The sequence below is a fragment of the Arachis hypogaea genome, chromosome 6, assembly GCF_003086295.3.
Source record: "Arachis hypogaea cultivar Tifrunner chromosome 6, arahy.Tifrunner.gnm2.J5K5, whole genome shotgun sequence".
Lineage (NCBI taxonomy): Eukaryota > Viridiplantae > Streptophyta > Magnoliopsida > Fabales > Fabaceae > Arachis > Arachis hypogaea.
Genome location: NC_092041.1, coordinates 98,727,600 through 98,795,801, shown reverse-complemented (window position 1 = coordinate 98,795,801; position 68,202 = coordinate 98,727,600). Strand labels below are relative to the sequence as shown.

Here is a 68,202-nt window from a genome sequence, read left to right as displayed (position 1 = left end):
ATGTCAATAATACTAATAATATTAATTAATCAAATTTGGAAATACCCTTCATCTTCAAGAGAGGAAGAAAGGAATAGGAGAATGAGTTTTGGACTTGTTGAGAGAGTGAAAGTGGAAGAAGGGGGGTTGAACAAACGTAGTTTTAACAAAAGTATTATTAATAGTATATCAATTTCATTAAGTGTTAGTGAAAGATTTGATAGTGGGATAACATTGATGCCATTTTATACGTTTTGGAATAAAAATAGGACGATTAAAATATTAAGGACCAAAATATGATTTATCCCAAATATTGGAGACCAAAATAGTACTTTATCTTAAAAATTAATTTGAAAGATACAAAGACTTGAGGGTATGATAAATTTGATTAAGTGAAAAATATTAGTAAACTAAATAATTGAAACATAAATCCATCACATAGTAAAAAATAATACATATAAAATTATTAAATTACATAATATTTTTTATTTTTTTAAACGCATATCTCAAATATAAGTATAATTTTTTAAAAATTTGAAAGGCTAAAGTCACTACTCGCTCTCTCTGAATCCATTCCTGAATAGGCGAGGTAAGAATGTTATGTTCTGTGATGGTCGTGTTATATCCAATTAACAATAACATTATTCTTGACTGTTTTGACTATAATTTTTTTTTGGATAGAATATGCCCACAGTCTAGTATCTCCCTATATAATTGATAATTGTTACCAAAAATCCATAATACTAACATGAATAGCATTAGATTGCATCTAAATTAGAATACACATAGATTAGAGATGATGGTATGCTTACGTAGAAATCACTCATAATTCCAGCAAATCAATATGTTATTCGTTAGTGTAAACCAAAAGAACATAAATTTTCTACATTCACTTATTATAAAAAATCAGAGCGAAGAATTTGCTTCACAATACAAACACAATAGAATAGGAATATATCTTGTGAGAATGAGATAATATATTTATAGCCATTAGATTGATTTAAATGGATGAGATTAAATATAGCTAATAAATGATATACAAGCAATGCATTCAATATAGTAATTAAATTCATGAAAAAGAATACATTTAATAGCCATTATATTTAAGAAAAAATCTCTACATACAAAGTGATTAGCATTTACAAGCTTTACAAGTTTGAAGAGAAAGAAACTCATTAAATGCGTTGTTTATGTTACGTGCCTGCTTAACAGACTTTTAAATCAATTCAAATCAATTAAAGCGCAAATATATAACTTCCATTTTTTAAAAGATTTTATTTATTTTTTTGAGTTTCTTACCAAATTTGTTGGATTTCCTTCGTGCGTTCTCTCTTTGCTTCGTTTTTTTTCGATTTTCATGGTTTCTGAAATCAAGCTTTAAAATCGTTTTGAAGATAATGGAACTTCAGAAATACACCAAAATGATTACGTAAATATACCCAAACGATTACAAAAATACACCTAAACAGTTATAGAAAGAATTACAGAATACACCCAAACAATTACAGAAATACACCCAAAGGATTTAAGAAATACACCCAAAACAGGGGAGACAGTATATTTCTTCTTGAAATCTTTTAATGTTTTGCTGGTTAAGGATGAGGCACATGGCAGAGACAATCTAAAAGAAAAACCTAAAAGAACAGTAAAACAGTATCTTGAATAATGTTTCTTTATTTTTTCTGGTGATTTTTTATGGAGATTTGTATCTTTTCTTCTTGATTTCTTCTACTCTTGGCGAGGAGTTGGAACGTTTCTGCAGAATCGTAGTTGTTTTGAATGTCCTTTGAATCTTGACGATTTGCATTTTGATTGAGGAAGAAGAGGAAGAGTGAATGTACTGTGGAAGGGTGATTAAGGTGCGTGCGTTGGATGCTTGATTCTAAAAGAGTGGTGTGCGTGTTTTTTTCTTGGACTTGGAGCAACTTGTATAGCTTGTAAGCCAAAAAGGCTTGTATATATAGCAGACGTGTATATTTAAAGTCATTGTATTTGATTTTTATTAAAATATATCTAATAAATGAAATATTTAAAATTCACATAAAATATATTACACCATGCCAATGATATTTCAGTTGTGGTTTGTTTTTAAGTTAAAAAATTACTCTAAGAAATTATTATAAAAAATATTATGTTCGAAAATTATACTCAATTATTATAAATTTTTTTGTTTATTTAGTGTATAAATGAATATAAATTATTTCTAATATTTTTAATAATATTAATAATCGTATATTTTATTATACATACTCTTAAAAATGAATTCTTAATTTCTAAAATAACATCAATACCAATAAAAAAAGAACTCTTTGAAAAAAATATAATAATTAAAGTATATCATAGATATAATTAAAATATATCTATAACTAAATTAAAATAATTAAATTTTATATAATTTTTTAAATGAGATTTTTTTCTGATCATTTTATTTTATTTTTTACTAGACGTGTATATCCAAATGAGATTGTTTTTAATATACGCATGATGTTAAATATATATATACAATTAACTAATATTATTCTTTTTCTTTTACAAAGATAATAAGAATATTTTATTGCACTAAATAAATCCAATATAGCAAGCTAAGGGGCATAACTCGGAAAAGAAATGAAAGGGGATTCTTAGCAACAGTAAGCATAAATTAGTTTTCAATCTCAAACAAAAAATATTCGAAAAAAAAAATAAGAATTGTTTAAAATAAGAGGACACAGGTATTTCAAACAATTTTGGTATAAATAACACGAAGATGTTGATGAACAATCGTACATTTTAACGATTTGAATTTTTTTGTATACTCTATCTAAATATCACTATAAGAAAAATTGAGTATTGTCAGATTTAGAGTCGCAGAATAGCGGCAGATTTACTAGCGATAAAAGTGTCGAATTCGTAAGGTTAAATAATCACCGGCGAATTTACGTTTTTGACAATAAATTCGTCAGTAATAATTGGAAGGAAACAAAAGAAATTGGAGCATCCTTTAGGCTCAAATTTACCATCGGAACAGAGCCATTCTAGTTCTAGCGAGTTCAGATGCAGCAGCGGCCGGTCACTGCCATTGCATCCCTCTCTCCTGAGTTCTTGCTCTGTTCTTCAACTCAAGTTAGAATTATTTGCCTAGGATTATTTGCTGCTGTTAATTGAGTTTAGTTTATGTTAGAATTAGAATTTTTCTGATTTGATTCGGTTGGGATTATTTGTTGCTGTTAATTGAGTTTAGGTTAGAATAGGATTTTCTGATTAGAATTAGTGTTAGTTAATACATAGTTAGACATGTTAAGAGCTTTTTCAATTTGAATTTGAATTTATTTGGGTTGATTGATTGATACTTTGTTAAGTCACTACGAAATGCTGTTGATTTTTTCATGTCATTGGTGCTGAATTTTGAATTGGTGTTGCAAAAAATGTTTGTTAGTGCTATTTTGTATTGTTTGTGTTTTTGCACACCAAGTGTTCGACAATATGCCTCAAAGAACTTTTAATGAAATTTTTAGCTCAATCTTTGAAAATCAATGCTTATTTGCTACTGTTAGTTGAATTTAGGTTAGATTTAGGATTTTCTGATTAGAATTAGTGTTAGTTAATACATAGTTAAACATGCTGTTAAGAGCTTCTTGAGTTTGAATTTTAATTTGTTTGGATTGATTGATTGATACTTTGTTGAGTCACTACGAAATGCTGCTAATTTTTCATGTCATTGGTGCTGAATTTTGAACCGGTGCTGCAAAGAATATTTGTTAGTGCTATTTTGTGTTGTTTGTATTTTTGCACACCAAGTGTTCGACAATATGCCTCAAAGAACTTTTAATAAAAGTTTTGGCTCAATTTTGTGAATATATTTAGCACATTTTTAATTGATTCGCTCTTTGCAGACATGACGACAACTAGTGGTGTTGCAGATTAGGGTCGTGGCCGTGGTCGTGGTCGTAGATATAACACCCGAATTTTTAAAATTAAATTTTACGCTTTGAATTTAAAAATAAAATTTAATTTAATTATAACTTATTCTATTATTTTAAATTATCTATCAGAAACTATATTAATAGTTACCGTCTAAATTAATTTTTATAATTATTATTATTATTATTATTATTATTATTATTATTATTATTATTATTATTTAGTTATATTTATTTGGCCGAAGCCATTAAGATTTGTATTATATTATTACAATATTATATTATTACTTGTTTATAACATGACACATGCTCTCTTTTTATATATAACCAAATGAAAGAATTAGAAACGTGGCTTATGTGCTCTTGTGCATATATATATATATATATATATAATTGTTCATAAGCCACTCTTAATTATTAATCAATGACACCTAATGAAGCATTAATCACCACAAATTATTCATTCATTCCTATCAGCCTTATCACTTTCATTTTTTTACTCTCACCACCGAATTGAACTTGGCAAAAAAAGAAGAAAGAAAGGCCGAGAGAGAATGTGAACTTTCATGAAAACCATGAGTTTTTAGCTTCAATTTCTTGAGATCCGTAACTCCAATAAAAAAAAATCTAATCCGGTAAAAGTGTTTGTATCTTCCTCCTCTACGTGTTGACGTTGTTTTTGTTCGGTGGAAGCTGACGGTAATATAGCTCCCCTTTCTCTTGAATTCGGCCAATTGGAGTTCTAGGAGGCATAGACGATTCTTGACCTTTTTCTCTTCAGCAGCTCGGTCAGAAAGTTTTTCCAAAACTTTTGTTGATTTTGATTTCATACGGAGGTAGGGGATTTTGTTTTGAAATTAACTGTTTTTAAACTATGAATGCCGTGGAAGTCTAGTGGGTATTTGTAAATAATTTATGATTGTTTGAAATGATTAAATGATGAGTTTGAGTTGTGTTTGTGACTGAATTTGATGAATATGTATTTGATTTCTCGATTGAAAAGAGGTTAAAAATGGTTCAGTTGGGACCCGAAAAAGGGTGGCTAACCCCGAGTTTTAGGGGAAGTGCTGCCGAAATTTTATAAAAATCTGAGATTTTATTTGAAAAGTTATTTTAAAAGATTTGGTTTTGGAAAATTAAATTATTTGAGATTTATTTAGTTGAGAAAAGGTGTATTCTATTTTTAAACTAGATTTATTAAGAAAAACATAATGTTTTAAATCCAATTTTGTAAGGAGAGATTTTGTTCTAAGTGTTGTTTTGAGTTTGTTTTTTTAAGAAAAGGAATCTCTGCCACAGGAGAGCAGAGAACAAAGATTAAAGGAATATATTAATTAATGAAGCGTCTGCCACAGGAGAGCAGATGTGACATTGTTTGGGCCTTAGTGCCAAATGTAAAGTGGGGACGCCCACACACTGAGAACTGTTTTTCAGATGTACGCTTATTGATTTGGAAAGTCACACTGATGCGGCCTATCCGTATGACTTATAAGCACACTGATGCATCTGGAAAGCCATATCTGGGACTTGTGCCCGGGTAATGTCAGAAGCGGGTAGGCAACCGATACATGAGCTCATGGCCTGCGTTAGAGATAGACATGCATCATGTTGTTTGCACATTTGCATTTGATTGTGCTTGCTTGTTTTATTACTTTGTGATTGTATTGTTTGTCTTGTTGTGACTTGCTTGTACATTGAATTGAATCTCTTGCTTGCACTATTTATTTGTGAGTGTATTAAAGTGATTACGAGTTGACATTTGACTGAGGATTAACTATGTGGCTGAGAGACAGAAAATGTGACTAGTTTTATTATTAATAATTATGTGATTATTGTTATTTGGAGACCTTTTGTTATGTGATTTTAATTACTAAAATCTATTTTCTGGTATTTTCTTATAAACTGAAATGCGATATCGACCTAAAGGCTCAATATTAAATAGTAAATAAGGAGAACAGGTTAGTAACTCCTTACTTTTGGTACGATCATGACGTGCTAAAGGTTAGGGTGTTACATGGTCGTGGTCGTGGTCGTGGTAGAGGGTGGGTTTCTACCGGTACCCCTGTGACTTTTGGCTCCTCATCCTCTGATCTACTCCGACTATCCCGGTGACGTCACAGGTTGCGGGTGCATCAGACCAGTTGTTCATCATGGTTCCTAACCCCAACTACGTCTCTACGTCTACGGCGACGATGCCGCCTCCACCCAGAATTCTCTCATGGAAGTGAGCCAGCTGATTCCTCTCCACCACTTCCCATCTTACGATTGACGATTTGGTCTAATGGCGAAGTGACGTAAGTAATTCTTTAAGTCTTCTATATGCTGAAAGTGTCTCATTATTGATTATAGTTTAGTGAATTTAGGGTTGTAGGTTTGAATTGTTGAAAGTGCTTGATATATCGTGATTAGTGATTCTTGATAGTTGATTCTAGTTTTAGTGGATTTTGAGTTGTAGGTTTGAATTGCTAAAAGTGTTTGATATATCCTGATTATTGAATTGCTGACAGTGTCTGATTATTAATTCTAGTTTGGCGGATTTAATGGATTTATGGTTGTTGTTTCTTGATTATTGCACGTTGTTCATTGATTGTTGACATTTGGTGCCGTTTAAGTTAATTGTTGATGGATAGAGTTTGTGGCGTATTCTAGTTATAGGTGAAACATTGCCGAAATTTCTAACAAAATCTCTATATATTATGGTTATTTGCTTCTAAAGTTTAATTTATATTGCCATATTAGTTTGTATGTGAATTGTTGACAGGTTTGTGCTAAACAATAACAGATGTATTTAGGAGATAACCAATGTCATCAAATCGATGTACAACGATCCATGGCCAAGCTACAAGAAGATCCCTTCTGAGACCAGAGAGCGATGATTCCAGAAGTAGGCAGTAAGAACTTAATATAGTAAAACCTTTTTAGCTACTTTATATCTTCTATTTTGTTTAATAAGTTATATTTTAATTAACTAATTTTAAAGTTACTTTGTGCAACTGAACTTTATATGGGACAAGGAGCACGGTTTCATCATCAGGAAGATATACGACCATCGTATGGCTAGGCGGTTGCAACAGATGCTGGAGGATGTACATGAGCGGCGGGACCACTTCACTACCTGGCTCCATCCAAAAATCAAGAAGGCTTTGTACATTCACTGGGAGACCAATGAGCGGTTCAGGCATCGACGTCTCACAAACAGAGTTGACAGGGTATCGGCCAGGTTGTCCAAGTATATCGGCGGCTCAGCGTCCTTCATGAAGACTAAGGTCAGGCTGGTATATAGCTTCTCTAATTTTGATAGTAACTTAGTTATATTCTTTAACATATCATTAATAGGCATCCTAATTACTTTTTTCAATGCAACATGTGTAGTCGAAGTCATTGGATCACGATGCGACATTGACAGAGACCTTCAAGTACACCCACCTGTTGAAGGAGAACAAAGAGAGATTTGTTGATCAGCGGTCTCGGGATCATTATGTGAGTAAACATCTGATTTTGTTATATAAAATTAGAGATTAACTGTACAACTGTCATCCTAATCATAATAACATGTGTTATACAAGAGTCCTATACAGAGAGACTAGAGACCGCGACTTAGCAATCTTAGCAAAGTAGGGAAGACGCCAATGACTCTGCTACTTCAGTCGTCAATTCCGATGCGGTTTAGCGTGAGACCCCTCAGTGCCATATAAAAAACATGTATATGGGTTGGGGTTGTTCTTCATTCGTAGCCTCCACACCTCTACATTGAGAACATCGTCTGCCTTTGCCACCAGTTGAGCCATTAATCCTGAGGAAGGCATTGATTTGAGACTGTAGGTGTAGAAGCTCACTCTCAGCCTTCACAAACAGGATCAAGAGCTGATCAAGACTCGGGAGAGGTATCAAGAGATCTTCACACACGTGATGGTCATGGATGAGCTCAGGCTGGAGTGAAGGGAGCAGCTGGAGTAGCTTTAGCGGACGGAAGCTCAGATAGAAGTGTACCTAGCTCAGATGCATGCCACTGGCATTAGACCTGCTGGTGGGACACAGACATCACTGCCTTCTTTGCCGCTTTAGCAAGATCACGGGAATGACGATGACGATGACTATCAGAATCTTTAGTGATTAAGGCTTTGTTTTACTGGTTCATTGTATTTATTTGATTTGTTTGACTTTTAATTTTATTTGAACATTTGATATTTAATATTATATAAATGGTCTCTCTGATTTATAAATTGAGCATTAATTGTGCGAAAAAATTTAAATAAAAAAATTGCATCACAAAATTGTTTTTAAAAAAAAGTAAAATTGAGATTACCGTCGGATTTATGAGGGAATAATCCGTCGGTAATAGTGCGAAAAATAAAGATACTATGGCGCCACTGTTACCGTCGAAAAAATTTGCCGGAAACCAAATAGTTTTTCACGTAGATAATCCGTCGCACTACAGTTGGACGAAAAATCCGATAGTAAATAGTTACTGTTGGATTTTATTCGTTTTTTCGACGATAAATTTCACGGTATTTAGTGTTTTTCTTGTAGTGTACTCTAATTTATTAGGTATATTTTAATAAAAATTAAAGATAATATTTCTAAATGTAATAATATAAATACATTCACACATATATTTAATGACTATAAATGCATTATTGGAATACTATTTATTAGGTACATTTAATCTTAATCGTTTAAATTAATTTAAAGGCTATAAATGCGTTCTCACATTCTTATATAAGAATTTTCTATATATAAATTCTAATAATAATCTTCTTTCCTAAAATCTAATATTTAATATTTATAATAATAATCTTCTTTCCTAAAATCTAATATTTAATAATATTTAAAGATACATCTTGGTAATATGATTATATATATAATGCTACATTTTTAATTAAATTAGTCAAATATTATAAAATAAAAATAAATACATAATAATACAATACATTATTCTTTAAATATATAATAAAAAATATCTTTAAATAAAATATATTTATAATGAATCAAAAGTATTAGAATGATTATTATTTTGAATATTCATAAATCTCACACAAAAATAAACATATCCATATCAAACTATGAATGAGATTACTTAGGATTTACAAGTAATAAATTACGAAAAATCAAAATACGGAAAAGCTCTGCATACAAGCCATTAGGGCTTGTATGCTTTACAAGTTCATTAAACAATAAAATCAAAATACACGCTGCTCCACGTACGTTGATTACACGCGCTATATAACATCCCGCGTATATCTAACTACCAAATTTAAAATATTTGTTTCCTTCTTCGTTTTCGATATTTTGAGATTTGGTTGTTCTTCTTCTCGCACATCTTCCCTCCTTCTTCTCCATCGTTCTTTTCCTCTTCTTTTCTCACTGGTATGTTCTTCGTTTATGTTACCTTTTTCTCTCTCTGCAACTCGAGCTTCGTTTTCTATTTTGATTTGTTGTTTTCTGAAATCAAAGTTTGAACTCGTTTTAAAGATAATGGATCATTCAACCTCAGATTGTCAGCTGAATCCAGGCGAAGTGGATTATGAATTTGAATCTAACGAAGTTCCTGAGGTTTCATTTACATAGGATTAGTATGAATTTTCTTTCAGTAATTTGTATAGCATTGTGTAGTTGAAAAATTGCTGAACATTGACTGTGAAAGTAACACGTTAACATGAATCTGTCGATTCAATGTATTAGTTGTGATTAATTACCTGGAATTTATAGCAGATGCTCGGGTGTAGATCAATTCTTCTTTGGGCGTATTTTAGCTAGAAGTGTGGGTGTATCTACACTTTACTGGTTTTTTGTTATTTTAATTGAGTTGTTGTTGTTCAGGTGTATTATATCAGACATGATTGGGTGTGTTTTTAGTTTTTGACATGGTGTATTCTGCAGCCTGTGTATTTACATTTTATGGCTTTAAAGGTCATTTTGTAGTTGAGTTGTTGCGGTTCGGGTGTATCATATTAGACATGATTGGGTGTATTTGAATCATATCTATGGGTGTATTCACAGTTCTGACACGGTGTATTGTGCAGCCTCTCTCGGTTGTTGATGACGAGCTTGTTCCGAAGGTCGGAATGACCTTTACCACCCTTGAAGATGCTGGAAAATTTTATAGGAACTATGCCAAGGTTGTAGGTTTCTCTACAAGAGTTCGGTGCACAAATAGGAAGGGAAATGAGATTAAGAATCAACTGATTACATGTAGCAGAGAGGGAAAATGGAAATCTAAAATATCTCCGACCGAGAAGACCAATCCGACAGCCGGTTTAAACTGTCTTGCAAGAATTTATATACACACATTGAAGGATGTCGGTGCTTGGATCATTTCAAAGGTTGTGCTGGATCATTCACACCCCTGCTGTCCAAGCAAAGCAGAGATGCCCAAACAGCACAGGGAACTAAGCATGTCCATTCGTCGTACAATAGAGAATAACGAGGAGGCCGGTATCAAACCAAGCAAAACCTACTAATCATTTGTTGCGGCTGCCGGGGGTCAACGCGAGTTAAATTTTATCGAAAAGGACGTGAGGAATTACATTACCAGGGAAGTGCGGAATGTTTCCGAACAAGAAGATGCAAAGGAATTCGGGAAATATTTCTTAAGAATGAAAGGGAAGAATCCGAATTTCTTTTTTGAGCTCGAACTCGAGGAGGATCAATCGATTAAGCTGGATTTTTGGGCCGATGCAAGAAGCAGAGCCGCCTTTGAGTATTTCAGAGACGTCATTTCATTCGACACCACCTACAATACAAACAGGTAACAAACTGCCCCTGTTTATGATGCTAAATTAATTTTATTTTATGAATCTGCAGCAGAGGTGTATATTGGTTATTTCATTGGGTGTATTCTAAGCATTTGTTGGGGTGTACCTAATGATTTTGCATTCTGGACCATGGTAATTTGTTTCAGGTATAATTTGGTCTGTGGTTCTTTTGTCGGGGTGAATCACCACGGTCAGTCAACACTTCTTGGATGCTCTTTGATGAAGAACGAAAAAATTGAATCATTCAAATGGTTATTTCAATGCTGGCTTCATTGCATGGGAGGAAACGCTCCGAAAGGGTTTCTCACCGATCAGTGCGCATCAATGAAAAGGGCTTTAGAGGCCTGTATGCCAACAACAGTTCACCGCTGGTGTATTTGGCACATCATGAAGAAGATTCCAAGCAAATTAAACGGGTACAAGGGACATGCTGATATCGAACAAGAAATGAGCCATGTTGTTTGGAACTCTCATATCAAAGACTCATTCGATAGGAATTGGAACGATTTTCTGCTGAATTTTGGTCTTGCGGACAACAAGTGGCTTTCAGGTAATGTATTTTTAAAATCTGCAGCAGAGGTGTAAATTGTATGTTCTCTTGGGTGTATTTTACAGTCTGTGTTTGGGTGTATTATGCAGATCTGTACGAAGACCGTCACATATGGGTTCCTATCTATCTGGATCACCACTTCTGGGCAGGGATGAGAAGCACACAAAGGAGCGAGAGCATGCATTCATTTTTTAACAAGTACATCACCCGGAACAGCTCGCTTATTCAGTTCGTCAAACAATATGATAATTGCCTCGAAAGCAGGGAGCAAGCAGAGAGAGAATCAGATGCTGCAGATTTTCATACGGTCATACCGTGTGCAACCAAATCCTCCATTGAAGCTCAGTTTCAAGATGCATACACTCATGCAAAGTTTAGGGAAGTCCAAGCACAATTTAGAGGAAAGGCGAATTGCATCACCAGATTAAAGAATTCCGCTCTAGGCTATTCAATATACGAAGTCAGAGAACAAGTTTCCAGCTCAATATTCAACAAGTTCGCGGTTACCTACGACTCAGTTGCAGCCGAGGTAAAATTCCAATGTTTATTATTCGAGTCGAGAGGGATACTGTGTCGTCACGCACTAAGCGTGTTAAGCTTCGAACAAGTAAGCCAAGTGTCCCCTAGATATATACTGGAACGATGGAGCAAGAAGGTAAAGAGGCGACACACACACATCAAGAGCAGCCACGACGAGCCACTGATGGAGCCAAGCAGCAAGAGGTTCGACCAATTGGTTTTTCGTTCGCAAAATATTTGCGAATTTGCCTCCGAATCGGAGGAGCTGACTGCAATTCTACACCGTGCGTACGATAACGTCATGGCTGAGATGGAATCATTAAAAGCCAAAAGGAAGGGGACATCTTCTTTATCCCACGAAGACGCCAAGTTGGAATCCGTTAACGAGCTTCAAAGCCTGCCAAGGATTCGAACAAGAGGACGTCCAAAAAACAGGCTAGGTTCAAAGCTGGAGAAACAGATTGCAAATGCCACAAAGAAGAAGAAGACGAAAGTTTTAAGTGAGGTAAAAGTAATGTTCTTTAAATTTGTGGCGATTGAGTTTATTTTTCTTGTTAATAGTTTAGCTAATGTGTGAGTGTTATATTCAAATAAACCTGTTTGATGCTGCATCAGCGGCGCATTCAAATTCCAGCCAATATCAAGGACACGTTATGAATTATCAGTTCAGGGTACCAGCAGCAGGGGATAACTCTTTGGGTGTATAGTTTTATAGAATATGGGTGTAAAAGCACTGTTCTTTTGGGTGTATTTTTGTTAATTCACAATTTACATATAGACATATATATAGGTACATATAGAACAAAAGCTGTAAAAATTCGTAGGTTATGGGTGTATATTTCATTTGATGTTTTTCTTCATATTTTAGTACATGTAATTCATACATTTTAAATACAGCACAGACAGTTGGGTGTATATTTTATGCAATCTTGGGTGTATTATTAGACTTGTGTTGGGTGTAACAGTTTATAATTTGCGTTTATATATGCCTTGATTTTTTGCTTCATGTTTTACCACCTGTAATACAGCTTTTGAATACATCACAGACAGTTTACCAGCACAGATAGTTTAACTATGGAAAAAAATATACATGGAATAGAAGTTGTTGATAAATGGCAAATATTTACATCATTTGTTCAATTTACAAACTACCCAGCAGTTGGATTACCCAGTTTCTATATCAGCAGAATTAATCTGACAAAACGGACTCAATAATACAGAGGATGGCTTCGATAGCCTTATAGCACTACTCTCTCTAATTGCCCGATCTATCTGTTTATTCATCTCACTGAATAGTATCCGGGAAGTATACTCCACTCTATAGTGGTCCACCTCCTCCTACAATTAAAAAGTATATTCTGTTTAAACAGCATTATTAATTCAGTAAAGTAATACAGAGTTATATAGTTCTAAAGACAGTTACCTGTGGCCAATTATCCCATTCATATTTCCCCTTTTTGATGTTTTTCGACTCAATTAACTCAAGCCACTTCATAACGTAGATAGCGCAGTCATAGCTGAAAACGAAAAAAATAAATTACAAATCTCATTTAGGAAAGTTTAATGTTCAGAGTCACAAATTTATACCTTGTTTTTTGGCCTGATATTTTAACATATGATGCTTTAATTTTCTTCTCGTTCTCCCCTTTCTCCAGAGGTTTCCCGCCGGCATATGTTATCAATCTTGAAAATACATATCCCTTAAATACCAAAACAAATCAGTAATACACCCGAATGAATGGAAAAGATACACCCAACACAACTAATGAAATAGACCTATCTATTAAAGTAAAGAAGACAGAGGCAACTTACAGTGAATTTATTAATGTCCTTTCTCTCATCGCTTAGAGCTTTTTTGTGTAGCGGGTCAAGTATTTGACATTTCCGCTTTGTTGTATTTATCAGCCATAACCACCAATTCCCCGAGTGGCAAACAGGAGCAAAAATCTGAAGGATTGCCACATTTCAACAGTGTGTTATTTTATTTGGCATATAAGTAAATAAGCATACTAACAAATTTAGCAAACGAAAACTTACATATGGATGCGAAGTTAATTTTTTTCTATCTATGAAGGGAATGAAACTTTGGTAGGCTTCCACACTGAATTCCTTTTTCGTTTTCGGTGATATGAATTCCCCCTTTGGGTGATTCGAAAGTGCCATGCTCTGCAAGAATTGCGAAACAAGAAATGAAATACTGAAAATACACAACTTACACCCAGTCGAACCTAAAAAATACACCCAAATCAATACAGAAAATACACCCAAAGTTCGTAGAAGTAACACTTACCACAATGTCGGGGGGGGGGGGAGACAGTATATTTGTTCCTGAAACCTCTTTTCATTTTTCTGGTTGAGGATGAGGCAGATGGCAGATACAATCTAGAAATATATGTCGAAATTAATTTTACATTAATAAATATTGCAGTTGACTTTGGTGTAAAAACATTAATGTTATTCTAATATTACCTGAGATTCTATATCACTTTTTGCCTGGAGGGATGCAAGGTGCATTCTTATCAAAATGTATTCTCCTTGGCCAATCAGAGTGCACATCTCCTCATACTCGTTAGTATTGCCATCTGCGTCTTCCTTCAGTCTCGTCCCCCAGATGTAGCACTTTTGTTTCATATAATCTGGAATTTGATTTATTCCCCCAGGAGTTTCAAACTTTGCAGAACTTTCTTCCCCAGTCTCCCTCAGAATTTGTGGACTTTCGTTTTTTCCCTTCGCCGCACTGCTTGCTAATTTTTGGACCAAATTGTCTAATTGTTCTAGCAAATTTGCAGTTTCTGGAGATTTTTTCCTTTCTGTCTCCTGCGTTGACGCCCCCTCCTGGCTTCAATCAGTCAATCCAAGGCTGAATGATGGCATCCCTGGATTTGTTTTAGGAACATAAGTTGCTGTCTGTGCCATCATCAACAGGGCAGCAGCGTCTTCTGCGGCTGGATGACTGCGTCATGATGTTTAAGAATAAGAGTAAGAATAAGAATATACGGATGATAAGCAAAGATTGATTTTAGTCTGATGAACTTACATTTTAGTTGGAGCTGGGGGAAGCGTGGGTGTGGTTTCTTGAAGTTGTTTGGGGGGTTCAGGAGTGCTGCACAGTTACACAAAATTAATCATGGCGTAAAAAAAATTGATCAGGAACAATATATACCCAAACTGTTAGCAAATTTACACCCAAACTCTAAACAAATATACACCCAATACTATTTCTTACGTTTCTGTAGTCCCTTCAATCCGTCGCATAGGGGTTGGTTCAAAATCTGTCTCAGTGGTTGTTTGGGATGCCGGCACAAAAACCTGGATCGGGACTCTAAACAAGAAGAAAAATGAAAGGTTAACAACGTATTTGAAAATAATAAGGTTATAAGGTTGAAATATTCTTGGAAAACTCACACTGCAAGCGCTTCCGACGGTGTTTGTTCCCTCACAACCATCATATTCGAATCAGTCGGACTCAACCTAAAATACACCCAAAGAAGGTCAAAAAATACACCCGAACAATTCAAAAAGAAGACAGGCTTTGTTTTTTGAGAACTTACATACTTGTAATTTTTGCTTTTTTTTGCTGCCTTTTTTTTCTTGAATAAAATAATAAAGGGCTTTTTTTTCTAAAAAAAATATATACAGAATTAGAAGTAGAAGGTAATAGAAGAACAAAAGTAACGGTTATTTGAAAGAGAAATTACATGCTCTGTGACGGCTGGTTTACACTACTCTGTTCTGTGCGTCCTTGAGAGGAAGGATCATCACTTCCCAAGTTCACGGCCGGTAGTCTAAACAGATTTCATGTTATTCAGACAAAATAAGATACAGGTATAAAATAAACCCAAATGAATGCACAAGATACAACCAACCGAATGGACAATATACACCCAACAAAACAAACGAAATATCCCAACTTAGTTAACAACATACACCCAACTTGATCCACAAAATACACCCAAATGGTTCCACAAAATACATCCAAATCATGATAACAAGATTTTATTAAATAATAAAGCTTCTTACGTTTCAGAGGACACATAGCGACCTTCTGTCGATCGCAGGTCAGCTTGGTTCTCCCTGCGAAACAAGATACAATTATTACCAAACAAAACACACCAAAATCTCAAATACACAGCCCAGCAAGACATACCCCTCTGCAGCAGATTTATCAACAATTTCCCTTAGCCATTCATCGAGTTCGTCACTTGATATTTCATATCTCTCACTACATTCATAAAATAAGATGTTAACAAAAATAATTACGATGATAGACCGTAATATAACTTACGAGGTACTGTACCCGTCAAAGTATTGATATTCTTCAGGAGGTGAATCCTCCACAACAACTTTTTTCTTTTTTTGTTGTGTTCTGGGTGGAAAAAAAAGAGTACCAATCAGAAATAAAAAATTAATTTTATCACAGAATATTATCCAAAGAAGTGCTTACTTTTTTGGTGTTGTTTTTGTTTTTTTCTTTTTCTTATCCTTCTCCGCAGGTGATGATTCTTCGCTCCTATAAGTTAATAATAGACACTTCAGTTAATACATGAAATCTTTATAATGAAGCCAAAAGAAAGGAGTAATAATTTCAGGACATTACTCATCACTTGGTTCAAATTCAGATTCTGAATCAGAATCTGACTCCTCTTGCCTCTGCTTTCTTTTTCTGGAGTCCATTCTGGAAGGCAAACAATCATCATTTAAAACATACTAAAAATACACCCAAATGAATTCACGAGATACACCCAACTGAATATACAATATACATCCAACGCAGCAAACGAAACACACCCTGCTTAATAAACTACATACACCCAACGTGATCAAACAAAATACACCCAACTCGAAAAAGAAATTACACCCAAGTATGGTACTTACTTTTTCCCCTTTTTGCTGGGGTGTTTTCTTCCTGAATCCTCTGAGTCTTCTTGAGCCTCAGACTCAGAGGTAGAAGTGTCACTGTCAGTAGTTTCTGTCTCCGAAGACGATGTTGGACTCGCCTTCCTTTTTTTTTGTTTTTTTGATTTCTTATTTTTTTTCTTTTTTTCTTTTTTTTTTCATTTTTTCTCTTGTCTCTGCCATCTTCACAATCCCCTAAAACATGAGATATTTTAGTTAGCGGCATTCAGGTAAATAAAATACACCCAACTTATTATGTTTACTTACCAAAATTTCCTCTCTTTCTGTAGTCATTCTTTCCACCAACTGCTCCTTAGTCCAGTTGGCAATCCAGGGCTTTGGTGGTCTTTCAGCCCTGTTCTTGCCTTTGCTTTTTGAAGGATGAAAGTAGATTATCATTAGGGCGAAGAGACAGCCATTAATTGCCTTCTTCTTCTTCTCCTGGTAGTCTGTGATGCCCTTAACCATGAAGGTCAAAACATGCCCCCCCAGTTTCTCTCCGATATGCCGTCCATCTTAAAAATTGGGGCCAGGTGCACGGGCGATATTTTGTTTATCGTCGTTGGCAAACGGAACGCCATCTGTATGTAGAGGATGAATATCCTCTTGAACATCAGGCGTTCCTCTTCGTTGCCAACGCCGATTTCCATCATTTCATCGGTAAGACTTTTGAGGGTCTTACCCTGGAATCTTCTATAAATTATTTTGTCATCATCAGAAAGTTTCTTATACTCAACTTTCTCAGGAAATAGATCTCCTACAAAAAGGAAGACAACAAAGTATCCAAGTCGGTTCAAATTCACCCAAGTATCAACTTAAATACACCCAAGCAACAACTTAATATACACCTATAATTTTAAGCTAGTTACCTGTTGCATTGATGCCAAGCGCATGACCTATTTTTTTTTTGTGTTATTTGGAAAGAACCATATCCTGTCTTCAGTCTGTTCTCCCCAAGTTTGAAGTTGTTTGCCAGCTCCCTTAAGAGTTGGTGATCCACCCTTAGTGGTGGGATGTGCATCAACCCACCGAATCCGAGATCTCTCACAATCGCCTTCTTCTCCTCAGTCATGTTTCTGAACTTATCACTCAAGAGATGTATGGCACACTTAAGGTCTTTTGTTTGGTTTCTTGCTGCCATTTTCTCTGAAACGAAAAATACACCGAAAGATATCAGTAAGATACACCCATATATATAAGTCAGATACACCCATTAATAACAATAAGATACACCCATTGATAACAGTAAGATACACCCATATATATGAGTCAGATACACCCAAAGATATCAGCAAGATACACCCATTGATAACAGTGAGATACACCCATAGATATTATTCAGATACATCCATATAGATATTAGTCAGATATCACTCAACCATGCTTCAATATCAAGCCACATTACAAGGTTAAGCAGTATACACCCCCAATCTACGGAATAAACCCCCAAAAATCAACAACAATAGCAGGAGAACTTAGAACAACAACGTAGAACGACGTAGAACTTAAAAGAACGACGTAGAACTTAGAACAGTGTAACAAAAAAGCAAGAATAATAGTAAAACCCTAGAAGAACGACGTAGAAGAAAAGTAAAATATACAGGAATCTTAATGAACTTACGTTGAGTATTGTTGCTTTGTTTTCTCTTCAGATTCTTCACGGAGAGTTTGATAGTGTTTTGATGGAGGTTTCGAACAACGATTTGTATATTTTGAACTTTGATTTTCGCTCGAAAATGGGAGGGTTTCCTTGTTTTCAAAGTGCTTTGAGAAGTGGAAGAAGTGGAAGAAGTGGAAGAGTCTGCCATACGTAACCATTTGAGTGTTGAGCGCGTGATTTTGACGCGCCATGTTATCTCTCTTCATGCGCGTGAGTTCTATTTGGGTTGGGCCAACTTGTAAGCTTGTAAACTTGTATGTGTAGCAGGCCCGATCAAAATATTATATCCAACATAATATCTTCAACTTAAAGTCATTGTCAATAAACCATATTTGCCAATAAACTATCATAATAAGTATCTTAATCTTCATTAATATCCTCAAGATTATTCTGTATAATTATATAAAAAAATAATTAAAAAAATAATTATAACGTGTAAGCAAGTCTGATTATAATTAATCTATATATAACTAAATTCTCTTTTTACTATTTTAGCTATCACAATTGTTTATGAGTTATATATTATGTCCAATTAACAATAACATTCTTTTTTACTGTTTTGACTATATGAATTTTTTTTTCTAATACAATATGTCCACAGTCTAATTTTTCCACAATACTAACCTGAATAGCATTAGATTGCATCTGAATTAGAATACACATAGATTAGAGATGATGCTTATTTAGAAATAACTCATAATTCTAGCAAACTAATATATCATTAGTCAGTGCTTTAATGTAAACCAAAAGAGCATAAATTTTTTACGTTCACATATTATGAAAAGCTAGAGTAAAGAATTTGGTTCACAATATTAACATAATAAAACAGGGAATATATCTTATGAAAACGAGATTCATAAAAAAAATCTTTTAAAGGGGGCAGTGTTAATAAAGTGATAAAATAATATTTTAATTATCTTTAAATTTATAATAATTATTATTTATAAATTCTCATTATCTTAATCAAAAGGTAATTAATTATATATATTAACTCACTTTTTTCTCTAGTCAGATCTCATATATAAAAATGTGAGAATGTATTTATAATAATTGGATTGATTTAAATGGACGAAATTAAATATAGCTAATAAATGGTATACAAATAATATATTTAATATAATCATTGAATTCATGAAAAAAAAGTGCATTTCATAGCCATGGTGTTTGATTTTCAATAAAATAGGTCTAATAAATAAACTAAAATATTTAGAATTCACATGAGATATATTAGACCATGCAAATGATATTTAAGTTGTGGTTTGTTTTTAAATTAAAAAATATTCTAAGAAATTTTTATAAAAAATATTATGTTCAGAAGTATATTATACTCAATTATTATAATTTTTTTCGTTTATTTAGTGTTATAAATGGATATAAATTATTTCTAATATTTTCAATAATAATTTAGTATACGTATATTTTACTATATATACTCCTAAAATTAAATTTTTAATTTCTAAAATAACATCAATACCAACAAAAAAGAACTCTTTGAAGAAAACATAATAATTAAAGTATACCATATATATAATTAAAATATATCTAAAATTAAATTAAAATCATTAGATTTTACATCATTTTCAAATGAGATTTTTTCTTCAATCATTTTATTTTATTTTTTACAAGACGTGTATATCCAAATAAAATTGTTTTTTAATATATGCATGATGTTGAATATATATACAATTAGCTAATATTATTTTTATTCATTTTCCATATATAATAAGAATATTTTATTGTACCAAATAAATCCAATATAAACTAAGGGGCAGAAGTCCGAAAAGAAATAAAAGGAGATTCTTAGCAACAGTAAGTATAAATTAGTTTTCTATCTCAAAAAAAAAAAAAAAGAATTGTTCAAAATAAAAGAGAAGGACAGAAGTATTTCAAACAATTTTGGAATAAATAACACGCAGTTATTGATGAACAATGGTACTTTTTAACAATTTGAATTTTTTCTATACTCTAGGTATATTTTAATAAAATTTAAAGACAATATTTCTAAATGCAATGAATATAAATACATTCACACATGCATTCAATGACTATAAATGTATTGTTTGAATACTATTTATTAGGTACATTTAATTTTAATAATTTAAATTAATCTAAAAGCTATAAATATGTAAGGTCCGTATTTCTAAAAAAATTAAATAATAAATTTATTTAAATCTATTATATTTAATTAAGATTATATTTTTAAAAAATTTTATATATAAATTAAGTAATTTTTTATTTATGATTTAAAATTTTAGTAATTGAATAATAATAATAAGAATTTTATATATTTTAAGTTAAATAATTAAATTTTTAATTTTATTTTATGATTATAAAAAAATTAATTTTTATTATTTTTGATAATTGAATTAGATTATTTATTTAAAAATAAATAAAATTGATAATTAAATAGTATTTTTATAGATATTATTATTAAATTATAGTTAATTTTTAATTATTTTATTATTCTTAATTGTATTAAAATTACCTACATTACTCAAAATTTTTCAAATTGAACCCACTAACCCTAACCTAACCTAGTCACTACCCCACCCACCGCCACACCCCTTTCTTGCACACAGCACAAGCAAACACACACGCACAACATAACAAGGAAGAAAAAAGGGGGGGGGGGGGGGGGGGGGACGAAATAGGGGAAAAGGGAGAGGGAGATTCAAGAGAGCAGAGAACGGAAGAAGAGGGAGACCGCGCCAGCCACCGCACCACGTCGCTGTGCCCAGCTCGCTGCCAGTCGCCGAAAGGAGGAGCGTGACCACCACAAGGAATCATCATCATCGTTGCCGAGCAGGGAGAGAGAAAGCGTCGCTGTTCTGCCTTCCATCAAGCCAGTTCCACCGCTGCCGTCACGTCGTGCTGCCACAAGTATGCGCTGTCGCAGCTGTCTCGTCGCGCCATCATCACGAGTCGCACGTCATCGCTGTTAAATCCACGTCGCGTCGCCGTGGCAGGAGCTTCTGCTGCCACGGGGAAGCTCGCGAAGGGAGAGGAGGAGCTCGTGAGAAAGGAGCTCGTCGCTACCGCTACATTCACCGCCGTTAGCGCGCTCCGCCGTCGTTGTTGGGGACACGGTTGCTGAGCCTCTGGCTGCCGAATAACAGCGTTGTCGGTGCCGAAGGTTGCCAGAGGTTGCTGTCAGAGATGCATGTCCATTTTGTCGTTCTTCTTCTTGACTGTAAGTTGCTCTCGTTTCGAAGCTCTCGCTGTTATTGTTCTGGTAATTTGTTGTTGAGGATTTTAAGTCATGGATGTCATAGGGTTAATTTACTGAGCTTGCATACGGTGGAAGTTGTCGAAGCTGTTGTGGGACGGTAAAAAGGTGTTTTGCATGTTTCATAGCTTTCGTGTTTCGACAATTGAGGTAGGGGTTTGTTTTTAAAATTAAATGTTTTAATTTAAGAATGCCTAAAAAAGCTTATTGAATAATTGCAAATAATTCATCAGAGTCTAGTATTACTAATTGATGTGAATTTGTTGAATTGTAGTTGTGAATGGTGTTTAATTGGTGTTGTTTGTTAAACTAATGAATTGTGCTTGGATTGAAGCTGTGAATGTTGCTGGAATTTCTAGTCTTGTTAATTTCTTAATTTGATTGACGATTTGAGATTTGTTTGATAATAGTGAGTACTGTTGCAATAATTTGGAATTGTTAAGAGAATGAAGGAGCACGTAAGGGTGGTGAATTCGAATGTTAAGGGAGGTCCTATCCGAATTTTTATAAAGATATACAAAAAGGTGATTTTGATTTGAAAAATCTGACTTATAAGCTTATTTTGAAAAATGTTTCTATGTTGAGAAAAGGGCCAGTGTTTGGAGAAGTTAGTCAGCCTCCTCAGGGGCGTAGGAAAGTGATTCTGAAGAAGAGGAAATCAGACATGGTGGACTTGTCTAAAGAATCTAGTGAAAAGGATAAGGGTGTTTCCTTAGAAGAAATTCAAGCTTTTATGGTAAACCATAAAAAGATTCATGAATTGTCTGAGCAGAGCGAGGGTTTGTCGGTGTTGGGGAAATAGTATCCTTATATGGCTGTGGCGGACGAGTTTTGTCAGTCCTCGGCCGATGTATCCTTGGCTAACGAGGTTGGTGAAATTGTGATTGGGCAATATATGCAGGTAAGGTCCAATTTTTATTTTATTGTTAGTATTATTTTTTGGTAGTAGTATGTATGTATAATTTGTTGATAATGTGGTTTGTAGGTGGTTGGTTTTCGGCTGGCCAGTTTAGGGCGTAGCCAAGAGTTGAAACATAAGAAAGTAATAGTTGAAAAAGAGGACTGTTTGTTGTTGAAAGAAGAATTGGCTGAAAATAAAGTTACTCTGGCCGTATTACAGACTAAATTGGCTGATACTGAGAAACAGTTAAAAGAAACAAAGGATAGTTATGCTAAGGATGTCGAGGATTTAAAGAAAAAGAGGCTGATTTGGGGAGCATGGAATCTCGGCTGATTGAAGTTACTGCTCAACTGAAAGAAATGGAGAAGAAAAAAGGGGATGAAATTTTGGACTCCTTTGTTGAGGGGTTTGAAAGAGCATCTTTACAAGTTAAGTTCCTTGCCCCTGAAGTAGATTTGTCTGAAATGGATCCTGGAAAGATCGTCTGGGATGGAAAGATGGTTGAACATGATGGTGTTGCCGAAGATGAGGCTGAGAATGTTTAGTATTTTATGAAAAGCTATATGTTTTTTGTGCTATTTTGTAATGCTCTCTTTGTTAGAGCTTTTTGTATTGTTAAGGTGTTTTTTGTTTCTACCGCTAGAAAGGGCGATACATTTTAATAATGGTGATGGAAAGTTGTAGTTTTCTGGTAGAGTTGATTGTTGACTTTTGTTTTAAAGAATGTGTTTGGATCTCTTTGTTTTTGAGGTATTTAGAAAAGCTTTTGCTTAGTTGGTAGGAATTTTTGTTTAGAATATTCCTTGTTTGTTTGAATGATTTGATTGCCGACCATGGGCGAGTTGTAGTTTGTATAAGCAGAAGTGCTCGTTGTTTGAATTTATTTGAGATTGATAAAAAATAAACTCGGATCTATGCTTTAATGATAAAATCAGTTACCAGAATGATAAGTATTAGAGTTGGTATTGACTTTATTTGAAACAATTGAGACAAACTTTATTGTTCATATACAATAAATTGGTGAACCTTTGGATACAAAGGTGCAGGTAGGCTAGTCTCGTTAAAACTTCTCCAAACAAAATCTTTTTGGGAAAAAATCTTGGTAGTAGGAAAAAGGGTACAAGCCTGTCCCTAACTTTCAACTATAGAACTTTTTTAAGGAAGAAATATTCCAGATGTTAGGTAGAGTTGTACCATTTACTGATTCTAATCTGTATGCTCCATTGCTGAGGATTTCTATAATTTGGTATAGACCGTCCCAATTTGCTGCGAGTTTTCCATGGGATGATGGCTTCCGAGCAGTTTCTGTCTTTCGAAGTACCAAATCTCCTTTTTGAAATGATCGGCTTCTTACCAATTTATTATGTCGCCGAGCTATGGCTTGTTGTACCGCACGTTGTTAGAGTGTTGCCATGTCCCTTATTTCTTCGATGATATCTAACTCTTCTCGCCGAGCTTCATCTTGGTGACTGAGTTGGGTTCTGATTGAGCTTTGCGAGATCTCTAATGGTATCATAACCTCAGAGCCATATACAAGTCGGAATTGGTCTCTTTTGTTGATGATTGTGGTGTGGTATTATAGCCCCAAAGGATTTCAGGTATTAGCTCGGCACAGAGTCCTTTAGCGTCGTCTAATTTTTTCTTGAGTGCATGCAATATTACTTTATTTCGGCCTTTGCCAATTTGTTCGTTTGAGGATGTTCAACGGAGGCGAAGTGTTGTTTGACTTTAAGATTCTGCAAAAAAGATTAAAATTTCTGATCAACAAACTGGCAACCATTGTCAATAATGATATGCCGAGGAATGCCAAAACGACAAATAATATTTTTCCAGACGAAAGAGATCATTTGCTAGGATGTGATCCTAGCTAAAGGTTGGGCTTCAACCCACTTTGAAAAATAATCAATTTCAACTATGACAAATTTTACCTGACCCGGTGCCGTTAGGAACGGACCGAGTATATCTAGTCCCCATTGGTTGAAGGGCCAACTAACATCGAAATGATGTAGTTGCTCGGCAGGAATGTGTATGAGTGGTGCATGTTTCTGCCAATTGTCACATGTCCGAACTTTGTTATGACAATCTTGTTTTAAGGTAGGCCAAAAGAAACCGGGCGAAGCTAAACTCTGAGCTCCAGTGTGTGTTCCGCAAATTCCCTCGTGTGCTTTGGACAGTGCTATATCGGCTTCAGTTTTGTAAGGCATTTTAGTAATGGGCGAGTGTATCTTCGCCTATATAGAGATCCGTGGAGTAATGTGAAGAAAGATGCTTGCCGTCGAAACCTTTTTGCATTCTCGACACTGTCTGGTACATGACCTGTTTGTAAATATTGTATAAAGTCGTTTTGCCAATCCTTTTCCTGTGTGACACTTACAACATCTGTTAGAGTAACACTTGGATAGGTTATAGTAGATTGATGTAATGTGGATAGATCGGACTGTGTGCTGCCGAGTTTTGATAAGATGTCGACCCTATAGTTCTGTTCTCGTGGTATATGTTGTATTTCAAATTTTATAAATTTTGAACTTAAATTTTTTACTAACAATAAGTATTTGGAAAATAGAGGATCTTTTACCTGGAAAAGATCGTTTACCTGCTGTACTACCAATAGTGAGTCACAATATACCTTTATGGCTGATATATGAAGATCTAAACAAAGTCGGAGTCCGGCGACGAGGGCCTCATATTCGGATTGATTGTTGTTGGCTTTAAAGGATAGGTGTAGTGGATGCTCCAGAATGAAACCATCGTCGCCCTCCAGCCGGATTCCTGCGCCATACCCTTCAGTGTTTGATGAACCGTCTACATATAAAGTCCATTGTACTGTATGGTCGTCTTCTGTAGGGATTGTCGGTTCTGCTATGAAGTTGGCGAGGAATTGTAACTTGATCGGTCCTCTTGCTTGGTATCTAATGTCAAACTCAGACAATTCAATTGACCACTTAACAAGTCTGCCTGCAATTTCTGGTTTGTGCAGCACCTAGCGTAATGGGTGGTTGGTCCGAACATAAACGACATGGCTTTGGAAATAAGGTCGGAGCCTTCTTGCTAAGAATATTAATGCTAACGCCTCTATCCTCGGGTAGTTGATTTTAGCATGTTGGAGGGTTTTACTGACGAAGTATATTGGATGCTAAACTTTGTCCCTTTCTGTAACAAGAGCAAAGCTTATCGCCCAGTCAGTAACTGATAAGTATAGGAATAAATCTTCCCCTTGTAAGGGTTTTTGTAAAATCAGCGATTGCGAGAGAGTTGTTTTTAGTGTATTAAAAAGCTCTCTCACAATCGTCATTCCACTGAAAGTTGTTTTTCTTTTTAAGTGTTTGGAAGAAAGGAATAGATTTTGAAGCTAAATATGGGCCGAATCTGGATAGTGTAGCAAGTCTTCCTGTGAGGTGCTGGACTTCTTTTAATGTCTTCGAGCTTGTCATCTCCACCACTGCTTGGCATTTGTCAGGGTTCGCCTCAATACCCCTGCTGGTTAGTAGAAAGCCTAAAAACTTACCACCTTGAACGGCAAAGGCGCATTTCTCAGGATTCAGACGCATGTTGTAGTGGCGTATCTTGCTGAAGATCTCTATTAGGTCATCGATATGGTTCTTGCCAACTTTTGTCTTGGCGACCATGTCATCGACATAGACTTCTATATTTCTGCCGATCTGATTGGCAAAGACTTTGTCCATATGACGCTGATAAGTTGCGCCTACATTCTTTTGTCCAAAAGGCATAACTTTATAACAATAATTACCGAACTCAATGATAACTGCCATTTTACTTTGATTAGAAGGGTGCATAAGGATTTGATTATAACCCGAATAGGTGTCCATAAAACTTAAGGTGGCATAACCAGAAGCGTTATCTACCAAAGAGTCTATGGACGGTAAAGCATAAGAATCTTTCGGGCATGCTTTGTTTAAGTCAGTAAAGTCGACGCACATGCGCTACTTGCTGTTTTGTTTCCTTACCATTACAACAATGGCCAGCCATGTAGTAAATCTGATTTCTCTAATGAAGTCTGCATTAATCAGCTTTTGAGTTTCTTCTAATGATGCCCTCTTCTTTTCATCCCTGAGGTTTCTCTTTTTCTGCTGCACTGGTCATACGGAAGGGTTGATGGCCAATCTATGGCTGATGCCTTGTGGGTCGATGCCAGGCATGTCAGAAGGCGTCCATGCAAAGAGGCGGCTTGCTCTTGTAGAAAGGCTTGTATCGCATTTAGTTCCTCTGTGCTTATTGCTGTACCTATATAGGTAAATTTATTAGGATCATTATTGAAATATACTTTTTGTAACTCGAGTTAATACTCAAAATGACCTCTGAAATTTGACCTCTAACTCAATTTAGCTCTCAAATTACCAATTGACTCAAATTGTACCCTGAAATTTTAAGACGTGACTCAAGTTGGCCCTTCAGTCTATTTTAAGTAGCACTCGGGCATTTAGTATGATTATGAGGTGCTAAAAATTAGGATGTTACAAAATATATTCTCATATTCTCATATAAGAATTTTATAAATATAAATTTTAATAATCTTCTTTTCTAAAATCTAATATTTAATAATATTTAAAGATACATCTTAGTAATATGATCATACATGTATAATGCTTCATTTTAAATTAAATTGGTCAAATATTATAAAATAGAAATAAATATATAATAATACTATACATTATTCTTTAAATAATAAAAACAATATCTTCAAACAAAATATATTTATAATGAACCAAAAGTATTGGAATGATAATCATTTTGAATATTCATGAATCTTACACTAAAATAAACATATCCATATGAAAATATGCATGAGAACACTTATGATTTACTACTAATAAACTATGAAAAATCTAAATATTGTATCTTACATAAGTATCTTCTACTTAAAATCATTGTCAATAAAACCATCTTTGCCAATAAACCATCATGATAAGCATTTGAATCTTCATAAACATTCTCAAAATTATCTTACATAATTATATAAAAAATAATTAGAAAAATAATTATAGAATTAGCTATCATAATTATTTATGAGTTATGTATTATGTCCAATTAACAAAAATAATTTTCTTGATCGTATGTTTTGACTATATGAATTTTTGTTCTAACACAAATATGTCCACAGTCTAGTATCTCCATGTGTAACAATCTACCATACAAAACTTTACGCCTAGGACGTAAATCAAAGGTGGTGAGGCGTTACGGCCACTAAAAGTAAAAGTATGTAATATAATATAATTAAAGAAAATCGTTACTAGGAGCCTTGAAAGAGAAGTTAATAAAAAATGAAACAGAAATCGCATCACTCACAGTCGAATAAATGTGGAAAGGTAGGTAACATCAAGCGGAAAAAATAACATATATATAAGATTAGAGTTCTAAAGATACAAATAACAAGCTCTTAGCCTAGCTTGCGAAGCAAAGGCCGACCAGAGTATACATATACATATATATAACCTAAAAGAGTAACCCAAAATATATGACAAAATACCTATTTCTCCAAGTCCGCCTCTAAGAGGGACAAAACATAATATATACATGGTGGAGAATCTATATACATATATACAAAGCATAAAACAAATACAATAATTCCAGAATAACCAACTTTGCTTGCAGAGGGAACTTCAGACGCTCACCGAGGCACATCTCGACCTGCATCTGAAAAACAACAATATATATATATATATATATATATATATATATATATATATATATATATATATATATATATATATAATGAGAATCGGATGTTCTCAGCATGGTAATGGTACCCACATAAATAATATATAAGGTCCCGGAAAAGCCAGAGAAAATTCTAGAACCCGACACTCAGAGTTAAACTTAAAGAAATAAACTAAACCAGAAATTAGGTAACTGTCTAAGGTTCACAAGTTCTGAATCTAATCCTAACTCTACTATTCACTTTTTGTTTCATTAAATTCTAACCCTACAATTCATTTTCTGTCTCCTACAGCCCTCTGAAATATCGGTGGAACAACCCTCAACATTACCTCCACCAGCATAAGGGATCTCTCAGTTGCACAGACAAACAATACAAGCAAACAAAACACAAAATAGGATGCAGTTACAGCAGGTAAAACATATAGCAAGTAAACATAGTAAACCCAAGTAATGCACAATCAAACAAAACAAACAAATACATATGATGAATACTTGCCCTATGGATGATGAGTCTTATCTGTCAGTTATAAAGACAACCCGACATATCTGGTAGCTAACCCTAGACAGAACACTACAACATGGAATATATATATTACTCGTCTTCCCATGCAGTTGTTTCACCCAATCCATAATAGGTATTACTCGTCTACTCAGGTAGGTGCCTCAAACCACAACACGAGTGGGGATTACTCGTCTATCCTCAAGCTATGACTTGGATAGGAATTACTCGTCTACCTTCAAAATCGCATCTCGGATAGGAATTACTCATTTGTGCACAAAATCATAACTCGGATAGGGATTAATCGTCTATCCCTAAAGTCATTCCTCAATATCTCATTAACATATAATTGATTCATATTCATTCAAAGTTCATAATTAACTCAATTCTCCTTATAATTAACTGTACATGCTTAAGCCTATCCAGTACTACGTATGAGAAAAGTAAAAATATAGGATTGATCATAAAAATATTTAGGATATGAACCAAAACACTTATCTTAAAGATTTTGGTCCTAGGTGGAGCCAAGGAGCAAAAATTACAAAATTGTCCCTCATTTAAGGGGTAAAGGGCGTGACTCACCCTCCTCATTTTACAAAATTTCAATTCTATTCACCAAAGGGAGAGAGAGCCACGAAGAAAGAAGAAAGGAAAGAACCCTAACCCAATTTTACTATTCACCATCTCACTCAAATCCAATTTTCTCACAAATTGTAGCTCTGATTGAAAACTCCTTTGCAGCCACACATTCATATCATCATCGTCTTCATTTTTATATAACTTTTGCTGTGAGTACTTGCAATAACTCTGACCCATTTTTGTTTTTTTCCTTGATTTCACATTTTGGTAGTGTGGGATATTGAACATTATGATTTTGATGATTTAGGGAAAGCTCAAGCACAATCTCTAGCGGGATTTTGACCCAAGATCATGTAGAACAAGGTAAGTGAACTCTTTTTCCCTGTTTTTCACAATTGCGTGTAAAAATGTTGTATAAACAATTGAGAATTTGATGTAATTATATTGAATAGAGTAGCTTAAATGCTTGGTTTAATTTGATGCAAATTGAGTGCTTGGTTGGATTGGTAAGAAGTTGGTGGAGGCTTGGATTGGCCGGAAGGAAAGGTTCACGAGGTTGGAAACTACCGTCAATGAAGGTATGAGTTTTAGTTTTGGGTAAACATTATGTAATGCTATGTGAAAACCTATGTTAGAGGACCTTAGGATAGTGTTGAATTGGTATGTTTGATGTTATGGATTGAACTTGGCTTAGTTGAATAATTTATGTGGAATAATTGTTGAAATGGATATTGTTGAGTGATTTGTTGGTGATTGTTTATAGTGGATAATGTAGTATGATTGTGTAGCTTGATTTGCTATTGATGGTTCATAAGAAAAATTGGGCCGGAGGTCGTGATTAGGTAAGTTGCATCCTTGGTAAGTATAGCGGAATTGGTTTGAGCCATATGGATTATGGAATTGTGTGAATTGAATTGATTAATAGTTTTTGAATGGAATTGATGTAAATCGGAAATAGTTAATTGATGGGAATTAGTTGTTTTAAGTCTTGAATGGCTAGAATGTGATTTGGGATTGATGATTGAGTGGGGAGGATGTATAAGAATTGGTTTAGGTTGGTTTTAAAAAAGCAAATTTGAGAAAAAGATGAAATTGAGTTATGCAGAATTTTGGGTAAAAAGTGATTTTTGACCAACTTCGATGGACCATAATTTAGCGCTCAAAGCTTAAAATTGAATGAAATTTATCTTGAATTAAATATGCGAAAGCACAGTTTAAAACCGTCAAAGAATGAAGGAAAGATGAATTTTGTAGCAAAAGTTATAGAGGTTTAAAAATCTGTGTTAAAAACTAAAAATTACAGATTTTGCAGTACACCAAAAAACTTTTTGATGTGTGCGTGCGCACAGACACTCAAAATGAACTTGTGCATATGTACAGAAGCTTGCTGATTTGTGCGTGCGCACACAACTTGTTTTCTGCAAAGTGTTGTTTTTTTACTGTTTAACCTTCCCGGCAAGCTTGTGACCCTATGTAGCATCCATATGACACCCAATAATCAGTTTTTAAGCTTTAAATATAGAATGGATATATCTAATGAATTGAATTGATAAATTCCCAGATAAATACTTTGTTAATCGGATGAAAAGTTGTGGAAATGGTAGTTCATCCTGCCTACAGTAAGGATAGTGGTTTAGTCTTACTCACGAGATAATGACATTGATTTATTGATAGACAAATATGGTTATAATTGGTTGAGATTATAATTATGGTTGAGTAAAATTTGATTAGAGACTTATGTCAAAAAGTGATGGTTATATGCAGTGACGAATCTAAAAAATTTTGATAATGGGGGCGAAATATATATAACATGATAATAATCTTTACAATTCTGCTAGGTAACCAACAGAAAATTTAACCAACAACAAGCCAACAAACATTTTTGAATTATACTCCATACTAAAATATAAAATTAATAATCATTAATTGCAGTTATTTAAAGTTAGTTGGTTAGGCGTTGTTTACCTATACTTTTCCTAATTTGTATAATAAAAATATTATGTTTACATAAAAGATTAGCTATCAAATTATCTACTATGAATTTGTGTATAAATACATATATTGTTTAACTTATTTTCAATGTATATTTTGTATTTCAAAATTTGTATTTTAAGATTTATTCTGTACAAGTGATTATTTTATATATACGTAGCATAATTGTTGTTATAGTTATATTTTGTTATTATAAAATATGATTAGGTTTCAAAATATCTAATTACAAATTAAAATACTAGAATAATAATTTAAATACTAACATATAATTTAAAATTTAATTTTTTATATTTCACACTTTGAAACCTTGACAATATAATCAAAATATCTTATATATATATATATATATATATATATATATATATATGTTGTTAAACAATTATTTAAAACCTAACTTTCATACAATTAGCTCTTCATGATATTCATAGTTAAAAAAGTTCATTCAATTAGTATAGTTGTTATGAAAAAACTAAAGCTAATTTCAAAAGAAGAAACACAAATGGATAAATAATATTCTTTCGAGTCGATTTTTAAAAAAGAACACCAATCTTATTTAAATCTGAAAATTGATCATTATAATGGACATCTAATATGAAGTTCTCAAATTGACTATCAAGTGTCAAAAGTTAAATAAAAAATTATTATGGGGTCAAATTTAATAATTTAGTGGGGGCAAATAAATATTATTATTATGTACTACTCAATAAAATTCCAAATTGTAGTGGGGATGCTTACCCCCACATCCATAAGAGTATATCTGTTCCTGGTTATATGAGGCTTACGATAAAAACTATGAATGAGATATATATACTAGCGATTACAATTAATGGTGAATTTGTTCAGGATAATGGATTTGGTTGATAAGGATTATATTTGTTTTTAGGGGTAGATATGATGAATTTTAATGAATAATTCCCTGATAAAGACTTAATTTATGAGACATCTGCACCTGGTATATGCAAGGACGTGAATTTTGTCCCGCTTGCTCAGTGTTGCAGTGTAGTTTTGGGGATGGTGGTTCGTCCTACCCACAGTGAGGATGGTAGTTTTATCCCACTCACGGCTTTAGGATAAGTATCCTTGTGATCAATGTGAAGATAATGAATTATGATTTTGATTGATAATTTTGGGTATGATTATTATCTTGGTTATGTTTGAACGTGATTATGAGTTGGCAAGGACAGAGATTTTTTCCTGCTTGCATGTTTGTGAGTGATGATGATTATTGATTGGCAAGGACGTAGGTTTTATCCCACTTGCATTATTGATATTGTGGGGATGTTGGTTCGTCATGCGCACAGCGAGAGTGGTGGTGCGGATGTGGGAAAGGTGGTAGAACACTCTTCCTCAAAATTTTTCCCTCATTCCTCTGGTTGCAAGGTGAGACGGCACTCTCCGTTGAGTAAAATGATACTCTCCATTGTTTTATATGGCACGACCTATAGGGGAAGGTGGTAGGGTACTCTCCCTCGGAATTTTTCATCCTGGAGATGCGCAGCAGAAAGACAATGTCCGGGTGCCACCAGATGTGTCGGGTTTGGCATTATAACCGACAAGTGAGCTCACAGTCAGTAGGACATACATGCATCATGTGCATTTTGTAACACCCTAATATTCAAATCCTTATGCTCGAGTCACAAGTCAATGATATTACGGTGGTACGACTCTCAGGTGGATTTTTAATATATAAACATAGGTAATTTCGAAAGGAGTATTAATCGAGGAGCCTGAAAAGAGTAGAAATAAAATCGCGAAGACGTATCACTCACGATTCGACAACGAAAAGATAAAACGTGAAGCCGAAAGCGATATATGGACAAGGCATAACGGAGATTAAGAGATAGATAACAGATAGATATATATAACATAAGTAAATAGCCACTAGTCGCGACCCGCGAAGTTTAGGCCGGCTAGGGTACAGTATGAAAGTAGTTGACAACAGTACATCCTAATCTCTCCTAAAGGAAACATAAGAGCCTCTATAGGCAAGTTCCAAAAGAGTTCAACACATAATATAATATCTTCAAAACAAAGGTGGAGAGATTCTAAGCAAAACACAAAGTGGAGAAAATAAAGATCTTCGCCGGCTCTCAGACGAACCACAGCTCACTTCTGAGCACCTGGACCTGTATCTGAAAAACAAGAGATATATACGGAATGAGAATCTCGGGCCCATGGGTTCCCAGTACGGTAAAAGTGCCAAATAAATCAATGCACTGCAATAAAAACTCACTAAGCATCCTAAACTCCTTTTCACCAAGTATCCAGCCTAGATTCTCACTAATCCATAAATAGGCATCTGCCGTAAGGGGATACTAAATCTAGTTCATGTTACACATGTTTCCCAACTCGCTGATTCTTACACGAATCAGACTCAGAATCATAAGCAAAACCATCACCAGTTGTTCTGTCTCAGCAACTCTATATCAATACATCATACCCTCGTCTGGAGCTAGTGAAATCACATCACTGCGTCTACCCAGGGGGCTCAAATGATCTCATTCAAAAATCATCATCATCATGCAATCGCATTATCAATTCATCTCATCAAGAACAGCCCCCAACATCCACCGACACCATCATGAGGGATCTCTCAATTGTTCAAACACAAGCAATACAGACAAGTAATACACAAATAAGGTACAAGTAGAGCAAGTAGCACATAATCAGGTAACATAGCATATATGAGATAGAAATCCAAAACAAATAGGCAAACCCAAACAATTCAAACATATGCAAATGATGTATGCCTGCCCTATGGCTGATGATATCATCTGTCGGTTATATAGCCAACCCGACACGTCCTGGTAGCTAACCATGGACAGAAACACCCCTTGCGGAGCAAGTAGGTTTGAGCTACAACCCCCTTGCTACTACCCGCTCAGCCCAGAGCCAGTGGAACAACCACTACTGCGGCTACTACCCAGGCGGGTGTTTAACAGCTCAACCTGGAGCCAGTGGAACAACCACTACTGCGGCTACTACCCAGGCGTCACAATCTCTGACCTGGAGCAAGTGGGACGAACCACAACCCTTGCTACTGCCCAGATATCTTAAGCATTAACCCGGAGCAAGCGGGACGAACCACAACCCTTGCTACTACCCAGGTATCTTAAGCATTAACCCGGAGCAAGCGGGACGAACCACAACCCTTGCTACTGCCGAGGTATCTCAAACATATATTCATTCAATCTCAATTCATATTATCAATCCTCATTGTTATCAAATCTCAAACATTAACCTGGAGCAAGTGGGACGAACCACAACCCTTACTACTACCCAGGTATCACAAATACATTCATTCAAAACTCCATAATTAACTCATTTATCATAAACATCCTTTTCCATCTCATACCCGGAGCAAGTGGACAACGCCACTGCCTACTACCCGGGGTTACACATCACATTTCAACATCTTTCACTATTATCCATTTAACACATTCATTCATTAATCATATATGCAATTATTCTCAGCCATAATCAATAATGGCTTTGCCGTGACCCGGCAATAACTCAGCCATCCGGCTCATGGTCCAATCAAGAACCAGCCATTTATCAATAAATATAGCCCTTCGGCTCATGGCATACACGGTACTCCCACCGTCATTCTCCATATCTCATATAATCATCGTTGATCATCATTGATCATAACTTTTCCCCTTGCTTCACTCGCAAGTTACCACATCCCCTAGCTCCTTTCTCATTGCTAGGCATATCATAATGATTTAATACATAAGGGGTGAGATCGGAGGCTTAGAAGTATGAGATTTGGCCTTTAATACTCAAAAATCAACTTTGGGATGAAAAAGGGCCACGCGTACGCGTACTCCACGCGCACGCGTGGATGGCCACAAAACTCATCGGCGCATACGCGCCATTCACGCGGACGCGCGGATTGAAAAATAGATAACGACGCGTACGCGTCAGCCACGCGTACGCGTGGGTACACTTGCGCCCCAGGCACAAGACTGGCACAACTCTGGCACAACTCTCGGGAAAATGGCTGGGCAATGGGTGCAGCGCATCGACGCGCACGCGCACACCACGCGCTCGCGTGAATGGTGCCTTCTCGAAGAACGACGCGTACGCGCCAAGTGCGCCTACGCGTGGAGGGTCATTCTGCTAAAAAATTTTCTAAGTTAAAAGCTGCAGAATTTACAGATTCAACCCCCAATCTTCCGACGGACATAACTCTCTCGTTTTAAATCGTTTTTCACCCGTTTTTTGAATGACATGGACATCCCGGATCCAATTTCATTTCTAAACAGATTTGGCACAAAACAGAGATCCGTAGTCCAAGTTATGTCCCGTCAAAGTATGCCCAAAAACCATATTTTTCATACAAAACCACAAAGTGCCCTTTTCAAAACAAGCCATTTTCAACCCTTTTCAAAATCAACCAAAACATGCTAGTTTCAACCCTTTTTGAAATCAATCAAAATATACCAAAATCAACATCAAGCCTCCTCAACTCATACATTAACACTTTACCACGATGCACGAAACTGCCATATAACCATTTTTACCCATCTCAAACAAATGGCTAAATTACAAACACATTAACATGTCATACATCTTTCCTCATCCCAATTTCCAACAATACTATTTCCAATCAATCATCATTACACATAATCAATATTATACTCACTGTCACATGATTTCACCCACAAATCAACCTTAATCATTTCTTAAGTATATACCACAACATACATATCTCTTATGCATCATCATACCATCAAGGCATCAATAATCATGATCACATATATGACCACATAACATACCTCAACCAAAACCAAACATACCTCATCTATACAATTTCACCCAAAATTACCAATTTCCATACTTCAACTCCTCAAACCTCATTATTCAATAACCAACCCAATCATTCATATATTCATTATCTAAAATCCATACAATCACTTGTGTCATCATACAATGCACACATCAACTTACCTTCCTTACCTCTTACCGGCCTCCGGCCCAAAATTTACGGCCTCTGGCCCAATTTCACAATTTAAATTCATAAACCACAAGTCAATACTCATTACCCAATACATCAAATTTTCAATACACCAAACATACAAGGCCACACAATTCTCAATCCAATCATTAATTTCACATTACATACCAACTACGCATATTAGCACCAACCATTTACACAATCCAAACTTAATCCTAGGGGCATCTAGCCTAGGAATTCTCATCACACCACACGGTACTTAAATGAAACTTAAACCGTACCTCTTGTAGCCAAATCAATTGAGCCTCTTCTTTGGAAGTCTCCACCAACCTTAGCTCCAAGCCTCACCAAAGCTCCTCAAGCAACACCAATCTCCCAATTGTGCACCAAAACCATCAAATGCACTAACATAACCAATATTACATACATACATCAACCTAGGGCTCATAAAGATGATAAATCACAAGGGTTTGAGCACTTCTTACCTCAGCCCATATGAAGTAGGGATAGAACCCACTTAGAATCCATGTTGGAGTATCCCTAAACACCCAAAATCACAAGATTTCAACACTAACTTCCCAAAAACGTGTAACAGTGGGGAATTTCGAAAACTGGGCAGAGATGAATGGAATACTCACCACAAAACTTAGATAGAATTGTAGAGAATGAGAAGAGCGACGCGTGGCCGCAAACGGCTCGTCAATCGGAGCTCCGTAGCTCAAGTTATGGTGGTTTGAAGATCAAAGAGAGTTAGGTTTTCTCTCTTCTCTTCTCTCTTCTTAATTCAGCGCCCCAACCCTTCTTTTTAGGGTAAAATGAGCTGAAATGCTCATAACTAATGTTTATATATGTTGGGTCTTGGGCCCACTTAGGCCCGGTTCACTTATTTTTGTCCGTTGGCCCAATTTTGGACCAAAACCTTTAAGATTAGCGCTCTAAATCGCACTTCAAATATTTCTACCTCCCCTAATTATAATTCCTCATTTCTTAATCTTATTTACTCATAATCAACTTTCTCAGCTGCAGTACCAGACAGGTCTCAGCTGGTACTGCCGGTCAAAATTCCACTGCGCGCTTTTACGCAAAAAACTATGTCTTCCGACTCGGAAAAATTCACTGAATCCAAAAATCATATTTAAATCATCAAATTCCAATTGCCAAATATTCCAACCATATTCACTCCTACTTAACTCATTATTTAATTAATTTCGGTTAGACCGGGTATTACACATTTGTTTGCTATTGTTTGAGTGTGCATATTTTTTTTTGTTTGCCTAACTGTATATTTCTATTTGATTGCTAATTGAAATATTTGCCATAGTTGCTCTCTAATTGTATTTGTCTTGTATTGCTATTATTTGTGATTGAAATTACTGAGCTGAGGAATTAGATATTGGAAGTATAGATGAGATTGTATTGGAAATGATTGAGACTACAGGCAGTTATGGAGCTGAGACTTAGTGACTTAACCCTGTTGGGAATTAGTTAAAACCCTAGGCTTGAACGTCCGTGAAGTTGGAGCTTTTAGGATTGCCTAGTGAGTTCATATCTCTTTATATAGTTTTTATTTGGAATTATTACCCTACTGAAAACTTTTGGGTTCTCATCCGTCATTGATTTTTCATTTTTCAGATGCAGGGCGTGATGCACCTTGCTCAGTGTGCTGGATTCTGTTTGGCGAAGCGAAGAAAACTTTACTTTTGAGATTTATTTAATTGCTTAGCATTTTCTCCACTTTTGAAAGCCTTATTGTATATTTTCTCTTAGAGATTTTTATGTGGAGAAACATGATTTCTATTTTGTATACTTTCTGGTTTGTAATATTCTAGCTGACCTTTTCTTCGCAGGTCGAGACTAGTAATTATTATGTATGTACCTTTCAACACTTCTTATGTTATCATTTCATATGTGAATGTCGGCACTCGATTTTGTTTATCTTTCTTTCGCGGGCTCCTAGTTATATAATTATTCTTTAAATATTATGTATGTATCTTCTTTTTAGGTGTCGTAATACCTCGCCACCTTAGATTTACGATTTAAGTGTAAAGTTCTGTATGGTAGGGTATTACATGTTGCATCAATTGCATACCAATCGTATGGCTGAAACCACATTAGTTGACTTTAATCTGCGTACTCCTGAAAAACAGTTCACAATTGTAGCGTTCCCACAATACGTTTTAAATTTTCCTTTTTGAAAACCTTTTTCAGTTTCTTTCTCTATTTATCTTCTTTAGTCACTCTTTTTAGTCACCAGTTCTCAATCTCTTTATTTATTTATTAGATGCCTTTGCCCTTTTGTTTATTCTCTTTTAGTGTCTTAATTAATTTTTATACTCTGTTCTTATCTCACCTTAGATCTTTTATAAAGAGAAACTCTAAGTTCTGGACTTCAAACTATCTTTCTAAGACTTTTAATAAAATTACTATTTTACCTTTATATTGTTATATTATTATTATTTTAACATTATCAATAAAATAATATTATATAATATTTTATTACTAAAACTCATTTAATATTATTTTATTTTTAAATTTTTAGAACTTGAAGTTTGACTTAAAAATTTTATCTTTTTATATTTTAATCTCTAAATTTTTTTATATTTAGATTTTTGTCCTAATACTTTTACATAATTATCAAAATACCTGATAAACCACTATTTTATGGTTTATCTTGTGCTCAATTGAGTGGTTTTTATTAACTCTTTACCCACTTATTCATACTATTTGCATGTTTTATATTTTCTTTCCTGATTTTGTGCTTTGATTGAAAACATGCTTCTTTGGACTTATATTTACTTATTATTAATCCTCTCTTATTACCATTAGATGCGTTGATATGTGTGTTAAGTGTTTTCAGAGATTACAAAAGTGGAAGGAATACAATAAGTTGGAGAAATTGCTAAGCTGTCCAACCTGACCTCTTCGCACTCAAACGGCTATAACTTTAGCTACAGAGGTCCAAACGATGCAGTTCTAGTTGCGTTGGAAAGCTAACGTCCGGGGCTTCGATTTGATATATAATTTGCCATAGCTGCCCCGACGCCAGGCGATGCGAACGCGTGAGTCACGCGGACGCATGACCTGGCAGGAACGCAACCCGCGCGGCCGCGTGAGCCATGCGGCCGCGTCACGTTTTCGCAACCTGTATGGACCAGAAAGCGCTGGAAGTGACTTCTGGGCTATTTCTGACCCAGTTTTCGGCCCAGAGAACACAGATTAGAGGCTATAAAGTGGAAGAATGCATCCATTCATAATTATGCTCTCTCCTCTCTCTCTTAGGATTAGGATTTAGGACTTCTCTTAGTTTTAGGAGAGACTCTCAATCCCATGTTCTTTATTTTTATTTATCCCAATTTAATTTATGAACTCTTCCATGTTACAGATTACTCTTTTAAATTAATGTTATTTGAGATATTTCAGATCTATGATTGCTGTCTTTTATTTATATAAATAATTTGGATTTTCCTGTTTCCCTTTTAGCTTTGGTTGAATAATTGGTGACTCTAGAGTTATCAAACTCATTGTTGATTGAAAATTGGATTTCTTTATTTCATTAATTCATATTCCAATAACTCTGGCCTTTTCCAAGGAAAGACTAGGACTTGAGGAATCAGAATTAATTTATCCACTTAACTTACCTTCATAGTTAGAGGTTAACAAAGTGGGAGAAAAATCCAATTCTCATCACAATTGATAAGGATAACTAGGATAGGACTTCCAGTTCTTACACCTTGCCAAGAGTTTATTTTACAGTCATTCATTTACTTTTATTGCTTTGAAAATATACCTGTGTCCATTGCCCAACTAACCTTTTACCTTAATCCAAAACCCCAAACACACTTTTTCATAACCAATAATAAGAACATACCTCCCTACAATTCCTTGAGAAGACGACCCGAGGTTTAAATACTCGGTTAACAATTTTTAAAGGGGTTTGTTACTTGTGACAACTAAAACGTTTGCACGAAGGGATTTCTGTCGGTTTAGAGACTATATCTACAACGCGACTGTTTTTATGAAATTCTTTACTGGCAAAAATCCCAACGTCAAAATGGCGCCGTTGCCAGGGAATTGCAAACGTGTGCCTTATTATTGGTTATTGTAAATATTTTTCAAAAAAAATATTTTTCTTTTACTTGTTTATTTGTTTTCTCTGTTTTCCCCTTATTTCTGATAACTATTATGAATTCTCACCCCTCTCGCTATGAGTTTGGTTCTAACTTTGTTGAAGGAAATAGAAACCGTAGCAGGAATATGCATCAAGGTCAGACCAATCAAGGATGGATGGAGCCAAGAGGATCTAATCAACCCTTTAGGCAACAACACCCTCCAAGATATCATGGACAACGACCATTCTACAATGCAAACCCAACTGAAAGATATGGTGGACAACCTTGTAACTACGAACAAGTCCCACCCCGTGCCTATAGACCATCCTCTCAACATAACTTTGAACCGCCAGACTCACGAGCCCCTTTCCGCCATTCACCTCCATATGACCCTAACCGTCAACCACCATACCAACCACCTTATAAGCCATATGAACCATATATAGAACCACCCCAATACCAATCCAATTACTCCCACAAACCACCACTCCTCCATACACATTACCCATATCCATCAAAGTCAGAATCACAGGTTAGCCTCGAAGAATCAATGAAACAATGTACTGTAATCCTTCATCAACTGGAGCAAGCAATAGTGGAGAAGTTAAAGCAATCAGCTTCCCGATGTTTGGATACTCAAGGAACCCCCATGGCTTCATGTGGGCAATCTAATGAAGAACGTAGTATGAAGGAGATACTAGAAACTCCAGAGGACAACGAGGAACATGGCTTTGTATTGGAACAAGTGGAGGAAGCCGGAATTATTGAAGAAGAAGAGGAGGCAGTGGTTGAAGACTTAGGAGATGCTGAACCTCCATGGGAAAGTCAAGTTATAGAGCATCCTTCAAAGACGATTGAAGCTGATGTTGAGGAGGGTGTACAACCTCCAAAGCATATCATGGTTGAAGACTTTGAAGGAGACGATCAAGAGATGGATTCAATCATTAACGAATTCTTATCTACATTTGAATCCTCTCCCATTGGACTTGACATGGAGATTACAGAAGAAGAAGCACAACCTCCCTTGCCCTTGGTGAACACTGAAGAAGAGATTGAATTGGAAGAAATCCACCAAGAGGAAGAGGTTGATATTGAAGAAGATTGCCAAGAGGTGGAAGATGTCGAAGAAGAGCATAATGGAGTGGAGCTTGCACGTTCATTAGAAACACCTCCCCCTAAGTTACCATCATCCTTCACAACATTCAAGTGGGTGAAATTCATATTCCTTAGCTTTCTAATTCCACTTGAATACGGGCTACTGGAAACGGATGGTCAACTTAGAGCTCTTTGTGACATTAAGAGTAAGCGGAAGATGGCCAGTGGAAAGAATTGTCCTGCAAGGTTCATTATGGTTGGAAGCTTTAAGTTTAAACGCAAAGGTTGGTATAGAGCTCAACTGAATGGGTCTAGGAAGCTGTTCGGTCGCTACAGTGAGAATTCAGATCACCTTTCACCCGGCTGGAAAAATGCAGATCAAGACAAAAATGGGTGTAAAGGTAAGGTTTGGGATCCTGGAATCTGTTCTGACATTTGTCACCCCAGGAGCCTAAGAATTTGTTTGAAGCTTCGTTAGGGCTTTACGTGCTTAGTCTGGGACCCCGGAGGTTACTGGAGATACAAACATTGGTGGGGATTCCTGGATCAATACAAGCACAAGCCACCCTAGCAGGAAGCTCATCAAATGTCCAACTTAAGGACTATAACTAAAAGTGCTAGGTGGGAGACAACCCACCATGGTATGGTCGTTCATTTTTCATTTTTATTCAGTTTTATTTGTTTTCAAGTTTTATTTTATTTTATTGTATTGAACCTGGAATTTTGCATAACATTCATATTAGCATTGCATACTGCATACTTGCATATATATATAAAAAAAAGGGCCACGCGACGCAACCGCATCAGCGACGCATCCGCGTCGCAAGGAGATGGGAGAAAATAAAAATGAACAGAGAGTCACGCTGGAGCGTGGCAGGAGGCGTGCCAATGGCATAAATCATCCCACGCGACCGCGTCACTAATGCGACCGCGTCATATGGGAATAATGGCCTCCCACGCGACCGCGTGACCCACGCGGCCGCGTGACCAAGATTTCGACGTAAAAGGGTGCACAACCAATTATTGTGCTAGAGTGGTGCCGGATTGGTGCTGAACGCACAACTCTATCCACGCGGCCGCGTGACCCACGCGACCGCGTCACATTCTTCTAGAGTCCACTCATGCGATCGCATGCCCCATGCGATCGCGTCACTTAAAATTTGGCACTAATAATAATTTGAACAGAGAGTTGTGCGAGCGCGAGGCTGCCCTCGCGCCAGTCGCATGAATTATGTCACGCGACCGCGTGACCGACGCGATCGCGTCAATCAGTATCAGCGCAAGTCGCGCGACCGCGTGTTCCACGCGTCCGCGTCGCTTGCGCCGCACAGCTTATCCTAATTTGCCAAATATCTTATCTTTTCTTCCCCAATCCTAATTTCTTCTATCTTTTCTTCTTTCTTCTTTCTTTCTTACTTTACTTCTTTCCCTTTTCATTCTTCTTATCTTTTATTTTATTTTACTTAATTTATTTGCATATCTCATTCATCGCATCTTAATTTTGTGCATATTGTTTTTATTTTCTTTTTTGAATTTTTTTTATTTTTCCATTGGTGTTAAAAAAAATTTCTTATTCTACTGTTGCATCTTTTCTTAAATTTATTTTGGTAACTTGTTTTACACTGTGGGATGATATTAATTATCTGCCAATGCCAATCTTTTATGATACTTGCACTCCATTTGCATTGGCATGAACTTGTATTGATACTTCCATTACCCACTCTCCTCCCCTATGTTACAAATTTTATACCACTGGTATGCCATGACTTCTCTTATTTTCTCACGTACATGTTGAAGCTTCCATGTAAATGAGACCCTTATCATTTGGCATTACCCTACACATACTTTATTTATTTTCTTATCTTTATTTCTGGGTTACTTTTCTTCCCTTTTTCTTTCAGGATGGCCACCCGGAGGGGAACCGGAAGACGTTTACATGGGGAGACAAACAAGTCCATCTGCACAATCCTTGAAAAAAGGCATCAGTTGGAACAACCCGTCCACCTGCACATCTCAGCATGCACCGAGGACGGTGCAATCTTTAAGTGTGGGGATGTCGATACCGATCTCCATGGGTTAGTACTTTCTTGTCTCAAACACCAATGTTTAAATTTTCTTTGTAGATTAGTTGTTGCATTTGCATACTTGTTTGATTTTTGCATATTTTACCACTTGGTTAAAGTAATATTTTCTTTTTCAAGAAACCTTTTAGAGCATTTCACTAATTTGAATAAAATTTAATGTTACACTTGTTTGAAGAAATATTATTTTGGAACATGGTTTAGAGTTCGAACACATAAAACTAGTGAGAATTTGAGCCTATTTGATTGGTTGCATTTTATCAACCAAAATTTTGTTTTAGTATGTATTTTTCTCTCTAAAATTGTGATCTTTGTCTTGCTTACTTGTTACTTCTATATTTCCATTATTTGATGTATGCATGCACTTACATGATTGAGGTATTTGTTTCACTGAGCTTACATATGCATATGGCCTTACCTTTCATTATACCTTGCAAACTAATGTTGAGCCTATTATACTCCTTTATTCTTTACTTTAGCACATCATTAACTCTAAGCGGAAAATAATAATATCCTTAATTTGAATCCTTGGTTAGCTTAGACTAGTGAGAGTGCTCATGAATTAAGTGTGGGGAAGTGAATTTGGAAACATTTGGTTTGAGAATTGAGTATGTTAGAATTTTCTGAAAATGTGAAAGAAATGTTTAGGACATGATTCATGCATCCAATAATTTAATCATATGCATTGAAAAAAAAGAAGAGAAAAAGAGCAAATAAGAAAAAGGGGACAAAATGCCCCAAAGTAAGTAGTAAAGGCAATGCATATGTACTGTACTTGAAATTAGAATGCATGAATATGTGGAAAACATGGTTAATGGATGGTTAGATGTTGTATTATGATTACATGGATTGTTTAAGTTAGGTGGGAAAGTTTCAGTTAATTAAGGATTCAGATTTTAGTCCACTTGGCTAAATACAATCCTACCTTGACCCTAACTCCATTACAACCCCTAAAAGACCTCTTGATATGTGCATTTATGCATTAAATTTTTGTTGATTGGTAGAAGAAAAACAAGCTTTAGAAAGCAAGGTTAGTAGAGAATTGAGAGAATCGAACCTTAAACACTTAAGTGATTAGAGTGTATACACTACCAGTGAGGGTTCGATGCTCAATCCCTTGTTCCCGGCTTTCATGAGCTATTTTCTCCTTGCAAGTCTATTTGTACTTCATTTTTATGATTTGAATTAGTGAAATCCAGTTCATATATGTTCTTAAAAGAATTGTTTACTTTTAACCAAGTAGGTAGAAGCATGTTGCATTTAGTTGCATTCATAGGTTGCATCTCATACATTCTATCATTCCTCTTCATCTTTATAGCTTCTCTTGAGCTTAGCATGAGGACATGCTAATGTTTAAGTGTGGGGAGGTTGATAAACCACTAATTTATGATTTATCTTGTGCTCAATTGAGTGGTTTTTATCAACTCTTTACCCACTTATTCATACTATTTGCATGTTTTATATTTTCCTTCCTGATTTTGTGCTTTGATTGAAAACATGCTTCTTTGGACTTATATTTGCTTATTATTAATCCTCTCTTATTACCATTAGATGCCTTGATATGTGTGTTAAGTGTTTTCAGATATTACAAGGCAGGAATGTCTCAGAGGATGGAAAGGAAGCATGCAAAAGTGGAAGGAATACAATAAGTTGGAGAAATTGCTAAGCTGTCTAGCCTGACCTCTTCGCACTCAAACGGCTATAACTTTAGCTACAGAGGTTCAAACGACACGGTTCCAGTTGCGTTGGAAAGCTAACATCCGGGACTTCGATTTGATATATAATTTGCCATAGCTGCTCCGATGCCAGGTGACGCGAACGCGTGAGTCACGCGGATGCGTGACCTGGCAGGAACGCAACCCGCGCGGCCGCATGAGCCATGCGGCCACGTCACTTTTCCGCGACCTGTACAGACCAGAAAGCGCTGGAAGTGACTTCTGGGCTGTTTCTGACCCAGTTTTCAGCCCAGAGAACACAGATTAGAGGCTATAAAGTGGGGGAATGCATCCATTCATAATTATGCTCTCATAATTCACTTTTCATATTTTTTAGATGTAGTTTTTAGTTAGAGAGGTTCTCTCCTCTCTCTCTTAGGATTAGGATTTAGGACTTCTCTTAGTTTTAGGAGTGACTCTCAATCCCAGGTTCTTTATTTTTATTTATCCCAATTTAATTTATGAACTCTTCCATGTTACTCTTTTAAATTAATGTTATTTGAGATATTTCAGATCTATGATTGCTGTCTTTTATTTATATAAATAATTTGGATTTTCCTGTTTCCCTTTTGGCTTTGGTTGAATAATTGGTGACTCTAGAGTTATCAAACTCATTGTTGATTAAAAATTGGATTTCTTCATTTCATTAATTCATATTCCAATAACTTTGGCCTTTTCCAAGGAAAGACTAGGACTTGAGGAATCAGAATTAATTTATCCACTTAACTTACCTTCATAGTTAGAGGTTAACAAAGTGGGAGAAAAATCCAATTCTCATCACAATTGATAAGGATAACTAGGATAGGACTTCCAATTCTTACACCTTGCCAAGAGTTTATTTTACAGTCATTCATTTACTTTTATTGCTTTGAAAATATACCTGTGCCCATTGCCCAACTAACCTTTTACCTTAATCCAAAACCCCAAACACACTTTTTCATAACCAATAATAAGAACATACCTCCCTGCAATTCCTTGAGAAGACGACCCGATGTTTAAATACTCGGTTAACAATTTTTAAAGGGGTTTGTTACTTGTGACAACCAAAACGTTTGCACGAAGGGATTTCTGTCGGTTTAGAGACTATATCTACAACGCGACTGTTTTTATGAAATTCTTTATTGGCAAAAATTCCAACGTCAAAATCCCTATATTTTTTCATAATGACTAAAATACTCATACACTTTTTTATGAAATTCTCGTTTTGTCCCTGAACTTTTTTCTTAATATCCAAAATATTCCTAAGTTTTGAAAATTACCATTTTAACCTCAATCTTTTATTTATTTACTATTGTATCTCTAAAATAAAATCATGTTGTTGTTCTTGCTTAATTAGAAACTAAATTTGTAACTATGATTCTTTATGGTTTTTACCTTGATTCTTAATATGTTTTTAAGCTTTTCGGTAACCAACTTTTGTCATTTCTTAACACCAACTCCGGCCACCAAACCTTCATCAAAACGCATTAAACAAGCTTGAAACTAGCCCCATGAAACACGGTTTCCCAACAGCCATGGGGCTTCATGAATCCATTGATTTCTAAGCTTGTTTTTCGCATAAAAACATGATTAAAACATCATATAACCACTCAATTTCAAGCATTAAAAAATCATATAATAATCCAATATAAAAAATACAATTAATTCATAATTAATTTATCAAACCTTATCTCTTTAAAACAACTCCAAAAATTGGTTTCTCTGGGTGGTTTCTAGCTCACTTTCTTCCTAGGTTTCAATTAGAAACAACTTTTAATTCAAAAATACCATAAAAGCCGAACCTTCATCAAGAATTCAAGAAGGATTTCTTCACCTTTCTCAAGCTGAAGTTGATGGTTTCTTGCTCTACAAGGCTTTTAGATATGATTTTCTAAGCAAGAACATCAAGAACATCAAGTTCCTTCCCTAGGTTCTCATAGCCGAAACTTCAAGAAAGGAGAATAACCAAAATACTCCATCTTACCTTATAAAATCTGGTATGAAAATGAATAGAAAAATGAGAAGAATACTTTAATCATTTTAGATTTTTTGTCGGAATTTTAGAGCTCAAGAAACCGAACCTTAAAGCTTGGAGGATCCATGGAATTTCTAGATTTTTTTCTCAAGAGTTCTAAACCAAAGAAGAAGGAGAAATGAAGCTGGTGGTGTCACTTTGGGGGATGGGGCTGTGGCTTTTGGTGCTTAGTCACCAAGAAATTAAGTTAAAATATCTTCTAGGAGATAATTGCTTAAATTATATGTGTTAGAATACAAGTAATTACAGTCCTAGAGATAAACAATAAGAAATATGTGGCTGAGAACTTGAGAACCATGAGAGTTATACGGTGTTTTATCCAAAATTTAATAATAAAATATCATTCGGGAGATAATTACTAAAGCTAGGTGTAATAGATCACTTGTAATTACACTCCCAGAAGTAAATATATGAGCTACTAGTATAAATAATACTAGTAACATGATTATCTTGGAGATAAAAAAAATCTATAATAATACATTAGCATAACTAAGTTTATCGGAGAGTGCTGGCATTATACCGTGTCAGTAGATTTTGGATCCGGTTAAAATAATATTATAATAAAATATTATTTATTTGTTTTCTTGCGTTTTCAAAATTGGTTCCTTAAACGGAATCTAACAGTGTATTCAGATTTTTGAAATTTCTAGTCAAAGCGGCTCTAAAACGTAGTTTTTCACTAGTTTAATAACTGATGATATGGCGAGGTGCTTGATGATGTAGTGCTTGTGCAGTAGAGGTGCCTGCTTCACTGAACTTTCGAAAAAAAAATTATTTCTTAAGGAAAAGGTTTCGTTTCACTAAAAACTTGGTCATTACATTTCACCATCCTTAAAGAAAATTTTGCCTTTAAAATTTGATTCAAGTGCAAGAAATTGCAAAAGATCTATCTTCAAGTGATCTGTTTTCTTCAAGTCATCTTAACGAGGAAAATAGTCTGTTTCGTACAGTAACTATATCTCACATAGCCATAGCCACAGAGATCATAATAACCATGAAGATAGTTGTGCCTTATACCAATTTGTCATTCAGAATTCCTTATTCAATTAAACTATGCATATTCGTAGCCATTGAGGTCTTATCCATCAGTGTTAATATCTCAAGTTAAGCACAATAGTTTTTAAAATGAGCGCTCATAGACATTCATGCCAAATATATCTCAAAAATACCCTAACAACATGAGACAAATAAGCAGAGCATGCAGTGAATAGTAAATAATAATAGACAGAACAATTATAAGCAACCACACACATATATATACATCTCGTGTGAGTTAATAGTACTCGGTCATCCAGCCGTTAGCAGTGTTTAGATCTCAATTAAGACACTCCAAGAAGTAGCTAGATAATAAATATATACACACACATATATATAACATCTTAGGCCCTAACATGTTCAAGAAGTCCTTAAGTTGGTACCCAAGCTGGCCTAGACTTTATACTCACTTAATCTCTCTAGACTTCAAAAGCGAGAGAAAATATATTCTAGGTCTTCAAAACTCAGACCAAGCTGCATGTTATCAAAAGGCGAACATTGTCCTCTGCACCTCCAGTAGCTTAAGGAAAAGAACTCCTGTCTCCATTTGTAAGAAAGAGTTGGGGTAAGAACTTGGGGTTCTTAGTAAGGTCTGGGTTACAGGTTAGGTTCATTAATTCTTTGTTGTTTAGCAGACAAATAGCAGAATACAAAAAGAATAAACAAACAGAAAATACAGAAAAATATCACATAGAATACAAACAGAAGAATATGCGCAAACAATGATGATACATGTCTATCCTATGGAGGCCATGAGCTCATGTGCTGGTTGACTACATGCAAGACTGCAACCCAACATTACCTAGGAACAAATCCTAAATATGGCTTTTCCATTGCATCACTTGCATACCAGTCGTATGATCGAAGCCTCATCAGTTAACTTTAAGTCAAATGGCCGTAACCACATCAATTGACTTTAATATGCGTACCCCTAAAAAACAGTTTTCAATTGTAGGCATTCCCACAATACCTTTTAAATTTTTTCTTTTGTAAACCTTTTTCAATTTCTTTCTCTTTTTATCTTCCTTATCCACTCCTTTCAGTTACCAATTCTCATTCTCTTTTTTTATATATATTTATTAGATGACTATGTCCTTTTCTTTGTTCTCTTTTAGTGTCTTAATTAATCTTTATACTCTTCTCTAATCTCACTTTTAGCTTTTTATGAAGAGAACCTTTAGATTATGGGTTTCAAACGGTCTTTCTAAGACTTTTAAAAATATTATTTTGTCTCTCTATTATTATATTATTATTATTATTATTAATATTTTAATATTATCAATAAAATAATATTATATAATATTTTATTACTAAAACTCGTTTAATATTATTTTATCTTTAAACTTTTATAAATTGCAGTTTGATCCTAGAATTTTTATCTACTTATATTTTAATCCTAATTTTTTTATATTTATATTTCTGTCCTAACATTTTTAAATAATGATCGAAATACCCCTATATTTTTTTATAATGACCAAAATATTTCTATATATTTTTATGAATTTTTATTTTTTCCCTAAATTTTTACTTAATATCCAAAATATCCCTATGCTTTGGAAATTACTATTTTAACTTCAATCTTTTATTTATTTACTATTGTATCCCTAAAATAAATCAAGTTGTTGTTCTTTCTTAATTAAAAACCGAATTTGTAACTATGATTCTTCATCATTTTCACCTTGATTCTTAATACATTTTTCATGCTTTTCGGTAACCAGTTTTTGTCATTTTCTTAACACCAACTCCATCCACCAAACCTTCATAAAAAACACATTAAACAAGCTTGAAATGAGCTCCATGAAGCATGGTTTTCCAGCAGCCATGGAGCTTCATGAATCCAATGATTTGTAAGCTTGTTTCCCATATAAAAACATCATTAAAACATCACATAACCACTCAATTTCAAGTATCAAACAATCATATAATAATCCAACATCAAGAACACAATTAATTTATGATTAATTTATCAAACTTTACCTCTTTAAAACAGCTCTAAAAATCGGTTTCTCTAGGTGATTTCTAGCTCACTTTTTTCCTAGTTTTCAATCAAAAACAACTTTTAATTCAAAAATACCATGAAGGTTGAACCTTTATCAAGAATTCAAGAAGAATTTACTCACCTTTTTCAAACTGAAATTGATTGTTTTTTGCTCCATAAGGCTTCTAGATATGATTTCCTGAGAAAGAACAACAATAACATCAAGTTTTTCCATGTTTTCTCATGGCCAAAACTTCAAGGAAGAAGAACAACCAAAATACTTCATCATACCTTATAAAATCTGGTATGACAGTGAAGAGAAAGATGAGAAGAATACTTTAATCGGTTTAGATTTTTTGTAGGAGTTTTAGAGCTCAAGAATCGAACCTTGAAGCTTGGAGGATCCATAGAGTTTCTAGATTTTTTCTCAAGAGTTCTAGACCAAGGAAAAAGGAGAAATGAAGCTGGTGGTGTCATTTTGGGGGAGGGGGTTATGGCTTTTGGAGCTTAGTCACCAAGAAATTAAGTTAAAATATTTTTTAGGATATAATGACTAAAGTTGTATTAAAACGCAAGTAATTACACTCCTAGAGATAAATAAGAAGAAATATGTGGCTGAAAACTTGTGGACCATGGGAGTTATAAGGTGATTCATCCAAAAATTAATAATAAAATATTATTCGGGAGATAATTACTAAAGTTAGGTGTATTAGATCACTAGTAATTACATTTCTAGAGATAAATATATGAACTACTAGTATAAATGATACTAGTAAGTAGTAACATGATTATCTTAGAGATAAAAGATCTATGATAATACATTAGCATAGTTAAGTTCATCGGTGAGTGCCGGCAATATATCATGCTAGTAGATTTTGGATAGGTTAAAATAATATTATAAAAAAAATTATTTATTTTCCTGCATATTAGAAATTGGCTCGTTAAACGGAATATAACCATGTCATTCGAATTTTCGAAATTTCCAGGCGAAGCCAGCTCTAAAATACAATTTTTCACTAGTTTGATAACTGATGATGTGGTGAGATGCATGAAGATGCAGTAGAGGTATTTAATGATGTAGTACTTGTGCAGTAGAGGTGTCTACTTCACTAAACTTTCGAAAAAAATTTATTTCTTTAGAAAAATACCTCCTTTCTCTAAAAACAAGGTTATTACATATAAAATAGCTTGTTATACATGTAAATAGAAGTTATAATATGTTGCAAATTTATGTATGGGAGATAACACTACAAGAACAACACATATTCAGGTACACTTGAAAAGTGTAGCAAAAAGTGAAAAAAAAAATTATGCTTTAGGCAAAGGCTACGCCTTTTAGACTTTGGAGATGCTTTTCTGGGAGATGCCTATACCAGTGCTGTTTATTCTCAAAGGCTACGCTTTTCTGTATCAAAGGCTACGCTTCTGGCCTTTGAGAATAGGGTGCGCTTTTTAAGTGATGCTATTTAGGACCAAAGGCTACAGTTTTCAACAGTAATGGTTACCAGAATTCAAAAGAATAGGCTATACTTTTCTAGGCTACTGCATCACTTTATAAATATAACAAATAGTATACCGATAGCTACTCTATATAAGTATAGCCTTAGGTCCCTCATTGTTTTTTTTTTTAATTTTCTGTATATATATATATATATATATAAAATTAATATTCTAATAATTTTTTGTACAACATAATATTTAGTAATATGATTACATATATAATTCTGCATTTTTAATTAAATGAAGTAAATATTATAAAATAAAAATAAATGCATAATTATATTAAATAATTTCTTTAAATAATAAAAATTATCTGCAAACAAAATATATTTATAATGAACCAAAAGTATTGGAATGAAGTTAATTTTGAATATTCATACATCTCACACTAAATTAAGCATAGTCATATCAAAATAAGCATAAGACCACTTAGAATTTACTACTAATACTCTACGAAAAACTAAAATATTATATCCTACATAAGTATCTTCTAATAACTAAACCATATTCTGCAATTCATGAATCTCTTCCTCTTGTTGCTGCTGGTTGGCCTTCATGTCCCCAAGTTCATTCTTCAAAGTTGTCACTTTCTCTTTGTGCTACTTCTTTAAAATGTGGTAACCACAAAAGATAACTAAAATCTGCAATCAATTTCAGCAAGCAAGTGAATCCTTTTTTAACTTATAAAGCTGCTGCAACTTTTTACAGGAAACAACAAAAAAAAAATCATCCCATCAATAAAAGAATAACCTATAACTCATCAAATCCCAAATGCCAATATCTCTCACAAGCATTGTTGACAGCATTCACAGGCATCGAACCTCCATACCAAAAAATTATACAGAACCTTTCATTCACCTATTTTCTACCTTATCTTACTGCTATAATGTTGTTCATATCCGTGATTGGTGCACGAAATTGTGATCATCAATGGTGCCATCAACATGGTACGCACAATTGCAATCTCAACTCTTTATCACAACTTCGCACAACTAACCAGCAAGTGCACTGGGTCGTCCAAGTAATAAACCTTACGCGAGTAAGGGTCGATCCTACGGAGATTGTTGGTATGAAGCAAGCTATGGTCATCTTGTAAATCTCAGTCAGGCAGATTCAAATGGTTATAGATGATTTATGAATAAAGCATAAAATAAAGATAGAGATACTTATGTAATTCATTGGTGAGAATTTCAGATAAGTGTATGGAGATACTTTGTCCCTTCCGTCTCTCTCCTTTCCTACTGTCTTCATCCAATCCTTCTTGCTCCTTTCTATGGCAAGCTGTATGTTGGGCATCACCGTTGTCAATGGCTACAGTCCCGTCTTCTCAGTGAAAATGTTCAACGCGCTCTGTCACAGCACGGCTATTCAGCTGTCGGTTCTTGATCATGTCGGAATAGAATCCAGTGATTCTTTTGTGTCTGTCACTAACGCCCCACAATCGCGAGTTTGAAGCTCGTCACAGTCATTCAATCCTCGAATCCTACTCAGAATACCACAGACAAGATTTAGACCTTCCGGATTCTCTTGAATGCCGCCATCAATTCTAGCTTATACCACGAAGATTCCGGTTAAGAAATCCAAGAGATAAACATTCAAGCCTTGTTTGCTTGTAGAACGGAAGTGGTTGTCAGGCACGCGTTCATAAGTGAGAGTGATGATGAGCGTCACATAATCATCACATTCATCATGTTCTTGGGTACGAATGAATATCTTAGAACAAGAATAAGCTGAATTGAATAGAAGAACAATAGTAATTGCATTAATACTCAAGGTACAGCAGAGCTCCACACCTTAATCTATGGTATGTAGAAACTCCACCGTTGAAAATACATAAGAACAAGGTCTAGGCATGGCCAAGAGGCCAGCCCCCATAATCTAAGAACTAGACGTCCAAAGATGATCTAGAGATCTAAAGTGATCAAAAGATGTCTAATACAATAGCAAAAGGTCCTATTTGTAGAGAACTAGTAGCTTAGGGTTTACAAAGATGAGTAAATGACATAAAAATCCACTTTCGGGCCCACTTGGTGTGTGCTTGGGCTGAGCATTGAAGCATTTTCGTGTAGAGACTTTTCTTGGAGTTAAACGCCAGCTTTTGTGCCAGTTTGGGCGTTTAACTCCCATTCTTGTGCCAGTTCCGGCGTTTTACGCCAGAATTCTTGAGCTGACTTGGAACGCCTATTTGGGCCATCAAATCTCGGGCAAAGTATGGACTATTATACATTGCTAGAAAGCCCAGGATGTCTTCTTTCCAACGCAATTGAGAGCGCGCCTATTGGGTTTCTGTAGCTCCAGAAAATTCACTTCGAGTGCAGGGAGGTCAGAATCCAATAGCATCTGCAGTCCTTTTCAGCCTCTGAATCAGATTTTTGCTCAGGTCCCTCAATTTCAGCCAGAAAATACCTGAAATCACAGAAAAACACACAAACTCATAGTAAAGTTCAGAAAAGTGAATTTTAAATAAAAACTAATAAAAATATAATAAAAACTAACTAAAATATACTAAAAACATACTAAAAACAATGCCAAAAAGCGTATAAATTATCCGCTCATCACAACACCAAACTTAAATTGTTGCTTGTCCCCAAGCAACTGAAAGTCAAATAAGATAAAAAGAAGAGAATATGCAATGAATTCCAAAAACATCTATGAAGATCAGTATTAATTAGATGAGCGGGGCTTGTAGCTTTTTGCCTCTGAACAGTTTTGGCATCTCACTCTATCCTTCGAAATTCAGAATGATTGGCTTCTATAGGAACTCAGAATCCAGATAGTGTTATTGATTCTCCTAGTTAAGTATGATGATTCTTGAACACAACTACTTTATGAGTCTTGGCCGTGGCCCAAAGCACTCTGTCTTCCAGTATTACCACCGGATACATACATGCCACAGACACATAACTGGGTGAACCTTTTCAGATTGTGACTCAGCTTTGCTAGAGTCCCCAATTAGAGGTGTCCAGGGTTCTTAAGCACGCTCTTTTTGCCTTGGATCACGACTTTATCATTTCTTTTTCTCTTTTTATTTTTTATTTTTTTATTTTTTATTTTTTCATAATCTCTTTTTTTTTAATTCACTGCTTTTTCTTGCTTCAAGAATCATTTTTGTGATTTTTCAAATCCTCAGTAACATGTCTCCTTTTTCATCATTCTTTCAAGAGCCAACATTCATGAACAACAAATTCAAAAGACATGTGCACTATTCAAGCATACATTCAGAAGTCAAAGTATTGCCACCACATCAAAATAATTAATCTGCTATAAAATTCAAAATTCATGCAATTCTTCTCTTTTTCAATTAAGAACATTTTTTTTTATTTAAGAAAGGTGATGGATTCATAGGACATTCATAACTTTAAGGCATAGACACTAAGACACTAATGATCATAAGACACAAACATAGATAAACATAAGCATGAAAATTCGAAAAAATAGGAAAATAAAGAACAAGGAAGTTAAAGAACGGGTCCACCTTAGTGATAGCGGCTTGTTCTTCCTCTTGAAGATCTTATGGAGTGCTTGAGCTCCTCAATGTCTCTTCCTTGCCTTTGTTGCTCCTCTCTCATGATTCTTTGATCTTCTCTAATTTCATGGAGGAGACTGGAATGTTCTTGGTGCTCCACCCTTAGTTGTCCCATGTTGGAACTCAATTCTCCTAGGGAGGTGTTGATTTGCTCCCAATAGTTTTGTGGAGAAAAGTGCATCCCTTGAGGCATCTCAGGGATTTCAGATGAGTGGGATCTCTTGTTTGCTCCATCCTCTTCTTAGTGATGGGCTTGTCTTCATCAATGAGGATGTCTCTCTCTATGTCAATTCTGACTGAATAACAGAGGTGACAAATGAGATGAGGGAAGGCTAACCTTGCCAAGGTAGAGGACTTGTCTGCCACCTTATAAAGTTCTTAGGATATAACCTCATGAACTTCTACTTCCTCTCCAATCATGATGCTATGAATCATGATAGCCCGATCTATAGTAACTTCGGACCGATTGCTAGTGGGAATGATTGAGCGTTGGATAAACTCCAACCATCCTCAAGCCACGGGCTTGAGGTCATGCCTTCTCAGTTGAACCGGCTTCCCTCTTGAATCTCTCTTCCATTGAGCGCCCTCTTCACAAATGTCTATGAGGACTTGGTCCAACCTTTGATCAAAGTTGACCCTTCTAGTGTAGGGGTGTTCATCTCCTTGCATCATGGGCAAGTTGAATGCCAACCTTACATTTCCCGGACTAAAATCTAAGCATTTTCCGACTTGTTGAATGGGGTTGGCAAGAACTTCCCAACCTCTTTTTCGGATCTCATGTCGGATCTCCGAATATTCACTCTTTTTGAGTTTGAAAGGGACCTCGGGGATCACCTTCTTCATGGCCACAACTTCATCGAAGTGGTCTTGATGCACTGTTGAGATGAATCTCTCAATCTCCCATGACTCGGAGGTGGAAGCTTTTGCCTTTCCTTTCCTCTTTCTAGAGGTTTCTCCGGCCTTAAATGCCATAAATGGTTATGGAAAAATGAAAAGCAATGCTTTTACCACACCAAACATAGAAGGTTTGTTCGTCCTCGAGAAAAAGAAGAAAGAAGAGAGTAGAAGAAGAAGAAATAGAGGAGATGGAGGTGGCTTTGTGGTTCGGCCAAGGGGGAGAAGTAGTGTTTAGGTTGTGTGAAAATGAAGGAGTGAAGATGGGTTTATATAGGAGTGGAGAGGGGTTGTATGGTTCGGCCATTATGGGTGGGTTTGGGAGGGAACGTGGTTTGAATTTGAATGGTAAGGTAGGTGGGGTTTTATGAAAGATTGATGTGAGTGGTGAAGAGAATAGTGGGATTTGATAGGTGAGGGGTTTTTTTTGGGGAAGAAGTGTTGAGGTGATTGGTGAATGGGTGAAGAAGAGAGAGAGTGGTGGGGTAGGTGGGGATCCTGTGGGGTCCACAGATCCTGAGGTGTCAAGGAAAATTCATCCCTACACCAAGTAGCGAGCAAAAATACTCCTTCTGCCAATTCTGGCGTTAAACGCCGGGCTAGTGCCCATTTCTGGCGTTTAACGCCAGCTTCTTGCCCCTTCCTGGTGTTTAACGCCAGTCTGGTGCCCCTTTCTGGCGTTAAACGCCCAGAATGGTGCCAGACTAGGCGTTAAACGCCCATTTGCTGCCCTTACTGGCGTTTAAACGCCAGCAAGTTTTCCTCCAGGGTGTGTTGTTTTTCTTTCTGTTTTTCATGCTGTTTTTGCTTTTTCAATTGATTTTTGTGACTTCCCATGATCATCAACCTATAAAAAACATAAAATAACAAAGGAAAATAGATAAATATAACATTGGGTTGCCTTCCAACAAGTGCTTCTTTAATGTCAGTAGCTTGACAGTGGGCTCTCATGGAGCCTCACAGATACTTAGAGCAATGTTGGAACCTCCCAACACCAAACTTAGTGTTTGAATGTGGGGGTTCAACACCAAACTTAGAAGTTGGTTGTGGCCTCCCAACACCAAACTTAGAGTTTGACTGTGGGGGCTTTGTTTGACTCTGTTTTGAGGGAAGCGCTTCATGCTTCCTCTCCATGGTTACAGAGGGGTATCCTTGAGCCTTAAACACAAAGGATTCTTCATTCACTTGAATGATCAATTCTCCTCTGTCAACATCAATCACAGCCTTTGCTGTGGCTAGGAAGGGTCTGCCAAGGATGATGGATTCATCCATGCACTTCCCAGTCTCTAGGACTATGAAATCAGCAGGGATGTAATGGTCTTCAACCTTTACCAGAACATCCTCTACAAGTCCATAAGCTTGTTTTCTTGAATTTTCTGCCATCTCTAGTGAGATTCTTGCAGCTTGCACCTCAAAAATACATAGCTTCTCCATTACAGAGAGAGGCATGAGGTTTATGCTTGACCCTAGGTCACACAGAGCCTTCTTGAAGGTCATGGTGCCTACTGTACAAGGTATTGAGAACTTTCCAGGGTCCTGTCTCTTTTGAGGTAATCTCTGCCTAGTCAAGTCATCCAGTTCTTTGGTGAGCAAAGGGGGTTCATCCTCCCAAGTCTCATTACCAAATAACTTATCATTTAGCTTCATGATTGCTCCAAGGTACTTAGCAACTTGCTCTTCAGTGACATCTTCGTCCTCTTCAGAGGAAGAATGCTCATCAGAGCTCATGAATGGCAGAAGTAAATCCAATGGAATCTCTATGGTCTCAGTGTGAGCCTCAGATTCCCATGGTTCCTCATTAGGGAACTCATTGGAGGCCAGTGGACGTCCATTGAGGTCTTCCTCAGTGGCGATCACTGCCTCTTCCTCCTCTCCAAATTCGGCCATGTTGATGGCCTTGCACTCTCCTTTTGGATTCTCTTCTGTATTGCTTGGAAGAGTACTAGGAGGGAGTTCAGTAACTTTCTTACTCAGCTGACCCACCTGTGCCTCCAAGTTTCTGATGGAGGACCTTGTTTCAGTCATGAAACTTTGAGTGGTTTTAATTAGATCAGAGACCATGGTTGCTAAGTCAGAGTGGCTCTGCTTAGAATTCTCTGTCTGTTGCTGAGAAGATGATGGAAAAGGCTTGCCATTGCTAAACCTGTTTCTTCCACCATTATTGTTGTTGAAACCTTGTTGAGGTCTCTGTTGATCCTTCCATGAGAGATTTGGATGATTTCTCCATGAAGAATTATAGGTGTTTCCATAGGGTTCTCCCATGTAATTCACCTCTTCCATTGATGGGTTCTCAAGATCATAAGCTGCTTCTTCAGATGAAGCGTCCTTAGTACTGCCTGGTGCAGCTTGCATTCCAGACAGACTTTGAGAAATCATATTGACTTGCTGAGTCAATATTTTGTTCTGAGCCAGTATGGCATTCAGAGTATCAATCTCAAGAACTCCTTTCTTCTAATTCATTCCATTGTTCACAGGATTCCTTTCAAAAGTGTACATGAATTGGTTATTTGCAACCATTTCAATGAGTTCTTGAGCTTCTGTAGGCTTCTTCTTCAGATGAAGAGATCCTCCAGCAGAGCTATCCAATGACATCTTGGACAGTTCAGACAGACCATCATAGAAGATACCTATGATGCTCCATTCAGAAAGCATGTCAGAAGGATACTTTCTGATCAAATGTTTGTATCTTTCCCAAGCTTCATAGAGGGATTCACCTTCCTTCTGTCTGAAGGTTTGGACTTCCACTCTAAGCTTACTCAATTTTTGAGGTGGAAAGAACTTTGCCAAGAAGGCATTGACTAGCTTTTCCCAAGAGTTCAGGCTTTCTTTAGGTTGTGAGTCCAACCATATCCTAGCTCTGTCTCTTACAGCAAAAGGGAATAGCATAAATCTGTAGACCTCAGGGTCAACCCCATTGGTCTTGACAGTGTCACAGATTTGCAAGAATTCAGCTAAAAACTGATGAGGATCTTCCAATGGAAGTCCATGGAACTTACAATTCTGTTGCATTAGAGAAACTAATTGAGGCTTAAGCTCAACGTTGTTTTCTCCAATGGCAGGGATAGAGATGCTTCTCCCATAGAAGTCGGGAGTAAGTGCAGTAAAGTCACCCAGCACCTTCCTTGCATTGTTGGCATTGTTGTTGTTTTCGGCTGCCATGTCTTCTTTTTGTTTGAAGATTTCTGTTAGGTCTTCTACAGAGAGAAGTGCTTTAGCTTCTCTTAGCTTTCGCTTCAAGGTCCTTTCAGGTTCAGGGTCAGCCTCAACAAGAATGCTTTTGTCTTTGCTCCTGCTCATATGAAAGAGAAGAGAACAAGAAAATATGGAATCCTCTATGTCACAGTATAGAGATTCCTTGAGGAGGAGTGTTAGTCCATAAATAGAAGGATGTGAGAAGAGGGAAAGAAATCTTCGAAAATTAAAGTGAATTAATTAAAAGAAATTTTAAAAAATGGTAATTGATTTTCGAAAACTAAGATTGGGAAAGAAATTAAGTGAAATTTGAAAAAGATTTTGAAATTAGAAATCAAAAAGATATGATTGAAAACTATTTTGAAAAAGATGTGATTAAAAAGATATGATTGAAAAGTTATGGTTTTAAAAAGATTTGATTGAAAAGATATGATTGAAAAACAATTTAAAAAGATTTGATTTTTAAAATCAATGACTTGGCTAACAAGAAAAGATATGATTCAAACATTAAACATTTCTTAACAGAAAAGGCAACATACTTGAAATGTTGAATCAAATCATTAATTGTTAGCAACTATTTTTGAAAATGGAAAGAAATTGATTTTGAAAATATATGATTGAACAGATATGATTTGAAAAAGATTTGATTTTGAAAAATTATGAAAACTTGAAAAAATTTGCATTAAAAATAAAATCTTCCCTCTTGTGCCATCCTGGCGTTAAACGCCCAGAATGGTATCCATTCTGGCGTTTAACGCCCAAAATGCTACCCTTTTGGGCGTTAAACGCCCTGCCAGGTATCCTGGCTGGCGTTTAAACGCCAGTTTTCCTTCTTCACTGGGCGTTTTGAACGCCCAGCTTTTTCTGTGTGATTTCTCTGCTGCATGTTCTGAATTTTCAATTCTCTGTATTATTGACTAGAAAAGACACAAATAGAAAATTTTTTTTTGAATTTTCAATGATGAGGAATAATCAAAATGCAACTAGAATCAAATAAACAATGCATGCAAGACACCAAACTTAGAAGCTTGTATACTACTGACACTAACAAATTGAGAATGCATATGAGAAACAACAAAACACTCAAGACAAGAGAATTTAAAGATCAGAGCAAGGAAATCATCAAGAACAACTTGAAGATCAATGAAGACACATGAATGAATTCGAAAAATGCAAGAAGAATAGAAACATGCAATTGACATCAAACTTAAAATGAGACACTAGACTCAAACAAAAAACATAAAATATATTTTTTATTTTTATGATTTTGTATTTTTTTGGATTTTTCGAAAATTATATGAAGAAGAAAATAAAGAGATTCAAAATTTTTAATAAGAATTCCAGGAATCATGCAATGTTAGTCTAAAGCTTCAGTCTAAAGAAATTAGACATGGCTAGCCAAGCTTCAGCAGGACATTGCATTCAAGAGCTAAATTGATGAGAATCAATCAGCTTTGGTGATGATAAGAACATCACCTTGAAACTCTAGAATTCATTCTTAAAAATTCTGAAAAATACCTAATCTAAGCAACAAGATGAACCGTCAGTTGTCCAAACTCAAACAATCCCCGGCAACGGCGCCAAAAACTTGGTGCACGAAATTGTGATCATCAATGGCGCCATCAACATGGTACGCAAAATTGCAATCTCAACTCTTTATCACAACTTCGCACAACTAACCAGCAAGTGCACTGGGTCGTCCAAGTAATAAACCTTACGCGAGTAAGGGTCGATCCCACGGAGATTGTTGGTATGAAGCAAGCTATGGTCATCTTGTAAATCTCAGTCAGGCAGATTCAAATGGTTATAGATGATTTATGAATAAAGCATAAAATAAAGATAGAGATACTTATGTAATTCATTGGTGATAATTTCAGATAAGTGTATGAAGATGCCTTGTCCCTTCCGTCTCTCTGCTTTCCTACTGTCTTCATCCAATCCTTCTTACTCCTTTTCATGGAAAGCTGTATATTGGGCATCACTGTTGTCAATGGCTACAGTCCCGTCCTCTCAGTAAAAATGTTCAACGCGCTCTGTCACAGCACGACTATTCAGCTGTTGGTTCTCGATCATGTCGAAATAGAATCCAGTGATTCTTTTACGTCTGTCACTAACGCCCCACAATTGCGAGTTTGAATCTCGTCACAGTCATTCAATCCTCGAATCCTACTCAGAATACCACAGACAATGTTTAGACCTTCTGGATTCTCTTGAATGCCACCATCAATTCTAGCTTATACCACGAAGATTCCAGTTAAGAAATCTAAGAGATAAACATTCAAGCCTTGTTTGCTTGTAGAACAGAAGTGGTTGTCAGGCACGCGTTCATAAGTGAGAATGATGATGAGCGTCACATAATCATCACATTCATCATGTTCTTGGGTACGAATGAATATCTTAGAACAAGAATAAGCTAAATTGAATAGAAGAACAATAGTAATTGCATTAATACTCGAGGTACAGCAGAGCTCCACACCTTAATCTATGGTGTGTAGAAACTCCACCGTTGAAAATACATAAGAACAAGGTCTAGGCATGGCCGAGAGGCCAGCCCCCATAATCTAAGAAATAGACGTCCAAAGATGATTATAGATCTAAAGTGATCAAAAGATGTCTAATACAATAGCAAAAGGTCCTATTTGTAGAGAACTAGTAGATTAGGGTTTACAAAGATGAGTAAATGAAATAAAAATCCACTTCCGGGCCCACTTGATATGTGCTTGGGCTGAGCATTGAAGCATTTTCATGTAGAGACTTTTCTTGGAGTTAAACGCCAGCTTTTGTGCCAGTTTGGGCGTTTAACTCCCATTCTTGTGCCAGTTCCGGCGTTTTACGCCAGAATTCTTGAGCTGACTTGAAACGCCTATTTGGGCCATCAAATCTCGAGCAAAGTATGGACTATTATACATTGCTGAAAAGCCCAGGATGTCTACTTTCCAACGCAATTGAGAGCGCGCCTATTGGGCTTTTGTAGCTCCAGAAAATCCACTTCGAGTGCAGTGAGGTCAGAATCCAATAGCATCTGCAGTCCTTTTCAGCCTCTGAATCAGATTTTTGCTCAGGTCCCTCAATTTCAGCCAGAAAATACATGAAATCACAGAAAAACACACAAACTCATAGTAAAGTCCAGAAAATTGAATTTTAAATAAAAACTAATAAAAATATAATAAAAACTAACTAAAACATACTAAAAACAATGCAAAAAAGCGTATAAATTATCCGCTCATCAGTGATCTAGACTAGCTAAGTTTGCACACACAAAATGAACACTTATCAAATAACTACAACTCAAGTTATTACTCCTTTAACTAGGTAAAGCATACCAAGTTACCACTACAAATAATTTCACAATGGCATAAAAATATAGCAGTGAAAGCTTACCAGTCAGATCCTCTATATTTGCATGCTTTACATCAACAATATTGAAACTTTGATTGCTAATTTCTAGGTTCCAAAGGCTTATTTGCAAATCATCACCCGATATGAAAGTTTCACTGTCACGAGAAGAAAAAAAATACCATCATCCAAATTTCATCAAATTTCAGGAATACACAAGGCAATAATAACAAAATTAAACAATAGATCAGAAGGAATGTCATCTTTAAAACAAGACTGCATGAGGAGAAATATAATGACAAAAAATACGAACAAAACCTAAATTACTTGTAATTTGAAATAGAATTGATGCGATAATCATGAGCATGGGTATACACTCTACGACATAAAGCCATCAGACTGGTCTAATTGCTCGTTACCTACGTATTTTAGAAGCCATGTGTTAGCAATAGCCACACCAGAAGTTCTGAGACAATTTTTAAGGTTAGAACAAATATTACGATTGTAGCTACTGTCCATTCTTTTTCTTCTTCCACTTTCTTTGTTAAGAGTTCTTTTATGCGCAAAGGACTAAATTTTGCTTGGATGATTAAGCTGAAATATGTCTCTAGTGACTTGTAAGGTAATAAAAAAAAGCATAATAAGGTCTATCCTCTACATCCAGCAACTTGAGCCAAAATGCATATGCAACTTCAAATAGGATTTTGATTCTAAACATTCGGCTTCTTATTTACTTCTTTAAATATGAATGAACCACAATGTATATACATGAATAAACAAGGAAAACATAGTTATAACTTATTCAGCCAAGAACTAAATCTGTAGTAAACCTTGCATAGCTTTGTCTCTTCTTTCCAATTAATACTTAATACATCAAATTCTTGTTCACGGAGAAATGTCACATTAAAGTTTTACCCTCAAGATAGAAATCTACAAAGAAAAAAATCAACTGGAAGGCCAAAGTACAACTACAGGAATCTATTCCAAAATAAGGAGTTGGAGCAATAATGATTTCCTCAAAGATATCCAAAGTCGAATGTCTAACAAGAGTGACATTCAACTCTTGGTCAGTTTAGATAAATAACATGCTTTCTGAAATTTGTCGCATATCATAGAAAATTTAGTGAATGCATAGAACTCTGACAAAACTTAGAAAATTCCAACCATATAAAAGATGCAAATTAAATATATAAATAAATTGAAACTTATTAGAACTAAAACAATGATATTGTTATAAAATTTCATAAGACAAAAATACATAAGTGAAAATTTAAAAGATAACAGTCAAATAACAATCACAAAGAGTAGAGCCATTTGTCCTAATTAGCTTTTGAAACAAACAGTTTAAAACTACATTATGCACATAACTCTGACTAAGCCAATTAGATTTTAGCCTCAATACAGTTCTACAAAATTTAATCAGAGTGTAGCACATAATATTAACATACCTTAACTGCAAGTTCTCTAATATCCCAGCATGCATTATTTGCTATTGAAATAGACTCTAACAAAGGAAGAAAGAATTAATAATATTCAGATTTAACATAAATTTTTCAGTACATGTCCTCTAATTATTACTTTTCTCTTAATCAATAATATTCATATTTAGAATCAATATGTCATCACTCTCTGTTATTCAGATTCACAACACCAACAGGAACATTATAAGTTACACAGCAACAACACAACCAATTAAATCACAATAACACAATAAAAACAAGAAAAAATAACAGACGGAATTCAAACTCAGATGAGGGCCAGAACTCAAATCGAGATGAGGGAGAGGGAGCAGTGGAGCACAGGCGACAGAACTGGAATAGACAACGGCCATGGGACAGAGGCGACACAACGCGACGATAAAGACGTGCTGCGACAACACTGGAGTAGTAGGAGTAGGGATGGCGGGTGGACCAGGTTTGAAGAAGAGAGCAGCGGCTAGGGTTTTTCTTTTAGAGAGAGAGAGAGAGAAGAACTTCAATGTCTCGGTGAGTGGTGAGCGACGGTGAAGAAGTTGAGGAGCGGTGACAGTGAGTGGTGAGCGAAGGTGAACAAGATGAAGAGCGGTGTGGTGAGTGGTGAGCAATGGTGAGTGAGGGTGACCAAAGGTGAAGACGAAGGAGAAGGGCGACAGTGAGTGGTGGTGGTGTGAAAACGGCGTGAAGCTTTCTGAAAGAGGAGGAGCAGGGCACGGGTTTCTGAAGGAGGACGGTTTCTGAAAAGAAAAACAAAAGAAAAAAGTATAGGTAGATAACGAGAATACTAAACAATGTCAATAATAGATAGGTCAGATGTTCAATTTAATAGGTATGCAGATGATTATGTTGATTATTTTTAATTGGATAGTTATTTCTTTTGATTCAATTTACTCATGCACAGTTAACAATGACTAGATGTTCAATTCATTAGATGTATAGATGGTTATCTATGTTAATGTTTAGGAGATAATTTGGGAGGTAGAGTGTTTTTTTTTTATTTTTTGGGTTAATTCTAGAACTCATTGTTTACAAAAGTTATTGTTTATGTAGCAAAATCTAAAACAAAATTCATTAAGTATACATGAATATATTAGTAAACAATTTTGAAGTGCCAAAACATAAAGAATATGTTACTTTTTAAAAGCGCTATTTTTTGTGCGAAAAGTGTACTTATAGATATCAATATAAGACTACGCTTTATAAGTAATTATTGTATTTAAGGCTACACTTTTTAAATGATGCCACAATTATGTTTCTTATTCTCTCATAAAAGGGTGTAACACGGAAAAAAGTATACCCTATTCTATGAATAGACTATGCTTTTTAAATATAGTTTAAAAAAAATGTGGTTAAATAGGTGTTTTTCTTGTAATGTAAAATTATGAAAAACAAGAAATAAAATTATACACACAATAGTATTGTATATTAAATCAATATTGTAATTTGTACAATACTATACACTTTGTAACACCCTAACTATTAAAGCTTACGCTTCCGGCTGCGCGACTCTGATAGCTCTGGTGTTACGACAACTCTAAGAGTATTTAATATATAAATATGAGCCTGTTTAAAACTTACACGGAATTTTTCAAAACATACATCCATACTAATATCACAATTTGCAAAGGATATATATATATATATATATATATATATATATATATATATATATATATATATATATATATTAATAATTTTTAGAAGTATTAACAAATACAATTCCTATCCCTCTTACAGAATGTATAAATATAAAGGTGAGGGAAAACATAATATCTAAAACAATACAATATATCATATAAACAGAAAACAGAATAGACTCTTCGTGACTTCCTCATCCATATCCTGAAAAGGAAACACATGTAGGGGAGTGAGAACATCGTCCTCGAAAGGGTTCTCACTATAGGGTTGCAGAATTACTATAATAGGATACATGAAGATAAAACCATTACAGTGATTAATAACTGTCTTATGCATCTTTTCAAAACCAAAGGTTTAATATCAAAATCCAAAATCCTTTCTGAAAGAGAAAACTGTTAATTCCTCAATAAAATAAATTAAAAGCCTTATTGAAAGTCTTTCTTATACAGTATGAATGACCAAGCTATTCCAAGCATAGGTTCATTAAACCTATGCTAAACCAGTTTAGTTTTTCCAAACTTTTCCAAACCAAAAACACAAAACCAAATACAACCTTCGGCCCATCTCATAATCAACTACGGCCCTAGACCCAAGTAATCCAAACAGCAGCCAATCCATCACAATACAACCAACTTTTCAGTCACAAACACAAGTAAAAGGTTCAAGCACAATTAAGCAGTTACTTCAAGTAGGGCAATTAGCAATTAAACACAATTAATCACATAGGCAAACCAATTACAATATGCACACCTAAACAATGTCACATAGATGCATACGATGAATGCCTGTCCTAGTGGCTGATGAGTCTCATCTGTTGGTTATAAAGGCAACCCGACAAGTCCTGGTAGCTAGCCATTGGACTGTCCCTCTATCGTGCATCCCCAACTCGAGTTATTAACAATCATAATCATAATCATACAACACCCATACTGGTGTTTATTCACGGGGGCGAGCTCATCCGGAACTTTCACAGTGTCCGACCACACTTACGACATAAGGTCAGCAGAGTATCGAGTCTCAACCTGGAGCACGTGGTGGCTAGCCACTGCTTTTACCTAGGGAAACTCGTATCTTAGATAATTGAAAGTGCAACAATAACTTTATCAACTCAATAATCATCCATTATTCATACTCATCCATCTGGCTCATAACGTATTTCACAATCAGCCATAATTCATTATCATATACAACCATTCCGGCTCATAACATAATAGCACTTCCACCATCCAACATCATTAAACTCATAAAATCATCATTCAAGCCATAAATCACTTTTTCTCAATTCACTTTACTTTAAAATCAAAAATCGATTCTTTTCAGCCTTGGCTTTAAAATTCTCACTTCTCAAATCATTTCAGGCCCATAAGCCACTTTTTCTCAAAAATAAATTCCCCTTTTTAAAATAAGGCCACTCTCCACAGCATCTTTCCAACCATTTCAGGAACTACACCAAATCAAAAGCCTTTTTCCGAGAGATTCAAAATAATTCATTCTAAAACAGATTTGGTAACAAAAGTTCCTCGGCAGAGTCTCAAGACTTTAGGGGAAAATAACATAACTCATTTGCTTAAATTCATTTAAAAATCTGTAAAACCTTAATTTTCTTTATTTGAATAAATAAGAATAAGAATAGAATTTAAACCATACTGATACGTGCTTCAAATTTTCGTGATATGAAGAGTTCAAGTGTTATTTAGAAGATATTAGTTTATATTTTTAGAATGTTTTAATTTAATTTGATATATTTTGATTTTGTTTATTTAATTACTAGATTGGACCTTATGTTTATGGACTTTAGGATTTTCTTTGTTTTAACCTAATAAGATGTTATAAACACCTCATTAGCTATTGTAATCGTAGTATAGAATAATTTAGAGGTTTTAAAACCCCTTTTTTGGTTTTGTGATGAAACCATGGTGTGGACAATTGAGGTTGAGAAGTCCCTCTCTTGTTGCATCGGGGAATTGGGTAGAAGGTTGAGGAGTCCCTTCGATTCAATTTCCAAACTATGGCATTGACAAGTTAGGTTGAGGAGTCCATTTCTTGTTGTGTCAAGAAATTTGGTAGAAAGTAGAGTTATTCTCTTTGTACTCAATTTCAATCTATCCTTTCTGTTTTTATTTCAATTTCAATATGTCTTTTTTATTTAGCTTGAATCCTTATCTTTTTGTTTATTTTTTTTTATCATTTTGTATCAGAGCTCAGGTATTAGATTAATTCTTATTAATCTATATCTGTTCTTCTTTTATCATAAAAAAAGAGAGTCCAGAATCTGTCGCATCTTTCTTTAAGTTCTTGTGTTCTTATTTTCCGTTTGTATTTCATTATTGTTTTGTCATTATTGTTGATTTTATTGTTTAAAAAAATAAAAAAGCATACAGTGCAAAAAAAAGAAAAAAAAACAAAAAAAGAAATTATCTTCCTTGTAATTATTGTCCTTTTTATATACTATTTTTTTCACCTACAAGATTCGAGGACGAATCTTTTTTGAAGAGGAGAAGAATGATACGTACTTCAAATGTT

At 35.3% G+C, this 68,202-nt stretch overlaps 4 long non-coding RNA genes and 1 other non-coding gene across 9 annotated transcripts in view; 2 read left to right on the top strand and 3 right to left on the bottom strand.

Moving 5' to 3' along the window:
• Window positions 1–20,764: 20,764 nt before the first annotated feature.
• Window positions 20,765–23,121, top strand: LOC112697096 (uncharacterized). Of its 2 annotated transcripts, none has more exons than XR_003151074.3 (4): window positions 20,765–21,448; window positions 21,531–21,634; window positions 22,075–22,385; window positions 22,470–23,121. It is a non-coding gene; the product is annotated as an uncharacterized lncRNA (long non-coding RNA). The 2 variants fall into 2 exon arrangements; XR_003151073.3 differs by having other exon boundaries at window positions 21,895–22,385.
• Window positions 23,122–27,726: 4,605 nt separating this feature from the next.
• LOC140173496 (uncharacterized) lies at window positions 27,727–36,874 on the bottom strand. The gene is made up of 2 exons (XR_011862529.1): window positions 36,373–36,874; window positions 27,727–28,037 (listed from the first exon to the last, which is right to left on the bottom strand). It is a non-coding gene; the product is annotated as an uncharacterized lncRNA (long non-coding RNA).
• A 9,904-nt stretch (window positions 36,875–46,778) lies between these two features.
• On the bottom strand, window positions 46,779–50,683 carry LOC112697095 (uncharacterized). The gene is made up of 4 exons (XR_011862528.1): window positions 50,410–50,683; window positions 50,261–50,317; window positions 47,152–48,677; window positions 46,779–47,064 (listed from the first exon to the last, which is right to left on the bottom strand). It is a non-coding gene; the product is annotated as an uncharacterized lncRNA (long non-coding RNA).
• An 8,001-nt stretch (window positions 50,684–58,684) lies between these two features.
• Window positions 58,685–58,792, top strand: LOC112700606 (small nucleolar RNA R71). The gene has a single exon (XR_003153512.1). It is a non-coding gene; the product is annotated as a small nucleolar RNA R71 (small nucleolar RNA).
• Window positions 58,793–61,648: 2,856 nt separating this feature from the next.
• LOC112697093 (uncharacterized) overlaps window positions 61,649–68,202 on the bottom strand; it is an 8,778-nt gene continuing 2,224 nt past the window's right edge. The window contains exons 3-4 of one of the 4 annotated variants that reach the window (XR_011862526.1): window positions 64,015–64,070; window positions 61,649–62,724 (exon numbers count right to left, since the gene is read on the bottom strand). This is a non-coding gene — a long non-coding RNA (uncharacterized lncRNA). Of the gene's footprint in view, window positions 62,725–64,014; window positions 64,071–64,115; window positions 65,884–68,202 lie in introns of those variants that run through there. The other 3 variants (XR_003151068.3, XR_003151069.3, XR_003151067.3) reach the window with 3 other exon arrangements.